General features: G+C 31.8%; 1 protein-coding gene across 1 annotated transcript; it reads right to left on the bottom strand.

Annotated features, from left to right (window-relative positions):
• Nucleotides 1-52,253: 52,253 nt before the first annotated feature.
• LOC139857422 (hydroxymethylglutaryl-CoA synthase-like) lies at nt 52,254-56,146 on the bottom strand. The gene is made up of 11 exons (XM_071846173.1): nt 55,920-56,146; nt 55,109-55,215; nt 54,754-55,030; nt 54,521-54,679; nt 54,020-54,093; nt 53,866-53,941; nt 53,717-53,772; nt 53,539-53,626; nt 53,312-53,452; nt 53,076-53,225; nt 52,254-52,616 (listed from the first exon to the last, which is right to left on the bottom strand). The coding sequence occupies exons 1-11, from the start codon at nt 55,983-55,985 to the stop codon at nt 52,434-52,436; spliced, it is 1,377 nt and encodes a 458-aa protein (XP_071702274.1). The 5' UTR covers nt 55,986-56,146; the 3' UTR covers nt 52,254-52,433.
• Between the last annotated feature and the right edge of the window lie 15,943 nt (nt 56,147-72,089).

Here is a 72,089-nt window from a genome sequence, read left to right as displayed (position 1 = left end):
TTTCATTATCGTTATTTACTTTACGCTTTAATTTAAGTCTTGTATTTATTTTATATTTTACATTAGGTTTTAACTGCGACTAAAGTTTTAAAATCGACAAACCGGTCATTAAACGGTAAAAACCCCCCTTTATAATAATAATATTACTTATATATATATTTGTATTTTTATAAAAGTAAACTAATACAGCGTTGAGCTTTGTTTAAAGATTTCTCTGTGGAACGAACCGGACTTACTAAAAACTACACTACTGTACGATTAGGTACACTGCCTATAAGTGTTGTAGCAAGGTTTAAGTATATCCATTCTATAAATAAATAAATATCTTGTGTAAAATTGTATCGTATTTAATAGTATTTCCTGCTAAAATTTAATAGTATTTTATACCCCTCTGCTTTAACATCAAGTATTTTTGGCGCCGCTGCCGGGGAAATATCTTAAAAACCTGAAGCGCAACGCTAATATAAAAAAAAAAAAATTTTTAGTTACTTTTATTAAAAATTCGCTTTTGTAAAAATACGTTTTAAAAATTCGAAAAATATAAAAAGAAAAACAAAAATATAAGTATTTTTAGGATTTTGTTAAATATTTAAATTTTATAAGTTTCTTTAATTTTATTTTAGTTTATAAAAATATAAGTTTTAATTTTAATATCTTTTATTTAATTAAAAAACAGAAAACAAAAAAAAAAAGAAAAACGCGTAAAAAGTAAGTCCTGTCAACTGAATTCCTGAACCCCGCGACTCGCGGGGATTTCTTCTTTATTTGCCGCGACTCGCGGAGACCCTCTGACACACGGACAAAAACCCTAATCACGGGTTATTTTTAATTATTATTATTATTAAAACCTAAATATTATTATTATTATTAATTTTAGTTTTATTTTTACTTTTTACTTTATATTTATGTATTTAGTATTAATTAAGTTTTTATTAAATTGTAAAATTAGTAATTTTATAAAATAAATAATATAAAAATAATATTTTTTATAAAAATTGTACTTTTTACAACTTTTTGTATATTTTTATATTTTGTACCTTTTTAATCATTGTAGCGTAATATTTGTATTTTTTAGCTCATAATTAATTTTAAACTTAGTTTTTGCTATAGTTATTTTTACTCCTAGATTTTTAGGGTTTGCCGTAGAATTCCTTAAGTGCTTTTTCTTTAGACTAAGATTTAGGTGCTTTAGAATTTTGCGACGCCTTTTTAAGTCTTAGTTTCTTTTTAAGTTATTTCCATTTGGGACTTAGTTTTTCCTGTAAGCTTTAATATTTTTAGACCTTTTACTATGTATCAATTATCATTCCAATTAGTAATATCAATTTGCGATTATAATTTTAAGTTAGTTGTAGTAATAAGGTTAAATTAGTTAAGTATTTTTAAGTTTTGATAAGTTCCTTTTATTTTTCCGTCACCTTTTATTTTTCAACCATTTTTTTTCTTTTTCGACATTTTGCGACGAACTCTTTGTCTTTCTTATTTCTCGCCATTCTAGTTTTTAGGACTTAGAATTTTTTTTCTACTTCTTATCTAAATTTCTTAAAATTACGAAAATTTATTTTGAGTGGTTAAATTGATAGACATCAAAATTTTCTGGTTCGTAGTAATAGTTGGATTTGTACGTGGACCGGGTTATTGGAGCCAAACAGTCCTCAATTATATTGAGACCAAACGAATCCTGCCCCTCTGCTGCATCTTTTGGCTATTCGAAACGTGGGCAAAATCAGAAAAGTCTATTGATTGGATAACTTATTATAATTTTTCTTTCCTTTTAAAAACTAATAGGATATTCAGTGAATGCACCGAGCAAGACGTTCACCACCTTTTGTACGTTCACCACCTGTAACTCGATCAAGACATCGTTTAACAAATATAACCGCCGTTGATTTTTCTTTAGAATCGTCATCCAGTCGACCAAGTACTTCAGTTCAAATTTCCGATAATCCATTTTTTGAAACAAACCTCACAATTGAGAATCCAGAAAATATTCAGGAACGGTTCATAGATCCTGAACCACTAAACTTTCCTCCGGAACCACCAATCATCCAAACAGAGATTGTTGAGGAACGAACTATTAAATCAGAATCATCTATTGATACCAATTCAACAAATTCAATTATGGAGAATCTGGAACCTTTAAGTATGGAAGACCGAATGAGAGCTAAACGCACTGGCCAAGGTCACGCAATTACTCATCCAGACATTAATGCGCCAGATTATGAAATCAAAGGACAAATTCTACACATGGTGACTAATCAATGCCAATTTAGTGGTGCGCCGAAGGAAGATCCAAATGAACATCTACGTACCTTTAATAGAATCTGCACACTATTTAAAATACGAGAAGTGGAGGATGAACAGATATATCTCATGTTATTTCCCTGGACTTTAAAGGGAGAAGCCAAAGATTGGTTGGAATCGTTACCCGAAGGGGCGATTGATACATGGGATGTTTTAATTGACAAATTTCTTAAACAATTTTTTCCTGCATCTAAAGCCGTAAGACTTCAAGCAGAAATTGTTACGTTCACACAGAAACCAAATGAAACTCTATATGAGGCGTGGACAAGATATGGAAAGTTGTTAAGAGGATGTCCGCAACATGGTTTAGACACCTGTCAAATAGTACAAATATTCTACCGAGGATGCGACATCACTACAAGAAAAGACATAGATATAGCAGCTGGTGGTTCTATTATGAAGAAAACCGAAACTGATGCTTACAAAATTATTGATAACACTGCTTCCCACTCACATGAGTGGCACCAAGAAAAAGACATCATTAGATCATCTAAAGCAGCTAGAGCCGATTCTAGCCATGACTTAGATTCCATTTCAGCAAAGATAGATGCTTTCGAGAGACGAATGGAAAAGATGACTAAGGATATTCACTCTATACGAATTAGTTGTGAGCAGTGTGGAGGACCACATTTGACAAAAGATTGTCTCAGTATTGAATTAACAATGGAACAAAGAGAGAATATTTCATACATAAACCAAAGGCCTGGAAATAATTATCAGAATAATTATCAACCGCCAAGACCGATTTACAATCAAAACCAGAATTATAACCGAAATATTCCATACAACAATCAACAAGGTCCTAGCAATCAACAAGTATCCAATAATACTTATAATCAGCAAAGACCTAATTTTCAAAACAAACCACCACAACAAACCGATGATAAAAAGCCGAATTTAGAAGATATGATGACGAAGCTAGTTGAAACTCAAACGCAGTTTTTCACATCTCAAAAACAAACCAATGAACAAAATGCTCAAGCATTTAGAAATCAACAAGCTTCTATTCAAAATCTGGAACAAGAAGTAAGTAACCTAGCAAGGTTAATAGGTGAAAGAAAACCGGGAAGTTTACCGAGCAATACAAATGCTAACCCCCGGAATGAAACAGCTAAAGCTATTACCACAAGAAGTGGTACAACACTTAAAACACCTGAAATACCTGTAACTTCTGATGAAACTATTCCTACTCCACAAGAACCACAACCTGATCAAGATAAGGAAAAAGAACCGGTAGTTGAAAAAGTTAATGAAGATAACACAGTTAAGGCTAAACCTTATGTTAAACCATATCAACCACCACTTCCTTATCCGAGTAAAATGAAGAAAGAAAAACTTGAAGCCGAGCAATCCAAATTCTTGGATATGTTTAAACAGATAAATGTAAATCTTCCTTTCATTGATGTGATTTCAGGAATGCCAAGGTATGCTAAATTCTTGAAAGATCTAATCACGAATAGAAGGAAAATGGAAGAACTCTCGGCTGTTACTATGAATGCTAATTGTTCAGCAGTGCTGTTGAATAAGATACCAGAAAAACTATCTGATCCAGGAAGTTTCACAATTCCATGTTTTCTGGGTAGTCTTAGTTCAATAGAAGCATTGGCAGACTTAGGTGCTAGTATAAATCTAATGCCGTATTCACTATACGCTAAACTAGACCTTGGAGAATTGAAACCAACCAGAATAAGCATACAACTAGCCGATAGATCAATAAAATATCCTAGAGGGATAATGGAGAACATGCTAGTTAAAGTTGGTACTTTAGTATTTCCAGTAGATTTTGTTGTTTTGGACATGGAAGAAGATTCTCAAGTTCCTCTCATATTAGGAAGACCATTCTTAAACACGGCTAAAGCAATGATAGACGTGTTCGGTAAGAAACTGACCCTAAGTATAGAGGATGAGAGTGTTACCTTTTCAGTTGATAGAGCAATGCAACAACCACAATCTGCAGATGATACATGTTATTATATTCAAACTATAGATGCACATGCAGAATTATTAGAAGAATTTCCAGAATTACAAGGAACAGGAGAATGTTCTTTAGGAGAAGGTAATGAACCAATTGATGAAGCTGAAATGTTAGCTACACTTATAGCTAATGGATATGAACCAACAACAGAAGAAATTCAAATGCTAAAAGAAGAAGACAGATATCGATATAAATCATCGATAGAAGAACCTCCGAAATTAGAGTTAAAGCCACTTCCAAACCATTTGGAATACGCTTATTTACATGGTGAATCTGAATTACCTGTAATAATATCGTCTTCTCTAACTGAAAATGAGAAATCACAACTCATTTCTGTGTTGAAAGCTCATAAACCAGCCATTGCATGGAAAATTCATGATATTAAAGGAATAAGTCCTTCGTATTGCACACATAAAATCCTTATGGAAGAAGGTCATAAAACGTATGTGCAACGCCAACGAAGACTAAATCCTAATATGCAAGATGTAGTTAAGAAAGAGATTATTAAGCTGCTAGATGCAGGTTTGATATATCCAATTTCTGATAGTCCATGGGTAAGCCCAGTTCAATGCGTACCTAAGAAGGGTGGCATGACTGTCATTACAAATGAGAAAAATGAGCTTATTCCTACTAGGACTGTAACAGGATGGCGTGTATGTATTGATTATAGAAAATTAAATGACGCCACCAGAAAAGATCACTTTCCCTTACCTTTCATAGATCAAATGTTGGAAAGATTAGCCGGAAATAGTTACTATTGTTTTCTAGATGGATTTTCCGGATATTTTCAAATTCCAATAGCACCCGAAGATCAAGAGAAAACCACATTCACGTGCCCTTATGGTACTTTTGCTTACAAACGCATGCCATTCGGACTTTGTAACGCCCCTGCAACCTTTCAAAGGTGTATGATGGCAATTTTTCACGACATGATAGAAGAATGCATGGAAGTATTCATGGATGACTTTTCAGTCTTCGGTGATACATTTAAATCATGTCTAGTTAATCTGGAACGAATGCTAATTAGATGCGAAAAATCAAATCTAGTACTTAATTGGGAGAAATGCCATTTCATGGTTAAGGAAGGCATCGTTCTTGGACATAAAATTTCAAAAGAAGGAATTGAAGTGGATAGAGCTAAAGTAGATGTAATTGCTAAACTTCCACATCCCACCAATGTTAGAGGAGTTAGGAGTTTTCTAGGGCATGCCGGTTTTTACCGACGTTTCATAAAAGATTTTTCTAAAATTGCCACTCCTATGAATAAACTCCTAGAAAAGGATGCGCCATTCATCTTTTCAGATGAGTGTATCAAATCTTTTAATATTCTAAAAGAAAAACTCACTAATGCACCGATCATGATAACACCAAATTGGAATCTACCATTTGAACTAATGTGCGATGCAAGTGATTTTGCAATGGGAGCCGTTTTAGGACAAAGGATTGAAAAACGATTTCAACCTATATATTATGCTAGTAAGACATTACAAGGAGCACAAACGAACTATACAACTACTGAAAAAGAACTCCTTGCTATTGTCTTTGCTTTTGACAAATTTCGATCATATCTCGTTCTAGCAAAAACGGTGGTCTATACCGACCATTCTGCTCTTAGATACCTATTTTCAAAACAAGATGCTAAACCAAGATTAATCCGTTGGATCTTACTCTTACAAGAGTTTGATATTGAAATCCGAGATAAAAAAGGAGCAGAAAATCTCGCTGCTGATCATCTTTCTCGTCTTGAAAATCCCGAATTAGAAGTTCTGAATGAATCGGCCATACAAGACAACTTTCCTGATGAATATCTATTGAAGATAGATTATAAAGAAATCCCATGGTTTGCGGACTATGCAAACTACTTAGTTTGTGGATTCCTTGAAAAAGGATTATCGTACCAAAGACGAAAGAAATTCTTCAGTGATATAAAACACTATTTCTGGGAAGATCCACATCTGTTTAAAAGTTGTCCCGATGGAATAATACGCCGATGTGTATTTGGAGATGAAGCTAGTAAAATTTTAAACCATTGTCACACAGGACCAACAGGAGGGCATTATGGGCCTCAACTAACAGCAAGAAAAGTTTATGAAGCTGGATTCTATTGGCCTACAATTTACAAAGACGCACACCTTCTTTGCAAATCCTGTGATGCATGTCAAAGGGCCGGAAAAATAAGTCAACGTGATGAAATGCCACAAAATGTCATCCAAGTATGTGAAGTATTTGACATTTGGGGTATTGACTTTATGGGTCCATTTCCAAAATCTCATAATAATCTATATATACTCGTAGCCATTGATTATGTATCTAAATGGGCGGAAGCACAAGCTCTCCCAACTAACGATGCACGAGTTGTAGTCAACTTTTTAAAACGTCTTTTTGCAAGGTTTGGAACACCGAAAGCTTTAATAAGTGATCGGGGTACTCATTTCTGTAATAATCAACTTGAGAAAGTTCTTAAAAGATATGGAGTAACTCATAAAATCTCCACCGCATATCATCCACAAACAAGTGGACAAGTTGAAAATACCAACCGAGCTTTAAAACGTATTCTAGAGAAAACCGTAGGATCAAATCCGAAGGAATGGTCCATTAAATTGGAGGATGCACTCTGGGCTTTTAGAACAGCCTACAAAACTCCAATTGGAACCACACCTTTTAGACTTGTTTATGGAAAAGCATGTCATCTTCCAGTAGAAATTGAACACAAAGCATTTTGGGCTTTGAAGACATGTAATCTTGATTTACATGAAGCCGGACGTCTACGATTAAGTCAACTAAACGAATTAGAAGAATTAAGACATGAAGCATACGATAATTCGTTAATCTATAAAGAAAGAACGAAGAAATGGCATGATAAAAGAATCAGAAGTTCAAAAGAATTCAAAGAAGGAGACAGAGTTCTTCTTTTCAATTCACGATTCAAGCTATTTCCTGGAAAATTGAAATCAAGATGGTCTGGACCATTCATAGTCAAAAGAGTTTTCCCATACGGAACGATAGAATTGATAAATTCAAATGGGATTGAATTTAAAGTTAATGGTCACAGAGTTAAACATTACATTCATGGTCCGATGGAAGTCGACAACGAAGTTAATCACAATTTCGACACCACAGCTAACTAAGTGTGGGGAGAATCAAGTCTTTAAAGGATAATATGTATTTCTGTTAGAGTTAGATTGTCTGTTTTCGTGTAGTTCTCGAAAATGGAACACGTATGGTCTTTCCCTAGCAGACCCTAAAGAACTAGTCTTCTCCCCCCATTCTGAATTTTTATTTTTTTTAGGTTTTTACGAAATGAAGACTGCCTGTGAACTAAACCATGGTCTAATGCTACACGCTTTGATCACTAAACGTAATAATGACATACTACCGAGTGAAATAGTATCAGTAATCAGAGAAAGAATGGACGGAGTTAGAAAAGGATCCAGATGCGAAGATAATAAGTTACAATTTGGTAAAGGAAAATCAAAATCCGCAGCAAAAAGAAGAGCACGACACCTAGAAAAATGTCACAAATGCGGAAAATGGTCACATGGAGGTAAATGTTCAAATAATCAAACCTATTCAAATACCGAATTTGTTACTTTATGCAGAGACGGACCGTTCATATGTTTAGAAGAAAAGACAATGAATGCTCGAGGTTACGCCTATGCAGCCATGGAAGACCAATTAAACCGACTATCTTATGAATATAATAGATCATATAACTAAGAAATCTATTTCACAGGTATGTCTGTACAGTTTTTATTTTTATTTTTAACCTTTTGATAATAAACGCTAATTTGTTCGCTAAAAAGTATTAAATTGGTATTAAATAAAATTAGGTTTGGCGACCGAAATTATTGATATCGTTCAAAAATTTATTACATCACTGCGAAATTTAACGTTTATTCTTAAGGTATAAATATCTTTAATCAATCAACCCAAAATATTTCAAAAATTCGTCATGAGTTAAATTAGGTCTTGGAACCGAAATTACTTTACCGAAAAGAGGGGCGCATATTTTTGATAATATTTGACTGATTAAAGTGGGATAAAAAGACAAAAAGATTTTTTTTTTTTACCATATTTTTAATCTTAATATTTAAATCTTAAATTAATATTGTAAACTTTGTAAAAACAATATTTTTAAAATTGTAAATATTTGAAAAATTAATATAAGTTTGGTATGAATTTATGAATTTTTAAATTAAGTTTGGTGTGAATTTTTAATTTTTAAAATATGAAATTTTAATTTTATGCATTTTAAATTTTGAGTTTGGTGTGAATTTTTAATTTTAATTTTGAATTTTATATTTAAGTTGTGTGAATTTAAAAACAAAAATTTACTTTATCTTATTAAGTTAAAAATATGATTTTTAAAATTCGTCGTAAGTTGAAGACTAGGTCTTTGAACCGAAATTGCTTTACCCGAGGGAGGGACGAGAACTTTTATTATCATTATTTTTAATCTTATTGATTTAAAGTATGCCAAAAACATTAAAAAAAAAAAAACCCCAAAAATCTTAGCTTTTAAAACAATCGCTACAAAAAGACAAATTTTAAAATTTTGTCGAGGGACGGACTAGGACATCGATCCGAAACGACCTCGTCCTAAATAACAAGGGAAACAAAATTTTAAAATTAATTTCTTAATTGTTTTATAAGTTAAAGATTATTAAAAAAAAAAAAAAAAAAAAAAAAAAAAGGGCCGCGACTCGCGGCAATTAATGAGGATATCACCACGACTCGCGGTGGTATGAAAATACAGAAAAAAAAAATAAAAGGAACGAGCTGGAACAGAATAACACACACACACATACTGCACTTCGAAAAAACCCGAGAAAACCCACGAAAATCATCCCAAAAACTCGATTTTTCACCGTTAATCTTCAAATTTTTCACTACAATCATGTTGAGGAGGATCTTATCTAAGAATTACTCAAGAAAACAGGTACAATTACACCCCAAATCACCTTTAAATCCGAATTTTAGTGTGTTCTTGAGCATATTTTCATAATTTGAATTTTGTTAATTTTTAGTGTAATTAGTGTTAAATTGTTAGTATATTATGCATGTATAACCTAGATTGATGCTTGTTAACATGATTTGAAGCCAAAAACTTCAAAATCTTTAGAATCTAGGGTTTGTGTTCTTGAGCAATTTGGGGCTTTTTGATATAAACATGTTATGGCCGATTTTTGTCATGAATTATTGCTAAATTGAGTAGTGTAACATGTCTAGGTAGTTAAAAGATCCAAACTTTGAGCCTAAACATGATTTTGAGAATTAAAGTGGACTTTTTCAAGTCCAAAATTCATGAACTTGATTTTTGAAAGATAATGCCATTTGAGACTTGTTTATTTGCTAGTAATGATTATTTTGACATGTTATTTGAGTTGAATGCTTATGAACTTGGCGAAAATTTTCGTATATGCTTATTTGAAAAAGTGTAGATTTGATAAAAATGTGAAAATAAGCTTAAGTTTGATGTAAATTGATAATGTCATTGTAATTATTTTGATTGATGATTTTGCTGACACTAATGCATATTTGGATGCACAAAATTTGTGTTTGATGTGTTTTGCAGAATGAAAGGGGTGAATCTTCATCCCAAGCCCGTCATGCTCCTGCTGAGAACTTGGAACAACAGGAGGTAGATAACTACTACAAGCAGGATGTACCTCATCCAGTCATGACCTTTTCAGATATGCACTTGGAACAGTTGCACCCGAACCTGAGATTTGACAGACTTTGGATAGATTATCCAAAATATCAACGGGGTTTGCATACTCTTCATTCCAAGGTTGTTGAGGTACCAAGGGTCATAGAATGGGGACCCTTGGAAGCTGTAGAATTGGCCGGGCCAATTAGGGAATTACTGGTACAGAGGTATGGTAATTCTTCTTTTAATGACTGGATATGTTTATTCACCATACGCAGACCTGTATATAAAGTATGGTGTGAAGAGTTGTTATGTAGTATAGAGTTGAATGATCGGGTAGCTAGTTTAACCGATCGTTCTTTTATTAGATTTTTGTTAGGCGGTTCGATGCGCCACATGTCTTTACTGGACATGGCTCAGGCTTTACGTATATACACGCCTGAGGAATTAGCGTCTGCCGATTGTAGAGGATTGATACTAAACGGTAGGAAAATAGATGAAAATTTTGATACACACGGTGTGTGGAGTCAAATGACAAGCCATCACCGTTTTAAAGGGGGAAACTACTCTTATTTGGATATAGATAGAGCCGAATTAAGAGTAATACATAGGTTTTTAGCTAATTCGATTACACAAAGGGGTAAAAACAAAGAAAAGGTAAATGAACAAGATTTGTTTTACCATATGTGTATTCGAGACCCACACAGCGCTGTAAGTATACCATATTGTGTGGGTTATTATTTATCAGCTATGGTTCGAGGGATGCGTCCACATAGCATAATAGGAGGTGGTATTTTTATTACTTTGATTGGTGAATATCTCGGTGTGGATATAAGTCGGGGGGGATTATTAGTAGAAGAGCCGGAACCCCGCGACACTATAGGTTTAAATGTATACCATGGTGCGAAAGTGTTGAAGCGGCGAAATAACGCCGCAGTACGATACAATGGTAGACATCCACAGGTAGAGAGAAACCAGGAACAAGGTAATGTAGGAGGGGGGAATGAGATGCAAGAAATGCATAGGTTTATAGCTTCTCAGGAATACGAAAATGCTAGACAGAGAGCATTTGAAGATTGGCAAGTTCATCAGAACCAGATCATAGCGCATTGCCAACATATAGGTAGAAACTATATTCCTACACCGAAACCCGTCTTCCCTCCTTGGTCGATAGAGATGCAGCCACCATATCCTACGTATGATCCTGCCGAAGCATTCTATAGCACGTATGGGTATGCCTGGAACCCCTATTGGTACCAATATCATCCTTAGTTTACTTATTTTTTTTTATTTTATAATTTGTAATTATTGATACATTTAATATTTTTGTTAATATTGTAATCATTTTTATAATTATCTAACTTTTATTCTTAGATTTTAATAATTTTTGAATGTGGGGTAATAAACCAAACTTCAAAAATATGTATATATGTTTGCAGTTTATCTTATGTACACAACAGGGTAAAACAACGCATTTTCAAAGACTGGCATTAAGTTCAGCAAAAGCAAGTAATTTTGACGACAAGATGCAAAATACATGTGAAATAACAACAAGACGGAATGAACAAATGATGTGCACCATTTATCATTCAGCAAACAAACGCCAATATATTTGGAAACTTTGGTAAAAATTTAATCATTTTCACACAAATCACCCTCAATAATTTAAATTGTTACTGATTTCTTGCAAATGAGGGCATTGCAAGATCTTAAGTGTGGGAAGGGGTTAAATTCTTTCGGATTTTAAAAATTTTTATTAAACACTTGGTTACCATTAAAATACTAGTAAAGCAGTAGTTGTATTAGAATCTAGTGCTCTCTGATAAAAAAGAACAGCACTAGTCTTATATACTGACTACCCAATTCTAGTAAAATTTTTCAATTAAATGAATTCAAATCATGTTTATACATATTTATGAACGATAAAACTAGGTTTTAACACCGAAATTATTGTTACCTCGGAAAGGACATAAATTGAGAAACAAACTAAAATGTTAAAATTCATTTAAAATGGAATAGAGGACGATAAAAAGAAAAATAAAAAGCCAAGTGTGGGAAAATTTACCAAGTTATTTTAAACATATGTCACATATATTTGTAACAAATAACTGAAAATACTTTTGCTTTGAACTAAACTAAACTGTTTTACCCGATGAAAGAAAAGAAGAGATGGATCTACACGATGAATCAATTCCATCATTAAAAGGAAGTAAAGTCTTCCGAAAAAGACACGCGCTTCTTGATTTAGGTCATGAAGTTGTCGTTCAGACCAGCTGTAGGTTGACGAAAAATCTAGAAAAGTCATCACTAAAATCAGCTGGAAATTCACGGACCTCAGCATTAAACAGGGTCGCCAAGTGGTCAGATTTATCCTAACCATGAGAAGGATTTATCTCGTACAATGGGGAGGCACCGTGCAAATTAGCTGGATAAGACTAATGAATCAGATCCCCAGAAAGGATAATCTCCTTAAAGATTAAAAATCAGCTTTTAAGACTGATATTACTCAATCCTAGAGATTGACCTTAAAGATTGAGAATTACAAACTCATGGAATTCAAGGATATCTAAACTCGAGCTTGAACGAGAAAATATTTTGATCAAAATTATAAACCGATTTGTTTTCTGAAAACCCTATTTTCAATGCGTTCATTACCATTGAACGTAAAATCCTAGGAATTCACCTGGAATTCATTAGGTCACCTGAACTAAATCGGGTGTCAACCGTAAGAACGGTGGTTGCATAACATGGTCAAAGACAGGACCTTGTGCCATACCGAAAAATTATAAGGGTGAGCTTTACTATTGCTCCTACCAAGGATAGTAATTGCGTCCGACACGTTATAGACCATAATCAAAAGCATGTCACGGGACATTGCCTTAACAGTTGCTTGTTCAACGCTTTCCTTTACAACCGGACGGTAGTTTGCCGAAAGGTAATATACGGAACAAGTAAACTGGACGTGTTGCTTTCCAAATACAAGGTTAGCAAGTGGGTGACACAAAACCGCAAGTTTTGAGCTAAAATTTTCAAAATCTGAAACCCACCAAACCCACAAAAATATTTTGCAAACACCGGTAAAGGGTTATTCCGGAAAACTTATCTAGGGTAAAAACTAGATTTAATTTTCAAAAGATCAAATGTTTTCATAAAGATCCAATTTCCTTAATGGATCTAAATTTTTATAGTCATGTGGGACTGTAAACCATATCGTTACTACCATTGTTTATACCGCCATATAGAAATCACTGATGTACAAAGTGTGAAGAATAAAGAAGTGATTCTAGTATTTCAAGACGATATTGCTTGAGGACAAGCAACGCTCAAGTGTGGGAATATTTGATAATGCTAAAAACGAACATATATTTCATAGCATTATTCCTCAAGAAAGACAAGCTTTTAGTTGCAATTGTTCTATTTACAAGTGATATTCGTTTAAATAATAAAAGGTGAAGACAAAAGACAGATTCGACTATTTGAAGACGCAAACGACCAAAAAGCTCAAAAGAACAAAAGACAATAAAAAAAGTTCCAATTATTGATAAGAAACGTCTCGAAATCACAAGAGTACAAGATTCAAAACACAAAGTACAAGATATTAAATTGTACGCAAGGACGTTCGAAAATCCGGAACCGGGACCAGAGTCAATTCTTAACGCTCAACGCAACGGACTAAAAATTACAAGTTAACTATATATATAAATATAATATAATATATAATTAATTATATTAATTATATATATATTATATATATATATATTTAAAACCGTCGGCAGCAGGAAACTCCAAGGGTGTAAAATGTAAATACCTCTCCGCGACTCGCGGAGTTTTAAGGGTATTTGGCCGCGAGTCGCGGAGCCCCAAAAATCAAGTCTGGCTATAAATCAACCCGAATTCTGATCAAAATCATCATCATTTTTTCTTCTCATTCATACGAAGTAATATATATTTATATTTATAATTTATATTTTAATTTTAATTATAATTCTAATAATAAGGGTATGTTAGCGAATGTTGTAAGGGTGTAAGTCGAAATTCTGTCCGTGTAACGCTACGCTATTTTTAATCATTGTAAGTTATGTTCAACCTTTTTATATTAATGTCTCGTAGCTAAGTTATTATTATGCTTATTTAAAACGAAGTAATCATGATGTTGGGCTAATTACTAAAATTGGGTAATTGGGCTTTGTACCATAATTGGGGTTTGGATAAAAGAACGACACTTGTGGAAACTAGACTATGGGCTATTAATGGGCTTTATATTTGTTTAACTAAATGAAAGTTTGTTAATGTTAATATAAAGATTTACAATTGGGCGTCCCTATAAATTACCATATAAACTCGATCGGACACGATGGGCGGGGTATTTATATGTACGAATAATCGTTCATTTAACCGGACACGGGAATGGATTAATAGCCACTAGAATAATTAAAACAGGGGTGAAATTACATTCAAGGGTAATTGGTGTAATTGTTAACAAAGTAGTAAAACCTTGGTTTACACGCAGTCGATAACCTGGTGTATTCATTAAACAAAGTACTAAAACCTTGTTACAATTCGAATCCCCAATTAGTTGGAATATTTATCTTCGGGTATAATAATAATTTGACAAGGACACTTGCAATTTATATTTATGACTGATGGACTGTTATGGACAAAAACCAGACGGACATATTGAATAATCCAGGACAAAGGACAATTAACCCATGGGCATAAAACTAAAATCAACACGTCAAACATCATGATTACGGAAGTTTAAATAAGCATAATTCTTTTATTTCATATTTAAATTCCTTTATTTTATATTTAATTGCACTTCTAATTATCGCACTTTTATTTATTGTTATTTTATTTAATCGCACTTTTAATTATCGTACCTTTTAATTATCGCAATTTTATTTTATCGCATTTTTATTCGCAATTTCATTATCGTTATTTACTTTACGCTTTAATTTAAGTCTTGTATTTATTTTATATTTTACATTAGGTTTTAACTGCGACTAAAGTTTTAAAATCGACAAACCGGTCATTAAACGGTAAAAACCCCCCTTTATAATAATAATATTACTTATATATATATTTGTATTTTTATAAAAGTAAACTAATACAGCGTTGAGCTTTGTTTAAAGATTTCCCTGTGGAACGAACCGGACTTACTAAAAACTACACTACTGTACGATTAGGTACACTGCCTATAAGTGTTGTAGCAAGGTTTAAGTATATCCATTCTATAAATAAATAAATATCTTGTGTAAAATTGTATCGTATTTAATAGTATTTCCTGCTAAAATTTAATAGTATTTTATACCCCTCTGCTTTAACATCAAAGGTTATTTATTAAATTCATATAGAGTTATGATCAAGCTGTGGGACCAAGATAATGATGGTCGTCAAGTGTACTTTGACGGGTCGTTAAACACGGCGCCCTCCCCATTTTACGAGACAGATCCTCTCATGGTTAGGATAAGTCTGACCACTTGGCGACCCTGTTTGATGCTGAGGTCCGTGGATTTCCAGCTGATTTTCGAGAAAACTTTTCAAGGTTTTTCGTAGACTCTACAACTGGTCTGAACGACAACTTCCTGACCTAAATCAAGAAGCGTGTGTCTTTTTCGGAAGACTTTACTTCCTTTTAATGATGGAATTGATTCATCGTGTAGATCCATCTTTTCTTTCAAATATATTATAAGAAATTGGGTAAAACTGATAAAATTGTCCAAAACAAAAGTATCTTCAGTTATTTGTACAAAAATATGTGATATATGTTTTAAATAACTTGGTAAATTTTCCCACACTTGGCTTTTATTTTCCTTTCTTTGCCTTTTTATTGTCCTCTATTCCATTTTAAATGAATTCTAACATTTTGAGTTATTTCTCAATTTATGTCCTTTCCGAGGTAACAATAATTTCGGTGTTAACACCTAGTTTTATTGTTCATAAATATGTATAAACATGATTTTGAATTCATTTATTTGAAAATTTTGAAAATTTTTACTAGAATTGGGTAGTCAGTATATAAGACTAGGGCTGTTCTTTATTATCAGAGAGCACTATATTCTAATTCAACTACTGCGTTACTAGTATTTTTAATGGTAACCAAGTGTATAAGTTAAAATTTTTAAAAATCCGAAAGAATTTAACCCCTTCCCACACTTAAGATCTTGCAATGCCCTCATTTGCAAGAAATCAATAACAATTTAAATTATTGAGGGTGATTAGCGTAGAAAAATGATTAAATTTTACCAAAGTTTCCAAACATATTGGCGTTTGTTTGCTGAATGATAAATGGTGCACATCATTTGTTCATTCCGTCTTGTTATTACATCACATTTGTTTTTCGTTTTGTCGTCAAAATTAGTAGCTTTTTCTGAACTTAATACCAGTCTTTGAAAATGCGATGTTTTATCATGTTGTGTACAATTGACAATATACATACATACAAATAATAACATGCATGGTAATTTGAAATGGGACTTAAAATCCCACTTTCAAATCAAATATGAAATATTAGTACAACATATTAAAAATATTAAACATTACAATAAAAGTATCATAATATTATATGTTTAAAAATAAAAATAATAAAAAAAATAAAAATCACAGAAATCACCAACGGGAGCTATATCAATCTGGATAGGGGTTCCAGTTCATGTCTTCGGTCGGGTTCCATGGTTGGTGATAGGTGTACTGATAGGCCTGGTTAGGGTCGTAGAGAGTAAATGGTGGTCGCATATTGGGCTGGTGTGGAGGATAGTAAGCAGGTCGGGTCGGTACGTAGTGATCCTGAGGTGATAGCTGGCTCATGATCTGATGCTGATGATAGTGCCATCTATCATGCTGTCGTTGCCTGTAATGCTCGTACTCATTCCGGGCTTGCCACTGCTCGTATCGATTATGTCTATCCTGGTTTGTCATTTCTACCTCATCTATACGCTGGTAGACGTCAGTCATAGCCTCCCTAATGACATCCCTAACGTCATCTGTTTCCTCCATTTCCTCATCTGAACCTCTCTCTACCTGTGGATGACGACCAACATATGGTACTGCCTGATTGCATCTGCTCTTCAATACCTTAGCACCCTGATAGACCTTCAATCCTAAAGTATCATCCTGTTCCTTACATACCATAAGAGGACCCCCATTGATCCCTATCTACACCCAAATACTATCCAATGAGAGTAACAAAAATACCTCCTCCTATTATTCCCCCTTCCTGTATTCCTTCCACTATCTTAGACAAATAAAAACCAACACAGTAGGAGATATTAACAAAGCCTCTTGGGTCTCGAATACACTTAAGGTAAAATAAATCATGTAAGGTCATTTTCTCCTTGTTGTGACCTCTCTGTGTAACCGAGTTAGCCAGAAATCTATGAATTATACGAAGCTCGGCTCTGTTAATATGTAAGTAGGAGTGTGTTCCTGCCCGCCCAAAAACATTATAATCTGACATACGCCTCCAGACGGCGTTAGCATCAAAATTCCTATCTACCCTTTCACCATGATAAATCAAATTTGTACAATCGGGTAATAGTAATTCATCGGGCGTATATATCTGTAAAGCCCTGGCCATGTCCAGCATGGACATCCTGTACATCCTATGGCCAAGTATAAATCTAAGAAAACTTCTATCATCTAACCTAACTACATCCGCATTAAGTGAAATAGTACTCATAATCTCAACGCACCATTCCTTATATACAGGCCTACGAATGGTGAATAAACGTTCCCAATCGGGAAAAGAAGAGCTGCCATACCTTTGGATCAGATGCAGTCTAACTGAGTTAGCTAGTTGAACCCTTTCCAAAGGCTCCCAATCGATTACCCTCGGCACTTCTACATTTTTCGTTACCAGTTTGAATTTGCTACTTTGATATGTCGGGTAATCTCTCCAACTTCGATCAAATCTCAGATTGGGATGCAAATGTGCTTCATGAATTGTTGGGTGTTCTACTATCGGATGAATCAGAAAAATTACGTAGGCATCAACATATTCTTGTTGCGGATCATAATAAGGTACGTGTTGATCAGGCTGTTGTTGTTATTCTTGTTGTTGCTCCGGTTCATATTGCATTTCTGATTCAGGTTCTGGAGCAGGTTGCCTAGATGATGATGATGCACCATCAGTATCGGTAAATCTCTGCAAAATACATTAAACACAAAATTTGTGCATCCAAATATGCATTAGTGTTAGCAAAATAACAACTTGAAACAATTACAATAACATGTTAAATCAAAATTAAACTTATACGCATTTTCACAATTTTAACAATTCTACACTTTTTCAAATAAGCATATATGAAAATGTTTACAAAGTTCATAAGCATTCAACTCAAATAACATGTTAAAACAACCATTACTAGCAATTAAACAAGTTTTAAATGGCATTTACATCAATTTAATCAAGTTCATGAATTTTAGACCTAAAAAGTCCACTTTAATTCTCAAAAATCATGTTTAGGATCAAAGTTTGGATCATTTAGCTACCTAAACATGTTACACTACTTAATTTAGCAATAATTCATGACAAAAATTGGCCATAACCTGTTTATATCAAAAAGTCCCAAATTGCTCAAGAACACAAACCCTAGATTCCTAAAATTTTTGAAGTTTTTGGCTTCAAATCATGTTAAATAGCATCAATCTAGGTTATACATGCATAATATACTAACAATTTAACTCTAATTACACTAGAAATTAACAAAATCAAATTAGGTAAATTATAGCTCAAGAACATTAAAAATCAAATTTAAAGAGGTTTAGGGGTGTAATTGTTACCCTTCTTGATAAACTTCTTATCAAATTCATGATTAGAGTGGATTATAGTAAGAAATTTGGTTGATTTTGGTGAAAAATTGATGAAATTAGGGGTGTTTTTGGAGTGTGTTCGTATGTGTGTGTTTTTGTGAAGCAGCAGAATAGCGAGCTGCTCTTTTCAATCTGACCAGTTTTTCTCCTCCATGCGATCGCATGGAAATGAAGGCAAAACCCCATGCAATCGCATGGGGTCCGGTATTTTTTTATTAAATTACTAATAAAACATATAATTAATTAAAAATTAAAATTTTGTTTCTTTTTAGGATGAGGGCGTTTCGGATCGTTGTCCTAGTCCGTCCCTCGACAAAATTTTAAAATTTTGTCACGTTTTAAGCGCGGTTTTAAAAGCAAAGATTTTTGGGTTTTTTAATGTTTTTGGCATACTTTAATTCAATAAGATTAAAAATAATGATAATAAAAGTTCTCGTCCCGCCCTCGGGTAAAGCAATTTCGGTTCAATGACCTAGTTTTCAACTCACGACGAATTTTTAGAAATCACATTTTTAACTTAGTGAAATAAAGTAAATTTTTGTTTTTAAATTCACACCAAACTTAAATTTAAAATGCATAAAATTAAAAATTCATATTAATATTATTAAAAATTCACACCAAATTCATATTATATTTTTGTTTTTATACATACAAACTTATATTAAAAATATTAATTTTTTAAATATTTATCCCAATTTAATCAATCAAATATTATCAAAAATATAAGCCCCTCTTTTCGGTAAAGTAATTTCGGCTATATTACCTAGTTTTACTCTTGACGAATTTCTGAAATATTTTGGGTTGATTGATTAAAGATATTTATACCTTAAGAATAAACTGTAAATTTCGCAGTGATGTAATAAATTTTTGTATGATATCAATAATTTCGGTTACGCATACCTAATTTTATTGAATAACAATTTAATACTTTATAGCGAACGATTCAGCGTTTATTATCAAAAGGTTAAAAACAATAAAAATAAAAATAAAAACTGTACATACTTACCTGTGAGATAGAATTCTCAAAGACCTGCTTTAGCCGACTCATATGAGAGTCGTGTGATTTGGTTTTTCATAGCTACGTAAGCGTAACCTCGATTCTTCAATATCTTTACTTCTAAACATATAAACGGTCCTTCTCTGCATAGAGTAACAAATTCGGTATTTGAATATGTTTGATTATTTGAACATTTATCTTCGTGTGACCATTTTCCGCATTTATAACATCTTTCAAGGTGTCGTGCTCTTCTTTTTGTTACGGATTTTGATTTTCCTTTACCAAAATGTATCTTATGATGATCTTTTCTGAGTTCTTTTCTTACTCCGTCCATTTTGCCTCTTATGAATGATACCAATTCACTCGAAAGTGTGTCATTATTACGTTTAGTAATCATAGCGTGTAGCATTAGACCATGGTCCAGATCAAAGAAATTCTTCATCTCGTAAAACCTAAAAAAATAAAAATTCAGAATGGGGGGAGAATACTAGTTCTTTAGGGTCTGCTAGGGAAAGACCATTCGGATTCCATTTTCGGAAACTACACGAAAACAGAATATCTAACTCTAACAGAAATATATATTACCCTAAAAAGATTCGAAACTTCCCACACTTAGTTAGCTGTGGTATCGAAATTGTGATTAACTTCATCCTCAACTTCCATTGGATTATCTATGTAATGTTTAACTCTGTGACCATTAACCTTAAATTCAATCTCATTTGAATTTATTAATTCTACTGTTCCATATGGGAAAACTCTCTTAACTATGAATGGTCCAGACCATCTTGATTTCAATTTTTCAGGAAATAGCTTGAATCGTGAATTGAAAAGAAGAACTCTGTCTCCTTCTTTAAATTCTTTTGAACTTCTGATTCTTTTATCATGCCATTTCTTCATTCTTTCTTTATAGATTAACAAATTTTCATATGCTTCATGTCTTAATTCTTCTAATTCGTTTAGTTGACTTAACCGTAGACGTCCAGCTTCATGTAAATCAAGATTACATGTCTTCAAAGCCCAAAATGCTTTATGCTCAATTTCTACTGGAAGGTGACATGCTTTTTCCGTAAACGAGTCTGAAAGGTGTGGTTTCAATTGGAGTTTTTTAGGATGTTCTAAAAGCCCAGAGTGCATCCTCCAATTTCATGGACCATTCCTCTGGATTTGATCCTACGGTTTTCTCTAGAATACGTTTTAATGCTCGGTTGGTATTTTCAACTTGTCCACTTGTTTGTGGATGATAAGCGGTTGAGATTTTATGAGTTACTCCATATCTTTTGAGAACTTTCTCAAGTTGATTGTTACAAAAATGAGTACCCCGATCACTTATTAAAGCTTTCGGTGTTTCGAACCTTGCAAAAAGACATTTTAAGAAGTTGACTACAACTCGTGCATCGTTAGTTGGGAGAGCTTGTGCTTCCGCGCATTTAGATACATAATCAATGGCAACGAGAATGTAGAGATTATTATGAGATTTTGGAAATGGACCCATAAAGTCAATTCCCCAAATGTCAAATACTTCACATACTTGAATGACATTTTGTGGCATTTCATCACGTTGACTTATTTTTCCGGCCCTTTGACAAGCATCACAGGATTTGCAAAGAAGGTGTGCATCTTTGAAAATTGTAAGCCAATAGAATCCAGCATCGTAAACTTTTCTTGCTGTAAGTTGAGGCCCATAATGCCCTCCTATTGGTCCTGTGTGACAATGGTTTAAGATTTGATTGGCTTCATCCCCGAATACACATCGGCGTATTATTCCATCGGGACAATTTTTAAACAAATGTGAATCTTCCCAGAAATAGTGTTTTATATCACTAAAGAATTTCTTTCGTTTTTGGTACGACAATCCTTTTTCAAGGAATCCACATACTAAATAGTTTGCATAGTCTGCAAACCATGGAATTTCATTATAATCTATCTTCAATAAATATTCATCAGGAAAGTTATCTTGTATGGCCGATTCATTTAGAACTTCTAATTCAGGATTTTCAAGACGAGAAAGATGATCAGCGGCGAGATTTTCTGCTCCCTTTTTATCTCGGATTTCAATATCGAACTCTTGTAAGAGTAAGATCCAACGGATTAATCGTGGTTTGGCATCTTGTTTCGAAAATAGGTATCTAAGAGCAGAATGGTCGGTATAGACCACCGTTTTAGCTAGAACGAGATATGAACGGAATTTGTCAAAAGCAAAGACAATAGCAAGGAGTTCTTTTTCAGTAGTTGTGTAATTCGTTTGTGCTCCTTGTAACGTCTTATTAGCATAATAAATAGGTTGAAATCGTTTTTCAATCCTTTGTCCTAAAACGGCTCCCATTGCAAAATCACTTGCATCGCACATTAGTTTAAACGGTAGATTCCAATTTGGAGTTATCATCATCGGCGCATTTGTGAGTTTTTCTTTAAGAATATTAAAAGATTTGATGCATTCATCTGAAAAGAAGAATGGAGCATCTTTTTCTAGGAGTTTATTCATAGGAGTGGCAATTTTAGAAAAATCTTTTATGAAATGTCGGTAAAAACCGGCATGTCCTAGAAAACTCCTAACTCCTCTAACATTGGTGGGATGTGGAAGTTTAGCAATTACATCTACTTTAGCTCTATCCACTTCAATTCCTTCCTTTGAAATTTTATGACCAAGAACGATGCCTTCTTTAACCATGAAATGGCATTTCTCCCAATTAAGAACTAGATTTGATTGTTCGCATCTAATAAGCATTCGTTCAAGATTAACTAGACATGATTCAAAAGTATCACCGAAAACTGAAAAGTCATCCATGAAAACTTCCATGCATTCTTCTATCATGTCGTGAAAAATTGCCATCATGCACATTTGAAAGGTTGCAGGGGCGTTGCAAAGTCCAAATGGCATGCGTTTGTAAGCAAAAGTACCATAAGGGCACGTGAGTGTGTTTTCTCTTGGTCCTCGGGTGCTATTGGAATTTGAAAGTATCTGGAGAAACCGTCAAGAAAATAATAGTAACTATTTCCGGCTAATCTTTTCAACATTTGATCAATGAAAGGTAAGGGAAAGTGATCTTTTCTGGTGGCGTCATTTAATTTTCTATAATCAATACAAACACGCCATCCTGTTACAGTCCTAGTAGGAATAAGCTCATTTTTTTCATTTGTGATGACACTCATGCCACCCTTCTTAGGTACGCATTGAACTGGGCTTACCCATGGACTATCAGAAATTGGATAAATTAAACCTGCATCTAGCAGTTTAATAATTTCTTTCTTAACAACATCTTGCATATTAGGATTTAGTCTTCGTTGGCGTTGCACATACGTTTTATGACCTTCTTCCATAAGGTTTTTATGTGTGCAATACGAAGGACTTATGCCTTTAATGTCATGAATTTTCCTTGCAATAGCTAGTTTATGAGCTTTTAGCACAGAAATGAGTTGAGATTTTTCATTTTCCGTAAGAGAAGACGATATTATTACAGGTAATTCAGATTCACCATGTAAATAAGCATATTCCAAATGGTTTGGAAGTGACTTTAACTCTAATGTCGGTGGTTCTTCTATCGATGATTTGTATCGATATCTGTCTTCCTCTTTTAACATTTGAATTTCTTCTGTTGTTGGTTCATATCCATTAACCATGAGTGTAGCTAACATTTCAGCTTCATCAATCGGTTCTGTTCCTTCTCCTAAAGAACATTCTCCTGTTCCTTGTAATTCTGGAAATTCTTCTAACAATTCTGCATGTGAATCTATAGTTTGAATATAATAACATGTATCATCTGCAGATTGCGGTTGTTGCATGGCTCTATCAACAGAAAAGGTAACACTCTCGTCCTCTATACTTAGGGTCAGTTTCTTACCGAACACGTCTATTATTGCTTTAGCCGTGTTTAAGAATGGTCTTCCTAATATGAGAGGAACTCGAGAATCTTCTTCCACGTCCAGAATAACAAAATCTACTGGAAATACTAAAGTACCAACTTTAACTAGCATGTTCTCCATTATCCCTCTAGGATATTTTACTGATCGATCGGCTAGTTGTATGCTTATTCGTGTTGGTTTCAATTCTCCGAGGTCTAGTTTAGTGTATAGTGAATACGGCATTAAATTTATACTAGCACATAAGTCTGCCAATGCTTCTATTGAACTAAGACTACCCAGAAAACATGGAATTGTAAAACTTCCTGGATCTGATAATTTTTCTGGTATCTTATTCAACAGTACTACAGAGCAATTAGCATTCATAGTAACAGCCGAGAATTCTTCCATTTTCTTTCTATTTGTGATTAGATCTTTCAGAAATTTAGCATATCTAGGCATTCCTGAAATCACATCAATAGGAAGATTGACATTTATTTGTTTAAACATATCCAAGAATTTGGATTGCTCGGCTTCAAGTCTCTCTTTTCTCATTTTACTCGGATAAGGAAGTGGTGGTTGGTATGGTTTAACATAAGGTTTAGCCTTAACTATGTTATCTTCATTAACCTTTTCAACTACCGGTTCTGTTTCCTTATCTTGATTAGATTGTGGTTCTTGTGGAGTAGGAATAGAGTCATCAGAAATTACAGGTATTTCAGGTGGTTTAAGTGTAATACCACTTCTTGTGGTAATGGCTTTAGCTGTTTCATTCCGGGGGTTAGCATTTGTATCGCTAGATAGACTTCCCAGTTTTCTTTCACCTATCAACCTTGCTAGGTTACTTACTTCTTGTTCCAAATTTTGAATAGAAGCTTGTTAATTTATAAATGCTTGAGCATTTTGTTCATTGGTTTGTTTCTGAGATATGAAAAATTGCGTTTGAGATTCAACTAGCTTCAACATCATGTCTTCTAAATTTGTCTTTTTATCATCGGTTTGTGGTGGTTTGTTTTGAAAAATAGGTCTTTGCTGATTGTAAGGATTGTTGGATACTTGTTGATTGCTAGGACCTTGTTGGTTGTTGTATGGAACATTTTGGTTATAATTTTGATTTTGATTGTAGATTGGTCTTGGCGGTTGATAATTATTCTGATAATTATTTCCAGGCCTTTGGTTCATGTATGAAACATTCTCTCTTTATTCCATTGTTTGTTCAATACCGAGACAATCTTTTGTCAAATGTGGTCCTCCACACTGCTCACAACTAATTCGTATTGAGTGAATATCTTTAGTCATCTTTTCCATTCGTCTCTCGACAGCATCTATCTTTGCGGAAATGGAATCAAAGTCATGGCTAGAATAGGCTCTAGCTACTTTAGATGATCTAACGATATCTTTTTGGTGCCACTCATGTGAGTGGGAAGCAGTGTTATCAATAATTTTGTAAGCGTCAGTTGCGGTTTTCTTCATAATGGAACCATCAGCTGCTATATCGATGTCTTTTCTTGTAGTGATGTCGCATTCTTGGTAGAATATTTGTACTATTTGATAAGTGTCTAAACCATGTTGCGGACATCCTCTCAACAACTTTCCAAATCTTATCCACGCCTCATATAGAGTTTCATTTGGCTTTTGCGTGAACGTAACAATTTCTCCTTGAAGTCTTACGGCTTTAGATGCCGGAAAAAATTGTTTAAGAAAATTTTCAACTAAAACATCCCATGTATCAATCGCCCCTTCAGGTAACGATTCTAACCAATCTTTGGCTTCTCCCTTTAAAGTTCAGGGAAATAACATGAGATATATTTGTTCATCCTCCACTTCTCTGATTTTGAATAGAGTACAGATCCAATTAAAGGTACGAAGATGTTCATTTGGATCTTCCTTCGGCGCACCACTAAATTGGCATTGATTAGTTACCATGTGTAGGATTTGTCCTTTGATTTTATAATCTGGCGCATTAATGTCTGGTTGAGTAATTGCGTGACCTTAGCCAGTACGTTTAGCTCGCATTCGGTCTTCCATACTTAGAGGTTCCAGATTTTTCATGATTGAATTTGTTGAATCTGAATCACTAGAGGATTCTGATTTAATGGTTTGTTCCTCGACAATCTCTGTTTGAATGATTGGTGGTTCCGGAGGAAAGATTAATGGTTCAGGATCTCTGAATTGTCCCTGAATATCCTCCGGATTCTCAATTGTGAGGTCGGGTTCAAAAAAAGGATTATCGGAAATTTGAATTGGAGTACTTGGTCAACTGGATGAGGATTCTAAAGAAAAATCAACGGCGAAAATATTAGCTACATGTCTTGATCGAGTTACAGGTGGTGAATGTATAAAAGGTGGTGAACGTTTTGCTCGGTGCATTCACTGAATATCCTATTAGTTAAAAAAATAAAAATTATATAAGTTATCAAATTAATAGACTTTTCTGATTTTGCCCACGTTTCGAATAGCCAATAGATGCAGCAGGTAGCCAGGACCCTTTAAATCGGAAGCCCACAACTCGCCACTAACAAATCCAACTATTACTACGAACCAGAAAATTTTGGATGTTTATCAATTTAACTACTTAAAATAATTTTTTGTCGAAGTTTAAAGAAATTTTAGAGAAGAAATACAAAATCCTATGTCCTAAAAACTAGAGCGTCGAAAAATAAGAAAGAAAAAGAGTGCGTCGGAAAACGTCAAAAAATAAAAGGTCGAAAAATAATAAAAAGAACGTAGCGCGTCGAGACTTAAAAGTCTAAAAACTAAAAATTAAAAGTTACGTCTAAAGGTATTAAAGCTTAAAAGGAATACTATATCCAAAACGGCAATAACTTAAAAAGTACTAAAATCTTAAAACGGCGTCGCAAAATTCTAAAGCACTTAAATCTTAATCTAAAGAAAAAGCACTTAAGGGATTTTATGGCAAATCCTAAAAATCTAGAAATAAAAATAACTATTGCAAATACTAAGTTTTAAAACTAAATACGAAGGAAAAATACAAATATTACGCTAAAACAAATAAAAAGATACAAAATATAAAAATAAACTTAAAGTTGTAAAAAGTACAATTTTTATAAAAATATTATTTTTATATTATTTATTTATAAAAGTATTAATTTTATAATTTATTAAAACTAAAAATACAAATTAAATAAATAAAACTAAATATTATAAAACTTAACCCTAATTAGAACTAATTAATAATAATAATTATTATTAATCAAAACCCTAATCGTACGTCTGAGGTACCTGGGCTGTCAAATCACTCCATGCGATCGCATGGAGTTTACCTGTTAATACCATGCGGTGGCATGGCTTCGGGTTTCAGACCAAATATTGGGCTGCTACTGTAATCGGGCCGAATACAAATTTTTTTTATTTTTTTATTCTGTTTTATATTTATATAAAATATTTATAAAACTTATAGTTTTACAAACTAAAAATAGAAATAGAAATATTTTATAATTTTATATATTTTAAACAAACTCTTAAAAAATATATATATTTTGTTTTTCTTTTTATATTTTTGTATTTTTAATATTTAAAACGTAGTTTTACAAAAGTAAATTAAGACTTAATAATTTTTTTTTTATATAGCGTTTCGCTTTCGGCAATGTTAATCCCCGGCAGCGGCGCCAAAGATACTTGATGTTAAAGCGAAGGGGTACAAAATAGTAGTATTATTGCTACAAAATACTATTAAATACGATACAATTTTACACAAGTTATTTATTTATTTATAGAGTGGATATACCTAAACCTTGCTACAACACTTATAGGCAGTGTACCTAATCGTACAGTAGTATAGTTTTTAGTAAGTCCGGTTCGTTCCACAGGGAGCTAGCCAAGTTTAACGCTATATTTTTAAAAACTATATTTGTATAAAAATATATATATATATATATATATATATATATATATATATATATATATATATATATATATATATATAGGAGTAGTATTATTATTATAAAAGGGGATTTTTACTGTTTAATGACCGGTTTGTCGATTTTAAAACTTTAGTCGCAGTTAAAACCTAATGTAAAATATTAAAAATAAATATAACTTAATTTAAAGCGTAAAGTAAATAACGATAATGAAATTGCGATAAATAAAAATGCGATAAAATAAAATTGCGATAATTAAAAAGTACGATAATTAAAAGTGCAATTAAATATGAAATAAAGGAATTATGCTTATTTAAACTTCCGTAATCATGATGTTTGACTTGTTGATTTTAGTTTTATGACCATGGGTTAATTGTACTTTGTCCTGGATTATTTAATATGTCCGTCTGGTTTTTGTCCATAACAGTCCATCAGTTATAAATATAAAGTGCGAGTATCCTCGTCAAATTATCCTTATATCCGAAGTCAAATATTCCAACTAATTGGGGACTTAAACTATAATTACACCAATTTTCCTTGTATATAATTCACCCCTGTTTTAATAAGTCCATTGACTATTAATCCATTCCTGTGTCCGGTTAAATGAACGATTATTAGTACTTATAAATATCCCGCCCATCGTGTCCGATCGAGTGTATGTGGTTATTTATAGGTACGTCCAATTGTAAATCTTTATATTAAATTAACAAACTATCATTTAATTAAACAAATATAAATCCCATTAATAGCCCATAGTCTAATTTGCACAAGTGTCGTTCTTTTGTCCAAACCCCAATTATGGTACAAAGTCCAATTACCCCGTCTTAATATTTTAGCCCAACATCATGATTGCTTCGGCTTAAATAAGCATAATAATAACTTAGCTACGAGACATTAATTTAAAAAGGTTGAACATAACTTACAATGATTAATAATAGCGTAGCGTTACCCGGACAGAATTTTGACTTACACCCTTACAACATTCGCTAACATACCCTTATTATTAAAATTAAAATTAAAATTATAATATATATATATATATATATATATATATATATATATATATATATATATATATATATATATATATATATATATATATATATATAATACGTTGAGAGAAGAGAAAAAGATGTGTTAAGTTCCACCAAAAACTGCGAAATTTATAGATGTGGCCGCATATTGGGGTCATGCGATCGCATGAAGTTTCTTCTTCCTGGCCATGCGATCGCATGGCCAGCTGGGACAGTTCACATGTTGTTGTTTGCTTCTTGCCGACAGTTTTAAATAAATATATATAATATATAAATAATTTTAAGAATTATTTATATATTATATTATATTTATGTACATAGTTGACTTGTAATTTTTGCTTCGTTGCGTCGCGCGTTGAAAGTTGACTCTGGTCCCGGTTCCGGATTTTCGAACGTCCTTGCGTACAATTTAATATCTTGTATTTTGCGTTTTGCCGCTCGTACTCTAGTAATTTTTAGACGTTTCTCATCAATAATTTGAACCACTTTGATTGTACTTTGTACTTTTTAGCTTTTTGGTCGTTTGCGTCTTCAAATCGTCGAATCTGTCTTTTGTCTTCACCTTTTATTATTTAAACGAATATCACTTGTAAATAGAACAATTGCAACTAAAAGCTTGTCTTTCTTGAGGGATAATGCTATGAAATATATGTTTGTTTTTAGCATTATCATTCATCAATATTATTATTAAGTCAATTATAGTTGAATATATTACGAAATGGTAGGTATGCCGTCAACTTTCGATGTAATGAAAGTTTGTCTTTTAAAAACGAATGCAATGTTTGTAAAATGTATCATATAGGGGTCAAGTACCTCGCGATGTAACCAAATGTAATGTATTCATCCAGATGGATTAGAACGGGTTGTTTCAGTTGGTATCAGAGTGGTGGTCTTAGTGAACCAGGTCTTGCATTAATGTGTCTAACTGATAGTTGTTAGGATGCATTAGTGAGTCTGGACTTCGACCTTAGCTGCATGTCAAAAGTTTTGCTTATCACTTCTTGTTGGAAACTATGCTTATCATCTTAAGTCTAAACGCATCTTACTGCAATCATTGCATAGATAGTGTATAGACAATTTCATATCTTTGCATATCTATTACAGTAAATTCTGTCAGACATCTTTCGAAAATTTCTCCGTAACTTATGGATCTTGGTATTATATATACATATGTGAAATATGTATTGAAGAATACCAAACTAGGTCCTATAATCTAATTCATTTCAAAATTCAGTTCCCTAAATCGTACGAGATGAACCCCTCAACTAGTTCGAGTTCATCAGATTCCGAAAGCTATTCCGATATGGAAATCCTTCTGAGCTCCGAAAGCAGTGTAACCGGAATGGATCAATCTATTAGCCATCATCTATTCTGGAAGGATTGGGGATGGGTTCGTAGCAGACTCAGTCAATGGAGGCAAGAAGAAGGCGATCCCTTCCACCCACCAAATTTGCCTCTCGGCGAAGAACCTGAAGCACTTACCGACGAACCTGTCTGAAACACCATCTTCTCTCTCATTTCCAGAGTATCTCGCCACGACTATATTATAACTCAGATTCTAAACCTTATTCATCTGCTCGTTCCTATCGACAATCATCCCAGAGTAATAAGTTAACGAGCTTCGCGCCCGAGTTATAGCCTTGGAAAATATGGTGCAAAACGTACCAGCTTCAGCAACATCACCAGCACCAACAGTACCACCAATAACCCAAGTTTCAACATCACACGACTCAACATCTCATTATGTACCTCGAGCATAATCATCATTCTACGAATCGTTCTACATCATTTATCTTTGTTCTACATGGCGATTATGTAATCTCTAAAGTTTTAGAGATTATTCATTTTAATTCCAACCGAAAACCAAATGAGATTAATATCATATTAATTGATTATATCTATGATTACATCTGAAGAAAATATATATGTATATATGTTTTCATAAAGATTGTAATTAAAAATTCTTTTGTACAAACTATTAATGGTGAAAATATTTTAACGGGTAGGTAATACCCGAGGAATATTAGATTTCACATTAATAAGTTACACTATACATTCTTCGAATCTGATTCAACAGTCATTTACGATCCTACTTATATCCATCGATATACGTATCCGTTCACCGCAGAATAACCATTTTCATTCAATTTCATATTTGAATTTTGAATTATCATAATCCAACAAGTGGCATAATGAAGAAAACATTGGACAAAATAAAATTTGTTAGAAACAAACAAATTAACTATGGGAAATTTTGTTAAGAATCCACGCTAACAAAATCCTAGCTAAGTGTTCCTAGCTAACTGTTAATTCTTTTATTACAATTTATTTATCGCAATTTAATTATCGCAATTTATTTATCGCAATTTTAATTCTCGCAATTTTATTTATCGTCATTTAATTTCTGTTATTTATTTTACGCACTTTAAATATCGGGACACGTATACAAGGTTTTGACATATCATATCGACGCATCTATATATATTATTTGGAATAACCATAGACACTCTATATGCTGTAATGCTCGAGTTCACTATACAGGGTTGAGGTTGATTCTCAAATAATATATATACTTTGAGTTGTGATCGAGTCTGAGACATGTATATAATGGGTCACGACACGTATTAATTAATTCGAATATTATATATTAAACTATATATGAATTGTTGAACTCCTAATTATGGACTGCTAACTGTGGACTAATAACATTGGACAACTAAAATGAATTAAAATATTGATTATAACATACGAAACTAAACATTTCTTCAAGTTGCCACTTGATTTCATCTTAAACCTCATTTGTATCTTGACGATTACAATATGTGTTCAAACCTTTCATGATTCTTGAAAACATCTCAATTGAGAGGATGAACCAACCTCACTTCATCTACGGAAGAAAAGATTGATGCATATAGTTATGCACCTGAAAACTCTCGGAACCTGAGTAAACGTTTAACACGTAGCTGTGCTAATTCCTTTAGCGTTATTATTACCAAAAATAACTTTGCAACTCCTGTTCAAGATAACCAGTTTTGTCACAGCTCCAGCAAAATCAATTTTCAACTTTCATTCGGATTTGCCTTATTATAACTGTGATATATAAGTTACCTTTCGTCATCGTTAACGGGGAACCGTTTATATTCCACCACATTAGCAGTAAACTTACAAGCAACTTCATTACTCATTGGCTTAAGTCTCTCCGAAGAATCATTATATTTGTTCGTTAAAACCTATTCCTATGCTCATCCACATCTTATAACGAGAATTACCACATCAATTACCGGGAATTAGCAATCAGTATTTTGAATCTTGTAGCATGTCTACATCAACAGTTATATATATACATATAACCTTTATCTCCTAGAGTTATGAATTTCCATTCTGAAATTCTGAAAAGCACCCAGTCTGTGAATCAATACTCTGAATTTTGAAAAGTTGAATGAAGCAACAAAAACCGTAAACGACCTTAACCGTCAGAAATTTAATGATAAAGAATGGAGTGTTAGAAATACTCAATGGGAAAATTGTACTGGAAAAATGGATTGAGCAAACCATGAAGGAGACTCTGAACAAATCACAAGGACTAAACTTGTACATAAAGAATCCTGATGTTTCTGTTTCTGATGAAATCTTTAGCGAATACCTTACTCCTTAATTGCTCTAAATCATTGTGAATGAATTTCTTCATCCTCCATCGATATTAGAAATCCTAAGATATCATCGTATCTTTCATTATAAATATTCACGATATTTCTGAAGATATTTTCATAACTATTCTTATCTGAAATCATTTACCTCTTCGCAATATCAGTGTTACATCATAAAGGAAACTGTTTTAGTTTCTAAATTCTGAAAGATTCGAATTTAAAATATGAATGTTATTGCAGTAGTGTTGGGAACTGAAGCATAAGTTAGGATGCGTTTGATAAAACTGAATGATTTAGTGCTGAATGGTTCAGAATCTGAATGGTTCAGAGCCTCTGAACAAAGTTTTCTCTGAATAAAAATAAGATGATTGATAATCGTTTTAAATGAACGATATGAATTGAGTAAAATTACCTTATTAACGTATTACATGAATAAAAAATACAATATACTTGTTAGTTACACGTTCTGGATGTGATTTGAAAAGAATATTATAGAAAAATTAGGCTCTTAATGGTTAAGAGAGTGTTTCAACTCTGAATGGTTCAGCACTAAATTCTAAACCATTCAGCACCATATGTCATTCAGAGGTCAAAAACAAACACGCTGAATGGTGAATAGTTCAGCATTCAGCACTGAATCATTCCATTAAGAGGCAAACAAACACACCATTAGTATAATATAATGATACTTGATCAACGTGATTATATTACAGTAAGTCATGCTTAGTTTCTAATGGAACGTGATGATTCACAGACCATAACGTCATCATGTGCCATATTTCACGACTCTTACATTCTATCTAATCTATAAACACATCAAGAATATATTTTCTTGATAGTCCCATCTTTTCCCTTGAATTCCGGAATTCAACCAAGACAACGTCAAAAGTTAAGACGAAACTTTATTTCTTCAATTTACTCTTTTGTGATAACTTCACTCATACGCTTCGAATAATCGAATTGTTTTATCTGTATTACTCAATAATGATAAAACTCAATTTATCAACTCATATGCGTCATGAAAACATACTTATTGTCAACCATGACCATCCCAATCAAATTTCGGGACAAAATTACTTTAACGGGTAGGTACTGTGACAACCCGGAAATTTTCGACCAAATTTAAACTTAATCTTCATATGAATTCGACACGATAAGCAAAGTCTATAATATTGAGTCTCAAAATTTTGAACTATTTTCATGAATTCATTTGACCTTCGACTAGTCCCGACGATTCACGAACAATTAATTGTAAATAGATATGTGTGTATATATATATAAATAATAATTGAAAATATAATTTGAAATATTATATGTTGTTGTTATTAGAATTAATTATGTAAAATAAAATAAAAATATGATATTATGATTTAAAACACATCTATATAAATAAAGTATATTAAATATATATTTTGTGATTTCGAATTTATTTAGTAAAGGACAATGACAGCCGTTCATCATTCGATGGTTATTTAAGCAAGTTAAATTCAAACTTATATGATTTTAAAATAAACGGTGATCCGAAAATGAGTTCTATAAATTTTAGGCTTACTAAACATATATCTAGGATTTAGTTATTAAATTTTAACACTTTTTATATTTTACCCAGAATTGAGATGGACAGTTGATGTAATTTTTATCTAATAAATTAATGATCGAATTTTATACTATAATGACTGAAATAAATAAAGATAATTATTATAAAAATATGAAATTTTTCTGAAGACTTTTTATTCGCCACTGAGTGAACAACGGGGTACGATATAATAGTCCGTTAAAACTGTCGATAGAAGATACAAATTCACATATTCGCATGTTTTGATTTTTATTATTATATCAATTATAAGATCACTTTAACGTACCATTTGATTCCTTTCCAAACAAAGACAACCCTCATTCCACTGTACCTAAATGATACTTTAAAATTTCTATTTTCATGAGAATTAATATCTCTGATTATTACTATTAACAAGTTGGATTATTGTTTTCTTTTTCAAAACTATCTCCTATATATAAACGTACATAGACATCTATATATTAGGAACCTTGATCACCATGGACACCACCTTCTTCACCACCTTCCACCGGCCACCATAGTCGAACGCCATCAACCACCGAACACCACCTTGCTACTACCTAGCTGTATATTTCTTTCTTTCTTTTCTCGCATTATGATATGATTCATCTCATAAACAAATACATAAAACTAACCCAAATACAGTTTATTTTTTTGTTTTTTGTTTTGATTCCTGCTCGACGAACAACAGGAACTTGAAGTTATTAAGAACACATTCATTAAACGAAACCCACAAACCCACCATCGATCACTAAACACCATCACTTCCGTTTACTATTTTCTACTATTATTCGTACTGTTATTGTTCGATCATCCAAGACCACCTCTTGTAGCTACTATTTTATAGCCGAGAACTACCATCAATGAACCACTATCGATCACCCCATCACTAGTCGAATACTATCACCATCAACCATTATTTATTTTTGTGTTTCTATCCGAGACCCATATCACCACCCACAATCCACCTACGACCACCATCATCAAACAAAATCGAACACCATGAAACTTGCAACCTACTACTCGTTCCTTGTATGTGCTTCTGTTTGAACAAAGAACATCACTCATTTAAACTTATTAACCATCCACCACCAGGACCCATCTCTCCCTTCTTTGCTTCTAGTTTCTATAAATGATCAACATGACAAAACAACCATCATCATCGAACTAAACACCTATCTATAAACACAAGTATCTGCTACTATTATTCTGCCTGCTATTTCGATTATAAACCGAGCCAAACAAATGATGATTTATTGATAATCTAAAAATGAATATGATACGTGATATTATCTCATGTGGATCAAGAAAGAATGATGATGTTATGATAATGAAAGAAACCATGGTAATGATTAAGAGTGCTGCAAGTTGATTACTTACGGTTGTGTTAATAATAAAGTAAATACTCTTTTTGGAATTATGATAATGGGTCAATTAAATTGATGATAATGGATGATGAGGTAAGGATGATGAGATCATGGGGTGTGCAGTGTATTATATTTTGTCTACCATTCGAAATTCTGTTTGAACTAGCCAAAAACAAACATCAAAGACTACCATTACACGTTGCTATGTTGCTGTTTTCTAATTAACCGATCCAAACACCCCTATCCATAAATCGGTAGTTTTCTATTTCAGTCCGATAGAACCTCACAACCATCACCCAAACACCTCCTGTATTTTATTTCTTCTCTTTGTTCCAGTTGTTGCTGCAGTTCCTATTTTGTGTTTCAAATTGTAACTCACTTAAGAACACAACAATGACGATGAAGGATGAGTAGATGATGATCGTGATGATTGAAACGTTACCGAATGATGATGATTTAACTGAATATACGGCTGTTTTGTGTTCCTGTTTTCTATTAAAATCACGAACCAAAATTTCCCCATATAATTCCTAGATCACTAGCTGTATTATCAATGAAGTTGGGCTAGGTTAAATAGACTTATTGGGCTTATAAATTTGCTATTGGGCCGTGATCTACTTATCCGTTTTTCTATTGGGCTGACACAAGAACAAATGGGATAATAAAACAGATATACGGGTTATAGATATATTATGTGGTAATTAAGACAGAAATGTATATACAGACGAATGGTTAGGGTGCGGTGTTGTTGAACGAGAGGTCTTGGGTTCGAGTCCAGGCAATGGCATTTTATTTTTAAAGCTTGTTTCTTCAAAGGTTATACTCTTTTATTATTATTATTATTATTATTATTATTATTATTATTATTATTATTATTATTATTATTATTATTATTATTATTATTATTTTTATTAATATTATTAATATTATTATTATTATTATTATTATTATTATTATTATTATCATGAATATTAAAATTATCATTTTTAAAACTATCATTAGTATTATTATTAGAATTATCATTATTTTTTTCATTATTATTTTATTTATTTTTATGAATATTATTATTATTATTATTATTATTAATTTTATGAATATATAATTAGTATTATCATTACTATTATTTTTACTATTACTAGTATTATTATTATTATTATTATTATTATTATTATTAATATTAATATAAGAATTAACATATAACATTTTATTCATTAGTATTATCATTACTATTAGTATTATAAGTATTTTTATTTTTATTTAACAATATTATTATTTTTAACATTATTATTATTATTATTATCGTAAAATAAAACAACCTTTTTATTTATTATTATTATCAATATGAAATAACTACTAGATATATAAAACCATAGTTACTACATATAACATAACTATATTAATACTTTCATAATAAATATTAATGAATATAACTAATTAGGTTATTAATGAAACACCTAATTAAAATAACAATTAAATCACTAATAATATATAAATTTATTCGATTACCATTATATGTGTTAATATATATATAAATGATATAGGTTCGTGAATTCGAGGCCAACCTGCATTGTTCAGTATCGTCGTATGCATATTTTTACTACAAAATATCGTATTGTGAGTTTCATTTGCTCCCTTTTTAAATGCTTTTGCATTATATTTTTGGGACTGAGAATACATGTGCTGCTTTTATAAATGTTTTACGAAATAGACACAAGTAATCGAAACTACATTCTATGGTTGGATTATCGAACCGAATATGCCCATTGTTGAACTTGGTGGCCTAAGAATTGGTGTTTATTATAATTACCACCAATTGACGCGAATCCTAAAGATAGATCTATGGGCACTAACAAGCCCCAGTCAGAGAATTTGAACTGATTTAGTACTTCGATTTATCATGTCCGATGTGAGTCCCGGAATGATGGGGATATTCTATATGCATCCTGTTAAGGTCGGTTACCAGGTGTTCAATCCATATGAATGAATTTTAATTCGTGAGTTACGCGTGTCAAAATACGAAATCTTGTGGTCTATTAAAATGATGGAAATGAATGATTATGATAAACTAATGAATTCACCAACCTTTTGGTTGACACTTTAAAGCATGTTTATTCTCAGGTATGAAAGAAATATTCCGCTGTGCATTTGCTCATATTAGAGATATTACTTGGAGTCATTAATGACATACTTCTAAAGACGTTGCATTCGAGTCGTCGAGTTCATCAATATTATTATTAAGTCAATTATAGTTGAATATATTACGAAATGGTAGGCATGCTGTCAACTTTCGATGTAATGAAAGTTTGTCTTTTAAAAACGAATGCAATGTTTGTAAAATGTATCATATAGGGGTCAAGTACCTCGCGATGTAATCAAATGTAATGTATTCGTCCAGATGAATTAGGACGGGTTGTTTCAGTTAATAATGGTTTACGAGGTGATGGGACAATAAGGTGTCGAGATTGAAGTTGAAAGAAGTGCCGGGTTCGAGACCTTCTTCGCTTAAAGATTTTGATCAAGACTTAGCATGTGGAGAAGTGATTCAAAAGATTTTTATGGACGGAAATGAAGCTAGCTCTTCGGTCGTTGTTTCTACGGGTTTTAGTGCAAGTAGTGAAGATCACGAGGGTGATCCTGAAGTTCATAAGGAGGTGGGTTTTTTTGAGGAGCTTGAGTTGGAAGGGTCACTTCCTCCTTCCGTGCCGGGTATTAGGATTGGATGTGGTGCTGCAAAGGTATCTTCTTATGAAATTAAGAACCGGAAAGGTAAGATTTTTTAATCGGTTGAAGGTTGATGGCGTAGTGGTGAAACCGATTATTAAAACTCAGAAAGGTAATGTGGCGAGACGGTAATGTGTGTTCGTTTATTGGTTCATTTGAGTTGTTTGTCTTTATTTAGTTATACTTGATTCGCGTATTGATTTGCAAAGGTTTTGTTGCTAAAGACTCGAGTTTAGATATTTTCATAGGGTTGCTTAATGTTTTTGAGTCTTGTAGCGTTTGTATGAAATTTTGTATCTTTGTACGTCTTTTTCATCTATTGATGAAAAGATGAAGTTTTAATGTTATCGTTATTTTTGCCAAAAAGAAAAAAGTAAAATAAAAAAAAAACTCGATCCATTTATTTTTATTATTTATTCATTAAATCATATAATAAAGTAAAGTTATACGGAGTAGTTGAAAAGTTATACCCTTCTTTAGAAAATTATACCCTTCTTTAGAAAATGAATGACAAAGAACAGCACATGGCAAATCCAAATATAAATTAGTATGGTAATAGTATACCATACCTAGATCCAATGTTGGAACCGATACGTGTCTTCTAACTTATTTCAAAAAGTTGTACCTTTGGGCTTTAGTAAGTATTATAAGAGCTCTCCCAACGGTTACTCCCTCCGTCGCGTCCATCCCGCCGCCCTGCTGGCGAAGAACCTGAAGCACTTACCGGCGAACCTGTTCGAGACACCATTTTCTCTCTCATTTATAGAGTATCTCGTCACGATAATATACTATCTCAAATTCTGAATCTTATTCATCCGCTCGTCCGAACCAACAATCATTCCGGTCTAATAGAAGAAGTCAACGAGCTTCGCGCTCGGGTAGTGGCTTTGGAGAATATGGTGCAAAGGTTACAAGCACCAGCAGCATCACCGGCATCAACAGTACCACCGACAACAACACCAACAGTACCATTACCACCACCAACAACAACCGCACCGCAAACCTCAACTTCACAATCTGTCCCACGAGCATCAACGTCATACGCCCTATAGATACCAAGGAATATCAACAACAACAAACGATGAAGTATTGATTCATAACTTCATCGAAGAAATATTCTTCAGAGAATATGTAGTTTCTAAAAGTTTTAGAGATTATATATTTTAAATTAGTAGTGGGCGGATAGAAATAATAAAGTGAAACCCTGACAGGAATAGTGCGCGATTTACAAGCTAGACTTGTTATACAAGCAGCATCACCAGCACGTCAGTACTATCAGCATCGTCAGCACTAGCAGCACCTATAACATCACGATTTCCACCAGTTCCATAATCACCAACATCATCACAAATCAACAATGCATATATTGTATCAACGAGTTATGAAGTATTAACTCATTTTCCCTGAAGAAATTATATGTATATTATATATATATATATATATATATATATATGTGTGTGTGTGTGTGTGTGTGTGTGTGTGTGAAATTTGAAATCAAAATAAATCTTTTCGTACTAAGCTATTACATGTGAATCATAACTGGTAGGTACTACTCGATTAGTTCATGTTACTAATATGCTATACATCATTCGTTAATGACTTAACAATCGTTAACTATAATCTCTGCTTCTACTTAATAGATTCCATTTCATAATAAATCAAGTGTATTATTCAAATACATGATTGATTTTACACTTTCATTTTCAATGTACTTGAAACTTTCCAGAAAACATCATCTGTGCCTTGTAAGGTTCAAAAGCAAAAAAAAAAATTCCACGAGCAACAACATCCTTCACCAAGGAATATCAATAAGAATAAATAATGAAGTATTGATTTCATTAGTGAAATATTCCGCGAAGATTATACGATCTCTAATGTTTTAGAGATTATTCATTTCTAATTCCAGCCAAAAATCAAATAAGCTTAATATGATATTAACTCATTAAATCTGTATTACATCTGAAGAAAATATACATACATATATTTTCATAAAGACTGTAATGAAAATTCTTTTATTCAAAATGTTACTTGTGAAACTTTTAACGGGTAGGTAATACCCGGGAGATATATAAAGTCACAATTAATATGTTCGATTTTGATTCAGAAAATTATCAACTATACTCACTACTTTCACAACGATATACATTCTTTCATAGAAATCAAAACAACCATTTTAACCCAAATTTGATTACATATTCAGATTTTGACAAATCAGAATCCAAGTTAAGATTTAACAGAAGATATCACTCTTAGATTCTTACATCTTTCAAATGCCATACTTTAAATTCAAAACTGTACTAGAACATCATATGTATACATATAACATTCATCTCTTAGAATTATGAGCTTTCATTCTAAAATTCTGAAAAGCAACCAGTCTATGAATCAATACTCTGAATGTTGAAAAAGCTGATGAAGCAGCAAAAACTGTAAACGACTTCAACAGTCAAAAGTTTGATGATAAAGAATAGTGTGTTGGCAAAGCTCAGAAAAGTTGGAACTGAAAAACGGATTGAGCAAACCAAGAAGGAGGCTGTGGACAAATCACAAAGACTAAACATGCCTTCAAAGAATCCAAATGATTCAGTGTCTGCTGAAATCGTTAGCGAACACCTTACCTTATTCTAAACCTTCACAGAAAAATTTTCTGCATCATCCTTTGATTTCAGATATTTTAAAAATTCTAAAACATCATCGAATCTTTCATTATAAATATCCTCGATATTTCTGAAGATATTTTCGTAACTATTATTATCCGAAATTATTTATCTGTTCACGCTATCTGTGTTACATCATAAAAGAAGCTATTTTAGTTTCTAAATTCTGAAAATTTCGAAAAAAATGGATGTTTTTAAAGTAGTGTTGGGAATTGAAGCATGAGTTAGTATAATATAATGACACTTGATCAACGTGATTATATTACAGTAAGTCATGCTGAGTTTCTAATGGAACGTGATAAAGGTTCACAAATCACACCCTCATCATAAACCATGTTACATAACTCTTTCATTCTATCTAATCTCTAAACATATCAATAAAATATTTTTCTTGATGATTCGATCTTTTCCAGATATTCTGGTAATTTGACAAATCAAGATCGTGCCATTACAATTTCTTTCTTAGAACATTAGCTATGTTCATTTCGAAATGTATAGCTACGAATTCTGAACCATTATTCGCTTGACTTAAAGTTGGGAAGAGAAAATGAAAGCATGAATCTCCGAAATATAATGGAAAATATAAAGCCCGATAACAACCCCAAAATTACAAACCGTGTATATCAATGCGTATAGCAATATAAAGATATGGGAGAATGAAAAACACTATAACCCCAAGGTAATAGTAGAAGAAAATAACTTCCTCTTGTGGCAGATGAAAAAGAAGAATGAAGGATACGATAGCCAGGAAAATATCAAGAATCAGAACTGGATTAAGCATTTTTACAATCTATTAGGAAGTATAAAATAAGGAAGAAGATTATAGGAGTGGTGAAAATAAATGAAACGGAAAAGGTCAATTTATAGCAAAATATCAGACATAGCAATCAAGGCAGATTACGCATTTAATCAAAGAAAATCCTAATTTTTGCAATTACCGAAGAATCAAATCTTATTCAGATTATGAAAATTTTCTATTCCTTAAATTCTGAAAATCAATCGTGACTACGTCAAAAGATATGACGAATCTACATTTATTCATTTCACTCTTTTGGTGATAACTTCACTCGTACTCTTCACAAAATTGAATTGTTTTATCTACATTGCTAAATGATGATAAAACTCTAATTTTCAGCTCGTATGCGTCATGAAAACATACTTATTGTCATCCATGACCACCCCAACCAAATTTCGGGACGAAATTTCTTTAACGGGTAGGTACTGTGACAACCCGGAAATTTCTGACCAAATTTAAACTTTATCTTTAAATGATTTAATGTTTTCGACACAATAAGCAAAGTCTGTAATGTTGAGTCACGAAAGTTTTGAAACTATTTTCATGTAATCAATTATTCTTTGACTGTTCTCGAAGATTCATGAACAATATATATATATAACTTAATGTACATATATATATATATATATATATATATATATATATATATATATATATATATATGATTTCAAGTTATTTAGTAAATGATAGTAACATTCGATTATTGATTCGATTGATATTTAGATAACTTAACTAAAACGTTTAAGATGAACAAGTAAAACACTAATTTGCTACAGTATTTTCGAATTGCTACAGTACCCAAAATGCTACAGTGTTTTCGAAAATCACTATTTACTACAGTAAAAAAAACTTGATTGCAGTAACTTTGCTACAGTAAAACACTATTTCAAAATAAAAATGTATATATGTATATGTATATACTACGAGACGATGATTTATAGAAGCAAATAACCAAAACACTTAATTGATTAAAGCTACACTTCGAGTGACATAGTTTATCAATGATTAAGTTTAATTTTTGATAAAGGTACACGTCGCGTAACGAAAAGTGCTAGTTTTCTAAGCGTAAGAAAATGCATTCGAGAAACCGGAATCGGGACATAAGTCGAGTGACAACGTACGAGTCATCGAAATGAAAATTACAAGTCAACTATGCACGTGAATTTAATATAATATATAATTAATTATATAAATTAAATATATTATATATATTATAATAATATGTCGACAAGCAAAACAACAAACGAATGTGAGCTGGAATAAGGGGCCATGCGATCGCATGGCCAGTGGCCTTCGAAAACATGCGATCGCATGGATGTCGGGTCCAGCTAAGGTGTATAAATTGAACTCGTTTTCTGTTTTTGATCCATTTTATTCATCCATCTATCCCGATTTCTCTCTATATATATTTATTATTTATTTTATTATTATTATTATTATATTATTATTATTATTAAGATTAATATTATTATTAATCTTATTATTAATAGTATTAGTATTATTATTTTTACGATACAAAAATAATAATATACATAAAATATTACGACGGAGTGATGTCCAAATGATTTCAAAATGGGTTTTCAAGCGGGATAGAGCTAAGGAAACCATGGGTTATAGCTATGGAGGTTATGGGTAATATTCATGGGTACTGTTTAAAAGGCAAACCTAGTGTTTATCATCTCTGTTGCGTCTACGTACTTTCCTGCAATATTAAATCACAATATTGATACGTGAGCATTCATATCTTATCTTTTATATATTATTTGTGTATCCATGTCTAGTGCTCGAGTATATATATTTATGCATGCTTGTATGCTAAATTTCGTCGTTAAACATTTTATGATGAATCATGAATTAAATACATATATTACTGATAAAAGGTATATGATATGTATGTTTTTGGAAAGCTGGCGAAAAATCAATAACTTTTCATTTAGAAATCGCGTAATTTCGATGAACGAATCAAAAGATATGGTCAACTGAATTATGATTGACGTTAATTGAAATTGCTTTTGAATCTGCAATTAATATTTAAACAACTTGTTTGTAAGATTGATAAATTGGATTTTTGAATATTACCAACCGAGTAAATGAATCCTTATATAAGGTACGTCTCGTTTTGTTGAACTATTGTCAAAATTGACCCTTTTGAAACGACTTTGGATAACTTTTGTATGTCGATCTCGAGCATTAGGATTGTGATACACTATGACCAGACCTAGCTTGTTAAACATTTATTGACCAACATATGTTCTCTAGGTTGAGATCTACTGTTATTTGGGTATTCCAAGTTTCGGTCACATTTCGGTGAACAACTTTATGTGCTGCTCAGTTTATGATGAATCACGAATTAAATACATATATTACTGATAAAAGGTATATGATATGCATGTTTTTGGAAAGCTGGCGAAAAATCAATAACTTTTCATTTAGAAATCGCGTAATTTCGATGAACGAATCAAAATATATCGTCAACTGAATTATGATTGACGTTAATTGAAATTGCTTTTGAATCTGCAATTAATATTTAAACAACTTGTTTGTAAGATTGATAAATTGGATTTTTGAATATTACCAACCGAGTAAATGAATCCTTATATAAGGTACGTCTCGTTTTGTTGAACTATTGTCAAAATTGACCCTTTTGAAACGACTTTGGATAACTTTTGTATGTCGATCTCGAGCATTAGGATTGTGATACACTATGATCAGACCTAGCTTGTTAAACATTTATTGACCAACATATTTTCTCTAGGTTGAGATCTACTGTTATTTGGGTATTCCAAGTTTCGGTCACATTTCGGTGAACAACTTTATGTGCTGCTAAGGTGAGTTTCATTTGCTCCCTTTTTAATTGCTTTTGCAATCTATATTTTTGGGCTGAGAATACATGCACTTTATTTTAAACGCAATGGATACAATTACATACTAAATTCTACACTGAGTTTGAACCGAAAATCCCTTAGCTTTGGTAACTAGTAACTGCCGGTTATAAGAACTGGTGGGCGCGAGTAGTTGTATATGGATCCATAGGGCTTGACATCCCCGTCTGTTCCAGGTATAGAAACCCTAGTCTGAACTATAAAATAGACGTATGCTATTTGAGTTTAGTACACGTTGGATTGCGTGTATTGTACATGTTGGTTGCATGTATGTTAAAACATGGGTACTTATTATAACGTTAAAGTTTAGTTACCAGGGTGCTCAATCTTGTAGAATATTTTGATAAACGTTTCTGGATGAAACAACTGAAATCTTGTGATCCACCTTTATGTACAGATTATGCAAAACATTAAAACTATGAACTCACCAACCTTTGTGTTGACACTTGTTAGCATGTTTATTCTCAGGTTCCCTAGAAGTCTTCTGCTGTTTGCTTATATGTTAGATAAGCTATGTGCATGGAGTCTTACATGGCATATTTTTCAAGGAAACGTTGCATTCACCAAATCATCACCATGTATCTTATTTTGACTGCATTGTCAACAGAAGTACTATTGTAAACTATTATATTACGGTGATTGTCTATATGTAGAAATCATCAGATGTCGAAAACCTTTGATTTAAATATTCATTTATGGTGTGCCTTTTCAAAAGAATGCAATATTTACAAAACGTATCATATAGAGGTCAAATACCTCGCAATGAAATCGATTAATGACGTGTTCGTCCATATAGATTTGGAGCGATCGTCACATATATCGGGTACCAACAAAAGAAAACAAGCCGATGAATTACCAATTCCAACTGAGGCTAGTTTGAACCCGAAAATTAGCACGAACCCCGACCCATCCCAATTTGAAAATTTATTTAAAGATCATGACCCGATCCGACATCCTCCAAGTCGAGCTAAAAGTCAAAGGGATTCGTACTCATCCGATGCCGCGAGTCGTATGTCATCCGACGAAGTTCGGATAAAGATAGCTCAATCCACCGAAGCTTCTCAACTAGCGGCGACTAAAACCATGGAAAAGCTTTGTGAAGAAAGCGAGACGAGAACAATGTTGAAAAGTTTGAAGCTTCTTTCCAAACCGGTATCACGAGACTTGCCTCCCGGCGAATATGAAATGATGATGAATTATCGAGCGAGACTTAAGAAAAAATATGCTAAGGAATTGGTACGTCCGGACGACGACGACGAGTAGTTTATTTGTAGTATTTTATTTTTATGTATGTCACATTTTATTTAAATTATTGTAACGTTTTTTTTTTTTTTTTTTTTTAATGAAATTTTAGTGTTATATTAATGCCTTTTATGTTTAATTTAAATTATTTAATTGTTTAGAAAAAAAAAGTAATTAAAGAGTATGGAAGAAATGTGTAACTGTTGGGAGTGTTTAGTCATTGGTTTAGTCCTGAGTAAGAAATGTTGATGTGGCGCTGATGTGGCGTCTAGTCCTGGAGGACTAAGACGAAACCATTGGTACCTCTCTAATTATTACGGAGTATTCTATTACTTTGTTCATAAAAATTATATACTCTTGGAGAGCTCCCAATGGTTTCGTCTTAGTCCTCCAGGACTAGACGCCACATCAGCGCCACATCAGCACTTCCTTTTCAGGACTAAATACTCCCAACAGTTACACATTTTTTTCATATTTTTAATTACTTTTTATTTGTTCTAAACAATTAAATAATTAAAATTAAACATATATAATTTATTATTATTAATTATTGTAACTAAATTGAAAATACTTTTATTATTATTTATTACTGATATTATAAATATAGTTTTAATTATTAAGTAATTATTAATTATTAAATTACATCAAATTTAAAGCTTAATAATTAATTTGATTAAATATTTATTTAAAAGATAAAATAAAATATTAAAAAAATATACTTAAATCAATGTAACCCACAAACTTTTTGGACTCACCATTAAAAAAAATATGGAGTAAAAAAATATCCCCATCTTCAACTTCAACCTCCATTTACATCTAGAAATAGCAGTGAGTCAATATTTTAATTTTTTTTTATTAAATGGCCAAAATACACCAATTTCCGTCCACAAATATGCTCAGAATGAACGAAGAGAGAGGCGGAAGGCTGGGCGAGGGGCTGGGCGGGATGGTGCCATCGGCTTCTTGCTGGGCGGCGGGGTGGGCGGAGGTGTAGGAGTCACCGTTGGGACCGCTCTTAGTATTTTCTTTTAATTTAAAATCTAACCAATAAGTTTTAATCATTAAAAAAAACTTAAAAGGTCGTTCGAGTGGATTTCTACAAGATCCGGTGACTTTCAATGAAATACAAATAAGGTCGTTCGAGTGGATTTCTACAAGATCGAAGGGCAAGAAACTTGATTGGCTCACATGGTTATCTTGTCCCTCCTCTTATCTTTCGAGCTGATGAGTCTGTTCCTTTCGGGTCCTAGATAATAGGCGGTTTTCGAGTCTATATGTAATTATTTGATGTTTTCATGTCCTAGTTTGTAACTATCTCCAATACTCTATCGGAGATCTATACTCTTTGTTTTCGTTGTTTTTAATATAATTGCTTGCTTTTCTAAAAAAAAAAAAAAAAAAAACTTATTTAATATTAAAATAAAACGAGTTAAATTGTCACATAAACTACTTATCTTTTAAAGTAGTTAATTTACCTTTTAAAGTTGTATCTCTTCATCATCTTAACACTCCCTATGGGTTCCTTATAGCTTCTTTGTTATTTCAAGACCGTATAACTACCTAATCGTATTAGTCAAATCTTCTTTTACAAGAAGGTGATGATTATAACAATTTGTGTACAATATTCGTAGTCTTCTTGTTATAATAGACGATGTTGCAGTTTTAGTAGTTTTAATTAAGGGACAACATTGCTGAAATGGTCCCTGTGGTTTGTACCAAAATGCTGATTTAGTCCCTATAATTTTTTTTTGATGTATTTCGTCCTCGTGGTATGTCAATGTTGCTGATTTAGTCCCTATTTCTGACGGACGCTAAAAAATTCTGTTAACTCCAATCACATGCCACGCACATGAGGGTAAAAATGTCCTTATGTCTTTTTCTTTAGACAAAATTGCTGATATGATCCCTATGATTTGTCTTTTTTATTAAGAAAATTATCATCTATCTTCATCTTCCCCAAATCATCACCATTTACTCTAAAAACTAAAAACAAATTAAAATTACTACGTACTAGTCTATCACTTCAATCAAAATACCTCATATGCCCAATCTCAAAATCAAACCATTTACTTACAAAATCAAAACATTTTCCTTTGTTAAAGTTTACTACTAACAAAGTTTCTACAAATTTTTACACACACTAATATATATATGTTTATGAATTACAAAAAAAAGTAAAAAAAAAAAAAAAACACATTACATTTTCACTAATTGTAAGTGTATTTCCATATCTCTAATCTTTGCTGTACATAAATCCTTAGTTTTGTGGACCTTACTTTGCAACTCACGAGCTGAAAATCGTTCAGATTTACAGGTTTTTGATTTCGATTATACTCACAAAATCGTTCAAATAATCAGATCTACTGTTGTTCAATTGGGTGGCGACGACGGTGGCTGAGACCCATGGCAAACCACCGCCCATTCCAACGAGGCTTCATCTTCTGATTTTGAAGGTGTAAAGAAGCCATGAAGCTACCATTGTTTAGTGTTTGAACAATCGTCGATCGAGAACAAGTGGTTAATTACTCTTAATTTTTGAGCGAATGATAAAGAAGGTTAATTGATTGTTGCTGCTGACATATAAACAAACACACCCTTCATATCCGATTGATGGTGCTCCTGAGATATAAATGAACGCACAAGCCTTGTCAATTTTGATTTATTGTCAAAATTTATAATTTTAGATCTATATTTAGGTGAGATGATTAGAAATAGGGTTTATATTTTTGAGATGATGATGAAGATGATGATGAAGATGAAGATGAAGATGAAGGTGAAGGTGAAATGATATGGATAACAGATAACAGATATGAAATAGAGAAAAATATAAAAAAAAAAAATTAGGGTTTGTTCTTCCTTTTTTAGGGATAAATATGAAGATGATATGATATCTATCTATATCTATATCTATATCTATATTCTATATAATAATAAAGTCAAATTTAGCTAATCAACATTCAAAAAGTTGAAATGGGAATAAATGGACCATTGGATTAACTCTCATCTTGCAATAACAACCATTGATTCACTTGATCACTCAACATTTGTCTCTCTAATCCATTTCAATTGTTTATTGTCAAAACTACCCTTAACATGCTCCTAGAAGAAAATACTGGGTAACTGATGCTCCCAAAAATTATTACGAAACAAAGCATTCAAGCAAATAGGGTTCTCAAAAATTATTATGGATCGAAACAATTCATGCGGATGCAATTAGGGTTCAAATAATCCTTTGTTTTCTGAACCTTTTTTGTCAAATATCAAAGTCGATAGAATTTTTAACGCTGCATAAATCAAATTCGGCTCTAAACATGCATCAGATGAAATCAAAATCGTTCGGTCTTCATCAGATCATTCAAAATTGTTAGGTTTTCATTGCAGGTGTGTAATCAAACTCAATCAATTATAATTGTTACCTATCCATACATATGTTTATTGTCCGAAATTCTATTGCAGGTGTACTTTCAAGAAAGTAGGGTTCTTGAGTATTATTTGGATTTTGTTGACATTCTCACAGTCCATTGGTTAAGCATTAGGATTTTTTGTTTTCGGTGATATAGGGTTTGATATTGTGATTTTGTTCTTGAAATGGGCAAAAGACTTGTATGAAATTAGGATTAAAAGCAGATCCATTTCATAAACAAAGACAAATCAATTGAAGATGTTGCCATGGCGATTGCTGATTTTGTTGTGTCTGTCAGGTATTCTTTATGTGAATACCGTTGTAGTTAGCGATTGATTCAAACCAACGTAGTTATTGATAGATTTATTATGTTTGGTATAATGATTTAATGTTTTAAACAGAACAATACATTTGATTGATGTTTGTTATATTCAGTATGATGATTTAAACAGGACAATACATTTTGATTTACACGAAACAATACTTTGGATGTATTCTTGATTCAAAAAATGATTAGTAAAGATAATGAAGAAGAGATTAAGGTTTGAAAACCTTAAGGTTATAAAATACATTATCTTTGATACAGTAACTTTTAGATATAATTAGGCTTAAAGGTTTAGCTCCACATGATGTTAGTTCTGTGTACAAATGTTTAGCCTGAAAAACATAAATTTAGATTTAGTTGCAGTTTGAAGTCATTATTTTTATGCATTTATTAGTCATTATACATTGATATGAATAGTCTCCATGTTTATAGTCCAACTAAAACTGATCTTTTGTTGTCTAATCATGCACAAGAGTCCGAAATCTATTACGTACTAATTTTAAATAACTTATTGGTACTGTTTTTGTTGGAGCCAGCTATGAGTTTACTATAGCTATGAGTTTACTATACTGGTATTGTCAAAATTGTGACATGATAGTGATATTTTATATTTGTTTGGTGTGCAGATTGTTTTACAATATTCAGAGATAGAAAGGCTCCTTTAGAAGCAACATTTTTTTACTTAAAAAAATAGCCAAACAGAAATAACATGTTGAGCTTTAGATTTATTGTGATGTATAGTGTTTGTATTCAATCTTTCATGTTATCTTCAATTTATAATATGCTGAAACAAAAAGTTTGGATTAACCTAACTTTGTTGTTGAGGTAGATACAACTTCGAAACTTCAATCTTATATTGTAAAAGTGTAGAACAAAGTAAGTGCGTTAAAAATCGTAGCTCATTTTGGGAAAGTGAAGAACTATTCTGATATGCTTGCCTCGATTGGTATCTCTTTTTGTTTGTAATTTCATGTAGTCAGAATAACCATTCTGATGTTCGTTAATTCGAACTAAATAACGGGTTCTGATTTTCGACTTTCCAAATTATTACAGGGCGAGAAATCTCATAACACAACCATTGTTGCTTGGACGTTTGGATATCCGGTTCCAGGTACGATCATAAACTTTATTTTTTTTTCTTGTATGGTACATGTTTTTGTTGTCAAGTGACTTGGGTGATAGATGAATGTTGCCATGTTGACCCATTTACTTATCAGTAGATCAAGTATGTGTCAAGTGTTACGACCACATGTAACGTTCAAACACTCAAATGGCTAAACTTGATACATGAATCACTTAAAAAGAAAGAGGTCAATTTGGTCATAATTTGTGTAAACTGTCTTTTTATGTATAATACATCCTAAATCATTTTTAGTGGGGAATATATAATATTGTAGTAGTATAATTGTTGTGCAGTGTTTGACATTTGATTTATGAAACAATGATTGAAGCATTTGGACAAAAGATATTGGACTTTCGTATGTATTTGTGTACGTAATTTTGGAGTACTTGCACTTGAAGTTATAATTTGGAAGAGGCTGATGAATCCTTCATCGAGAAGGGCCTTGTTATTGATGACTAGGTATGGCTTTATTTCTTCAAATCAAAATTTTCCAATTTATGTTGTTGAACTATTGCAATTATGTATTTGGGCTCAATTGAATAACTTAATTATGGAATATATATAAACAACATAAGATCATTGATAGATCTTGTGAATTACTTACATCCATCTTATGCTCCCACAAATGAAAATTGTCAATCTGCATAGTCAAAGTCAAAGCCCTGTGCAATTTTATATGTTGCATATTGGGTGGGTAAAACAATTATGTAAACAAGCAACTTATAGGATGTGTGAAATTATTTTGGGTTATGAATCTATAGTATGGTAAATCATCATGTGTATTTTTTTTTTCTTGCAGAGGTGACTCTATTACTGGGTAAGATACGTATTGGGGTAGTGGCCCATGGAAATATGTATGGTAAGCAAACTATAAAAATGTTCAAGTACAAAAATAGGAGTTGGTTGTTATGACAACTGACAAGGGTTGGTCTATATTGTTCTTTGATCACGACCTCATAAAATGGTAACAACAAGACAAATACTCAGGTTAGCTTATTTGTAAATTTTTGCACCCTTATTCAGAATCTATTGTTACAGACTTCATATAGTATTTTTTAAGATTGCTGCAATTGAATGGTTTTATATTATTTCAAAATTTACAACAAATATGTTGTCTGAAGCTGACTCTGATAAGAGATATTGTTCATAATTAACATCGTAATATATATATATATATATATATACACACACACACACGTTAGTAGCTATCCATGATAAGCTCTAAGTTTCTCAAAATGTTTGCAGGTCAACATCAGACGTTCAATAGACACGGGAAATTGCGTTCACAAACATAAAATGTCAGTTTTTGTTTATTTACTATTCATTTTTTCCATACTTGCTACGAATTCATTAAACCATTGTGTTGTACGACGTGTTACTTAATTGTTAAATTTCCTGTACAAGTGCTTTAATAACATTGTGAATTATATTCCATCATATTAAACTTTTTTCAAGTATGCCAATAATTTTTCATTCCAATATATTCTGATATCTCTCAAAATAGGTTTCATAAGTTTTTATTTCAAAAACCCGCGAAATCGCGGGTTATAAACTAGTAAAAGATAATAAAGAAGAGAAAAAAAGGGAGAAAATTTAAAAGACGAATTTACCCTCATGTGCGTAGCATGTGACATGAGTTAACGGAGTATTTTCACGGCCGTTAGCTGGAGGGACGAAATTAGCAACATTTGCAAACCACGAGGATGAACTCAGTCAAAAAAAAGCATGGGGACTAAATCAGCATTTTAGTACAAACCACAGGGACCATTTCAGCGATTTTGTCTAATTAATGTGATGTTAATGTAAAATTTCAGAAATTCAATTATGGGTGTCGTGACTCGTGAGTGGTCACTAACAAATTTTATATCAAACATATTCAGATGATGTATTGGTTTAAGTTGGCTTATTTACAACCTTACCCAACCAAAAGTATATTCGAAGTTCATACATTGTGATAAGGGAAATTCATACGTTAAAATTTAGATAAACATTTTAAAATATCAATCAAAATAAGAGTATTTCTAATCATAATAAAATTTTATTAATAAAATAAGTTAAAAAATCCATTTCTTCAATTGACAGCTTACAAATAATAATAAACTCAAATGGAAGCAAATTATGATGTGTTCATACAACAATCACTCCTAACCAAATACTTGTAGAGCTTAACTTGATGACTCTAAGTCGACTAATTGGTTTCGATCATCAATGGCCGTTGGCCACCTCAGTCGTCTTCTTTGCATAAAATCTTCTGTACTTCGAGTCAACTTCAGTGAGATAATAAGTACCTTGAGCTAAATGAGTTGTATCCTTGCTTGTCACATAGTCCTTGCCACCGTATCTATGCTCCATCACGTGCATCAGTTCTACAAACTTTTCCGGGGCAAGCTGCACACACAAAAGTAGAAGGGGTGATTTCGACCCATTTAGTTGAATTGGAGTTATATGTGCTGTAATTTTATCTCCAAAAAGGTCAAACGAAACAAATAAGTCAAAAACTTTTCCGGGGCAAGCTGGACATATACAGTTATTTACTTTTGGGCTAACAAACCATCGATAATCACACACAAAAGTAGAAGTGTCAATTTCGACCCATTTACTTGTGATTTGTAGTAATTTATTTGTGATTTTAAATCAAAAAGATCAAACCAAACATAAAAAGATCAAATTTCAGAATAAAAAATTTAGTGTTGAATGAATGAAAAAATCTTTTTGTAATCATGAAGGCTTAAATCATTAGTATAATTCAAAGAAACTTTTTCACCGGTCAACCCAACCAATTTTGACATGTACTAGTCAACAATGTAAGTATACTTTTGGTTGTTACTAAGGATTAAAATATCATACCTCTGTCCTTGTCTTCAACTTGTGTTCAATATTCATGACCTTTGCAATGTTTGAAAGACTAAAAGGCCCTTTTCCCTCAGTAAGATGTAGTGAAAACATGGTGGCGGATAATCCACTCCCGTATGAAAACATCATTACACGGTTTCCATCCTAACAATAGAAAAAAAAATAATAATAAATACAACGTAAGAATCTATACATCTAAATTCTTAAAATAAACAGGGTGTTACACGTACCAGAGAGCTATTTTTGTTATGAATAAGTGAAGCAAATGCAGCATATATAGATGCAGTGTACATGTTTCCCAGTTGCTTAGGGATCAAAGTTCCTGGTTGAACCTTCTTATCATAATCTGGTTTTGCAACTTGCTGAGATGCCTGCAAGCATAAAATCGTTTTGATTATTAGTTCGTAAAAGGTATAAATCAAGTTTAAATCGAAACGGTTATAATAGATAAAAGCACCTTTTCAAGATCACGGCTTTGGTAACTTTCGTCACCTTCTAGAGACGTAAACTGAACTAGCTTCTCTTTGGCAGATTCATCAAGAGAGCTAAAATAAGAAAGATTTTGTTTGTTTATTAGTTTAACAAATGAGTGAGAATGTAAATAGTGTTGAAAATATTAATATTCCGATAATCACCTGGCATTTCTAGCAACATCGGCGAACACCAATCGAGCAAAGCTCTTCTGTACAAGCTGCATAAATTTAAACAAAAGTTGAAGCTCGAAAAAAATTTGCATAAATTTAAACAAAAGACTTGAAATGTCAGTTGATTGATTTTAGTTTACCTTGTTATAAGGACTGTGAAATACAAAAAAGTCAACATCTGCCATTGAAAATTGCTTGCCTTGTAATTTCTCATACCTTCAATTAACAAAAATTATGGTAAGAAAACTAGTAAATATATAAATAGAGTAGGTGGTATGTCGAAAACAGACTTACTTTTGACAGTATCCCTTGTAGCAAGAGTCGAGCGCCATAAGATAACAAGTTTGAGACAACTTTCCATCGACAACCTACAACAAACAATGTTCAGTGGTAATCTTTTAGCAGGTCAAACGGGTCAAAAGTAACCCAAAACGTATTTTTCAATGCTAAACTTAAAGAATCATAATTATTATTATATATAGTTATAATATTAACATCGACAGACTAATCATTTATACACAAGAGTATTTTGGACAAAAAAAAGTGTATTTGGTCAATCCGCCCATTTTGCCACCTTTCGTTAGACCCAACCATTTAAAACTAGAGCCTGAACCTAAATATATGAAACTTCAGAAGAGGGATTGAGTTACACTAATCATTTAAACAAAAGAGCATTTTGGGCAAAAAGTGTATTGGGTCAACCCGCCCATTTTGCCACATTTATTAGACCTAAACATTTAAAACTAGAGCCTGCACCAAAATATATGAAACTTAAGAAGAGGAATTGAGTAATACCGGATATTCACTTGCAAGGTCAGGCTTGTAGAAGTCATAAACATGAGACATATGACTTGCTCTTAACTTGCCTTCAAATGCAATTGGAGCATCAGGGCCTATCAGCATAGCAACCGCACCTGCTCCTCCCGTTGGGCGAGCGGGTCCCTCAGCATAAACCTGGTCAACACAATTTCTAGTCAACAGTTGACCATATTTTAACTGTCTTTAGAATATATATGAAACAAGCATACCGCACTGTCAGTGGAGACAACCAACCCATATCGCCCATCCCATGAACTACTTTCTACCCAATTTACACAATTGAATAAAGCTGCAGTTCCACCATAGCAAGCGTTTGTTGAATCGACGCCTTCAATGTCTGTATTTCCACATTCTTCAAAGATTTTCATGAGAAAAGTCTTGATGGATTTGCTCTTGTCTATCACTGTTTCACTACCAACTTCTAACCGACCAATTTGTTTTGGATCAATCTCATACTTCTCAAGTAGTGATGTGACAGCTGTCAATCTAAATTTAAATAAGTTAAAACTATGATGACATCACAAAAACATACAGATCTTGAATAAAAGTGAAAGCAGTACGAACCCCATAGAGATGACATCTTCAACCTCTGAACAAAATGCCATGCAATCCTGTCCTAGACCAATTGTATATTTTCCTTTACTTACTCCATCAAAATCCTCTAATGTATCCTGCAAATCAAATAATCAACAGTCAACAGCTAAGATTAATTCAATATTTAATCATCATGAATCTACTAACAACTAATCTAAACTTATTACCAATACTTTAAGAGTGTGTGGCTACATCTTATTTATACTTGATCATCAGTTTTAGCCACTAACCTGCTTAAACCCTAGGCTCATTAACCTCGTAAGCCGTTTAAACTAGGGTTATGATAACGGCGTAAATACACGTACGCCAATTATTCATCTACAACAATGTCTACACGATTAACAACAGCTATAACATTTACACGCAGTGGCGGATCCAGGAAAATTTTTCACCTGGGCGAATTTTTTTTTTAAACTTAGGGAATTTTTTTTGCAAAATATTAGAGGTTTTGTGGCAAAATATAGAGTTTTTTTTAGCAAAATTGAAAAGTCTTTGGGCAAAATACGAAGATTTTGAGGCAAAATAGGGAGGTTTTGGGGTAAAATATGAAGGATTTGGGGCCAAAATTTTTTTCCACCGGGAGCAAAATCGAAAAATCGAAAAAATTTGCACTAAAATTTCGAAAGCGGCTCCCCCCTCTTAATGCATTGGATCCGCCTATGTTTACACGTGTGCCGTACAAGTGTACTGAAGCATAAATCATTTTCAAGTAATAAATAAACTGAAATCAAATTGAAATACTAGTAATAAATAATAAGAACAGGTATGAATACGTATGTACCTGTTGGATACAAGTAGGAGGGAAGTAGATTTCCAAGGCAAGAATTCCAACGTTTTGAGGCGCCATCTCTGTTTTTCAATCGAGTTTTAATCTCAGTGAATTGAAAGTAATTAACTGTGATTAATTAGCAGATCGAATGAATGAGGAATCAATTAACGATCGCAATTAATTTATGATTTATGATGATTATTATTATTAACTGAAAATGGAAATATAGAGAGAAAGGGTTGGTGTTGAGGAGGCGGCTATATATGCTGGTAAGCAAGTGGTAATAACATATTTATAGCACCAAACTAACTAGAACTTTTGGTTATTTAAATACCCTCCATTTTTGTTAATTACAGTATTTGCCATTTCTTACGTATCACTTTTTAATTTATTTACATCTAATTATCTATTATATCCTTAATTATATTTATAATAATAATATAAGTTCAACTCATTTGATTAATCTAGATGTATAATTATAAGTTTATGAAACAAAAGTGTAGATGAATTAAAAAATAGTGTGTGAGGATCACCTCCCTTCTCTAATACGGTTGATTAATTTTACTATTATTATTGTACAACTAACAAATAATTAAAGTTTATTAAAGTTTTCGCTGTATGCCTAGATGATATATGATACAAGTGTTGGGTGTTATATGCTTTTATATATACTTTTTTAACGGCGGTTAGAGTTACTGATGAGGGTCCAAACGTGATGTGATGTGAAAACTAGCTCACTTGATTATTTCCTAAGACGAACTGAACTCGAGTGGTGTTCTTCAATGAACAACTCAGTGACCACTCAGGCAAGCCTGCATGGTTAATCTAGTGAATAGTACACTATCAAAAGATTTTGCACAATATTAATTGTGATTAGTTATGTTCAATATAAAGCAGAATTAAGGATGAATGGATAAAGCTAGTTAGCTAGGTGTTGTATGAATGCATGTGTTTTGTTTTTTTTTTTTTTTTTTTCTTATACTAAATCTAATTCAAATTTAGGTAATTATTTTGAAATTAACGAGCATAATTACATAATAGCATTTGTTTGCGAAAACAAATAAATTTGATGTACTACAGATTCTTCAATGTTTCACCATATGTGTGTGCCACGACCTTTGCTTTTTTCCAAATACATGGACACTTTAAAAAGAATAAAAATCAGGAACACTATATACGTAAATTAAAATATAGTCAAAGTTTGTGTGTTATTATTATTTAGTCGACATTCTACGGCACTCTTTTTATGACTTATATCATACTTTATTTCTTATCATAGTTTTATGTACCTTTTGGGATTCATATAATAGCTACAAATACACTTTCAGTAAAATAGTCAAAGTTGAGTATTTAAGTCAACTACATCATACTTTTAATTTTAATTATAATATATTAAATTCATGATTAATGATTTTATTAGATCATTTTTAACGGTCCGTAACCATCCATTCGTCAATCTACATGGCAAAACTAACGAATTTTTACGGGGCGTCATTTAAACAGTGCTTCATCCGCCAGTCATGTACGTGATGAATTTTTTCTGTCCGTGAGTTTATGCACCAACAAACCACGAATTTTTCAGATTTAATTAATATATATTTTTTATTATTAATTTATTTTTTCCACTCAATTTTCAATCAGATTTTATCACATCATTTACCAAATATTTGACACGATAGTTAACAAATGTGAGAAACTGACATCGTCTTTGTCACAGACAGATTGCACTTTATGGTAAAAAAAATGCATAAACTGTCCATGATTGACAATTCACGGTTAAGAAAGTGCATAAAATGTCCATGATTGACAATTCACAGTTAAGAAACTTGCTACAGTCATCGATGAAAAATTGTTGCAACTCGCAGGTGCCGTTTCCATTGAAACCTTAAGATATAATGTGGTTCCTAAAAAGATCGAGGTATTTGTGTGGAGATAATTAAAAAAAAAAAAGAATTCCCGTTCGAGTTGAGCTTGACAAACGTGGTATTGATTTGCATAGCGTAAGGTGCCCCATTTGTGATGATAATATTGAAACAGTGGAGCATTCTTTTATGCTATGTAAACACGCCGCGGATGTTTGGTTTCGGATTTACAAATGGTGGAAGTTAGATAATGTGGCGAATCCTCGTTTCAATGAGTTATGTCGAGGTAAAACAAATCAAGTATCTTCATCATCGATTGGTTTAAAAGTGTGGCAAGCCGTTCAATGGGTGTGCGCATATATGCTATGGAAGAATCGTAACATGAAGGTTTTTCAAAATAAATGTTGGAGTGTTTCGGTTACCTTCCACGAAATCCAAGTTAAATCGTTGGAATGGATATCGCATTGAATCAAAGGAAAGAAGGTAGATTGGCTTGTATGGATCTAGTCCATTTGTATATCTAGATCTAGTTTAGTTCTCGGGTTGCGTTCTTTGCATCTCCCTCGGGTTCTCTATATTTTTATTCGTGTATGGGGTTATCTCATGTTTCTTCTGAGAGGACCCAGTTGTAACATACTATGTATTATTCGTGGTTGTTTAATAAAACTTGCTTTTCAAAAAAGAAATGGTCCTAACGTCACCCCACCTCATAAAATTATAAATTTGTAAAAGATTAAAGCTATGTTAATTATTCTTTTGCTAATTACATCAATTATTATGTATTATTGGAGATCACTCATGATTGATTTGGTACTGCACAACGTTGGTCCGTATAATTAATTAAAGGTGGAAATTAAACATCTTTCATTAAAGAGCTTTAAAATTTCAAATTAAATCAAGAAGACAGGTGTAAATTTTTAATAAACAAAAGAATATTGACATGATTTTTTTAAAAACAAGAACAGTCGGATATAATCTTAAAAAAAAAAAAAAAAAAAAAATGTAAATGATCTGTGTTATAATTCAGTAGGCTTATAATTACCTTTAATGGTTATAAGAACAAAGAGAGAAAAAGAGAGAAGAAGGAGAGAAGAAGGAGAGAAGAAATATTGATATTGATATTTCAAGAGAAATGGTGCACCTTAAATGGTTACCATACATGTCTATTTATAGTATAAAATATTACTATGCAAGAAATATAATAATAATAAAATTAACATCCAATCTAGATATTTTATAACACAATCTAGATATTTTATAACATTCCCCCTTGGATGACAATTTTATTAGAGAATAACTAGTACTGCCTCGTTAAAAACCTTGCTAAAGAAAACCCAGTGGGATAAAAATTTAGCTAAGGGAAAAAGAGTGCAGCATAGAGTTGACTCCCCCTCAAGTAGACAACGCTGAGTCGACACATCTTTTGAACTTGCCTCATGCCAATATTGTGAACGTATGTTTTGAAAACAGCAATTGACAGTGCTTTGGTATAAAGATCAGCAGAGTTGTTGATTGAACGTATCTCATTTTAATCTGGTTGTCTTTTACGAGATCTTGAGTATATGAGAAGAATCTGAGGTTTTCATCTGAAACTGTATCATCTAAATCTTTTATGTACAAGTTTAGCTCCTGTGATTTGTCTACAGTCTCCTTCATGGTTTGCTCAAACCCTTGTTTCAATTCCTATTCCCTTGTAGTCTTTTCTGAGCCTTACCAACATACCATTCTTTTCCATCAAACTTATGACCGTTAAGACCGTCTATGGCTTTGGCGCCTCGTCAGTATTTATATTTTGTTCAGTCACTTTTGATACTCTTCTTTCATTTGTATTATGCAAGCTGCATTTTCTTCATATATAGTTGTTGGTGAAGATAATTGTTAGTCTTTTATAGCGTTCTAGTCCACAATAATCAATAATGATTTGTGTCATTGATCTCAACCAAACACATTTTCGAGTAGTTTCATATAATGCAATCACTTCGTCATGATTTGATGATGTTGCAACAAGTGTTTGTTTTAAGAACGCCATGATTTTGTGGTACCTCCATTTAGGAATACATACTGAGTTTGAGATTTATCTTTATGAGGATTTAATGAATGACCTGCATATACATAATCAACCAAATCTTGTTTTGAAACGTTAGAATAAAATAATTTTAAATCAGCAGTTTCTCAAGGGTATCAAAATATGTGTTTGTCCCATTCCAATGTCTTTTTGTAAGGGCTGAGTTGAACCTTGTCAACAAATTAACTGCAAAAGAAATGTCAGGTCTTGTACAATTTGTAAGATACATAACAGTCCCAATTGCACTAATATATGGAACTTCTGATCCGTTAATATCTTCATGATCTTCTTGGGGATGAAATGGATCAGTGTCAATATTGAGTGATCTAACAACCAATTGGTTTTATCTTTAAAAAATGTTTTAAAATCTTTTCAGTATAAGTTGTTTGATGTACAAGTAGACCATTAGGCATATGCTCAATTTGCAATCCAAGGTAATACTTGGTTTTTTCAAGATCTTTCATTTCAAAATAATTCTTTAGAAGTTGAATGATTTCATAGATCTCTTTATTTGTTCATATGATGTTAAGAACATTGACATAAACAACTACGATCTCATATCCGAACATTGTTTTTATAAAACATACGTGCAAAATAAGTTTATATTTATACCCTTTTTTTTTTATCAAGTAGTCATTTAATCGGTTATACCACATACGTCCCGTTTGTATAAACCCACTTAGAAATCTTTGTGATTTAATGGAATATATTCCCTTGGGTTTTACATTAGATGCTTATGATACCTTAACCCTTTAGGTATATTCATATATATCACTATTAAGTGATCCATACAGATAAGTAGTAACAACATTCATGAGATGCATTTAAATAACTACCAGGTTGATTAAGTATCTAATAAGTAATTGTATCCATTACAGGAGGATAATTTTTCCTCCTAATTCATTTCTGGTCTTTGTGGGAAATATTGAGTTACAAGTCTAGTTTTGCCTTGTAACTTCATTTGCACATTTCTTTTCGGATAAAAATTCATTTGTATCCCATACGTTTCACATCTTTAAAAGTGATAACGATTGATCCGAAAACTTTTCTATTATCGAGCGATTCTAATTCAGCTCTTATTGCTCCTTTCCATTGAGCTCAATCATGTCCATTTTGTATATTCAATGACAGATTTTAGTTCCAGATCATCATCTTTATTCATGATGTCATTGTAACATTATATGAAAATATCTCATAGAGATTTTAGTTTCATTTCGGTTCCATAATATTGCATAATTTATCACAATTTTAGTATTTACATTTATCAATATCCTCTGCAGAAGGAATATTGATTTGTGGTTCTTCTTGAACACTTTCTCTTACCTCATTATCAGCTGATTTTCTTTTTCGAGGATTTTTATCTTCGGAACCAATTGATCTTCCACGTTTGATGCGTGGCAAAGACTCAACAGTGACATTATTGCCAGCTTTTGGAATTTCAGTTCGAGCTGGAGCATTTATCGCTGGTATATATGATTTAGTCACTTTTTTATATCTGTAAATGCATAAAGTAATTAATTTGCAAGTTCTTGCATATGCATTATTTTTGAACTTTCGTTTCACATTCTTTTGTGCGAGTTCAATATACCTTAATTGATGTTCACATCATGAAGCATCATTTTATTTTTTATTTTTATTTCTCCCCCTAATCTAGGGAACAATGTTTTATTAAAATGACAATCTGCAAAACGTGCTGTAAAAACATCACCCATCATGGGTTCAATATATCTTATGATTGAAGATGTTTTATATCCAAAATATATTATTATCTTTCTTTGAAGAACCATTTTATTGTGTTGTGGTGATACAATTGGAACATACACTGCACAACCAATGTTTTAAGGTAGAAAATATTTGGCTCTTGGCCAAAATCAAGTATTAAGTGAAAATATTTACGACTTCCACATGGTATAATGCGAATTAATGTCGCAGCATGTAAATTTACATGTCCACATATAAATATTGAGAGATTTGTACTCATTATCAATTGTCTAGTTATTAGCTGTAAGCGTTTATCTATTGATTCAGCTAAACCAATTTTGTGTATGCACATGAGCAACTGGATGTTCAACAACAATCCCTGTAGATATATAATGATCATTAAATGCTTGAGATGTTAACTCACCAGCATTATCAAGTCTCATCCTTTTAATGGTGTAATCAGAATAATGTGTTCTCAATTTAATAATTTGTGCAAGAAACTTTGCAAATGCCATATTACGGCTTGATAACATACAAATATGAGACCATCCGCTAGATGCGTCTATTAGAACCATGAAATATCAAAATGGTTCACATGATGGATGAATTGGTTCATATATCTTACCTTGAATTCTTTCAAGAAACATTTGTGATTCTTTTTCACAATATACTTTTCATTAATCACCATATGTGCTTTCCATTAATCACCATATGTGTTTTTTTTTTTTTTTATAAATCACCATATGTGTTTTTTTTTTTATCATATATCCTTTTCACCATATACGCTTTTAATCATATGCGCTGTGTTTTTCACCATATGCGCTTTTAATCATATGCGATTTTCATCATATGCGTTGTGCTTTTCATCATATGCGCTTATCATATGCGATGCGCTTTTTATCATATGCGCTTTTTTATGTGAATAGTAAATTAATTAATTTCGTTTTACTATTCATATGAATTAATTTAGATTTACTATTTTGTTAATTGAGTAATATATATATACATCATATACTTGTGACTCCGAAGGCTCAAATGAATTTGACCATATAGTTATACGTTGTACCTTGCACATTAATTTTCAGTAGAAGCTTTAGATGCATATTATTTTCAGTAGAAGCTTTAGATGCACTTTTTTTAATCACCAAATACCACAAACACTTTGTTTGCGTTTGTTCATAGTCATCAATGAAAACCATTTTCTTTAATTTTATTTTATACAATAAAATTAACGCATCATTATTCTTTTCAAAAACAATAATCTATTGTTATTGTTCACTTGTGCCATGTTTAACAACAAAAGTCAACAACCTCTGTCTTGTTTGTTGTGGCAACCAAAAACAACCTTTGCTTTTGTTACCGAGAATCCAAGACCAAAAAACAATTAATTTTTAATTAATCTTTTATCAAAACCATAAATGATTTTATTGATCTACGTTGATATGGCCATAAAGAATTGACGGCTGACCTACTTTTGTAAGTGTATTTCGGCTATCATCCCGAAAACGCACAACGACCTTTTTATTTATTTATGAACTATTTGTTTCATATCTAGCTTAGGCAATTATTGTGAACATTTGGTCCCTATAAGAGCATTTATTTTTTAGACTTTTAGTTGATTTGTACTTGTCACAATTAGGGATAGCACCCGCGGGTCGTGGATGCGGATCCATTGGATCCATCACCCGTACCCGCGGATTTTTTTTTAAGAGACATCCAATTGAACTCTTGTTCGTTGAAACAATTTGACTATATTTTTACTCCCCATTATTAAACGGGCCATTTTGATGCACACTCTTAAAAAAATAATATGTTTTTTAAGTTTTATTATTCAACCTCCTTTTTTCAACGGTCACGTTTTTAACAAAACATTTGACAAGTTTGGAAAAAAGTTTTTTATTGATTATCATCAAAAGTTTTCTATTGTCACTCTACTGGATGGAATTATGGCATACAACCAAAATTGCAACCCAACACTACATAAGAACAAAAAATGTTGTTTTTAATTAACATATGTATATGTGTTAAACTCGGAATAATAATAACTTATTTTAGAAAATTAACATAAGACATGTTGAAACATTTTTGTCACATTTAGCTCATCAAGTCTAATACTTATCATTGATAGATTTTATCACGTCTAGGAGATGTTTACTTTTTTCTTGTATTAAGTCCTACTTTCATTTACCTTTGTTTAGAAAAAAGTTTTTTTTTTTACTTTGCTTTCCCCCTTTCTGTAAAACTCATTTAAACACTTTCTTTGTTTTTTTTTTTTTAAAAAAAAAACTTCCTTTTTTTTACGTTACCCGTAAATTATAAATATATAAAAAAAACTTTTTGTTTAAATTTTTTTTTCTAGTTTTTAAAAGGCCACTTGACCAATTTTTTAATTCTTTCACAACACCTGATATCGTGATCGTGACCTTTCACCAAAACAAGAGATATTCTTGATAAACTAAACACGGACTCGTGTTTGAAATTGTCGGCCACAAAAAAATTCATTTGATAAAAGTATATATTTTTTTTAGTTATAGAAGGAGACCACTTCATTTTCAATACTTCATTTTTGACAAAAAACTATTTCATTTTACCATCCCCTTTTTTTCTTACTTTAACTTTTAAGATATACTTTTAATAAAAATACAAACTACTTTTTCTTATTTTAACTTTTAAGATTTACTTTTAATAAAAATACAAACTACTTTTTGTATTTTAACTTTTAAGATTTACTTTTAATAAAAGTACAAACTACTTTTTCTTATTTTAACTTTTAAGATTTACTTTTAATAAAAATATAAACTATTTTTTTATTTTAACTTTTAAAATTATAAATTTAAGAATAAACATTAGTATGCATGAAATAAATAATGATTAATTGCATAAGTAATCATAAATGTTAGATAACATATAAAGACCCCGTCGTATTCGTATTGATCGGAATTAATCTCGACCCATGGTACCGTGTTGTCAAATGACGTGTTGCGTACATAAAGTACCGTGTTGTCAAATGACGTGTTGCGTACAATCATGAAGTCTTATTAACATAAATATAAATGTTAGTGAAGTTAATAAGAGTTAGATTACAGAAAATATAATTCAGGTGGTATAACCGACCATATATAACTTAAATAACATAAATATAAATGTTAGTGAAGTTAGTAAAAGTTAGATTACAGAAATATAATTCAGGAGGTATAACCGACCATATATAACTTAAATAACATAAATATAAATGTTAGTGAAGTTAGTAAAAGTTAGATTACAGAAATATAATTCAGGTGGTATAACCGACCATATATAACTTAAATAACATAAATATAAATGTTAGTAGTCCAAAATTTGATATATTCGAGTCTGAAAATTATTAATAATTTCATACCTTGATTAGTGATTCGTGATCGTTTGAGATATCTTTTAATTACACTAAGCTTTTCGTGCTGATAACGTGTTATAATTCAGTAGGCTTATAATTACCTTTAATGGTTATAAGAACAAAGAGAGAAAAAGAGAGAAGAAGGAGAGAAGAAATATTGATATTGATATTTCAAGAGAAATGGTGCACCTTAAATGGTTACCATACATGTCTATTTATAGTATAAAATATTACTATGCAAGAAATATAATAATAATAAAATTAACATCCAATCTAGATATTTTATAACACAATCTAGATATTTTATAACAATCTGTATAATTTTGTCCCAGCTTAACTTTTTTTTTTTTTTTTTTTTTTTGAAAAGCCAACTTTTATTAAAACAACTATACAAAATTTACAAGGATTGTATCACAAGTGAGCCATGGCAGGCTATACACGAAGCTAAACAATAACAAGGAAGGATATTTACAAACTAAATAAATATACACGAACTATATCGAAGTCTAGGCTCAACCTGGATCGCGGTTATTGTTGTAAGGAAAACTCAACGTGTTCGGACCTGTAAGCCACTGTACCCAATCCATTGCTTTTATGTCTTGAGCGATTTTTCATCCATTCGAAGGTTTTAACTTGGATATCGCTTACAACTTTCGAACATGCCCAATGCTTAACTTGTCTTTCTATCCATGAGAAAACCTTATTACTATAATTTTTAATTGAATATTGAATATACTTTGAAAATGATAAACTCTCAATCACAAACACATAGTCAAAATAGTCTTAATTCTTCGATAAACATAGAGGATATTAAACTGAGTGTTCATGTTACACGAAGTTATACCGATTATCTCTAACAATATAAGATATGCACAACAATGATCTTTTCGATAAATTTTTATTAGTGAGGTGTCTAGATGTACTTTGTCGCTGAGCTGTCATCACTGTATACCATGCAATCTCCGCTTGGGTTTTCGAAATCACGTCTCCTTTAAGTAATTGGTAAAGTGGCATGGGTGTTTTCCTGTTAAGTACTCTCTATCTAATGTAATATTAAAAGTTCTTCTTGCAAATTTGTTATATAGTTTATCGAGTCGTAAAACAGGCCAAAGCCTACTTTGATGTACTTATCCTCTTTATATAATAAATTTGATCTTTCAAAAAAAAAAATATTAAAATTTCTTGTTTAAATTAAATCTATGTGAAATACTACAAGTTTTGGGGTCAGCCGCGCGCTGCAGCGACGGACCCCTTATTATGTATGACATAATTAGTCAGCTATGTTTTAAATTAAGACTTTATTACGCCGGTCGTCCCTAAAGTTTAACATAAATTTCATGTTGGGCCCTAAAGTTTTTCTTTTCCATGCTAACCCTCAATGTTTTAATTTGGTTTCAAATTCGTCCCTAGGACTAACATCCCTTAAGTCATTATCGTTAGTCTGAATTACAGGAGGGTAGTTTGGTCATTCTAGTTAAATAATAAAAAACCCTATTGCAGCCTAATGTATACATAAACCCACGTTTGTTAGTTATCGACTTTCACATACATATTCACGTATAACATTCAATAAACAAACCCTAAAATTTTCAATCCAATATGGATCAACCCATGGATGTTCCAACGTATACTATACGAACTCAGTATGCAAGCTAGCTTGGATACACCTACTTTGAATCAACTATATTTTAAGGTTTCATCAGTTTTTTTTTACCTCATTTGTATCATCGAATAAATTACAGTACATAATACGTTTAATCAGTATTATGTTAAGGATAACATATGCAATTTATATTATGAATCACTCGTGGACTGATTTTTCTTGCAAATCCTTAATGGTCAGTGTTTTAGATTTGTGCCAACTGATATGATATAAATATGGGCACCTACGTTAGTTGACATATAGGATGAACTACTCATGTGGTTACCTGTGCTAATTAAGTGAACATTTGTAATATGTTACCTCATTCAGTTACATGTGCTATTGTGCTAATTATGTTAGTTGAAATATGTGCCTTAATGGTCATTTGTTCCTTATTTTCAAATTTGATTTTATAGGTCAGTATATATCAGTTAGTAAACCCTAGGTATATGTGTATTGTAATTGGTATTTGTCATGACCCGGAAAATTTCGACTAATTTTGAACCAAACTCACGATACGATTTCAAAATTCTGACATGATAAGCAAAGTCCGTTATGTTGCGTCTCAAAATTTTTGAACCATTTTCATATATTCAATTGACCTTCGACTGTTCTCGACGATTCACGAACAATTTGTTTGTAAATAAAAATATATATATAATAATTTGAAATAATAAAATACAAAATTAATCATTAGAATTAAATATGTAAAATAATATACATGGTAATAAAGTAATTATTAAAATAAAACTATATATAAGTGTATATGATTTGTATAAATAATTATTATGGTATGTATAAGGGAATAGATATAAAAAGTTTAACTATATGTAATATATATATATATATATAGAATTTACATAATTAATAATATGTAATAGTAATATATTAAATGCAAGTTGAAAATATAGTTGTTATACTAATATTACCTCGGTATAATTAGTATTAATCTTAATATCAGTATTATTAGTATTACTATATATAATGTATATAGATATGAAAGTTTATACATTTAAATTGTTAAAATATTATTGTTACTAAAAATTATTGTTATCATCATTAACATCATTATTATTATACTTAGTAATAAAATTATGATTTAGTCATTATCATAATTATTATTATTATTATTTTCAAAATTATTATTACCAATATTATTAAAAATCATTATAGTTATCATTATAGAATAAAATATTTTTATTATCATAAATAATATTATTATTATCATAACTATTATTATCTGTATTATTATTTATTATTATTATTAATATTAATAGTATTATTAATATTATAGTAATATTTATAATATTTATTAATTAATAAGATTAATTATATACACAAATAATATACATACAGATATATGATTACAAATACATATACATATATAATATATATATATATATATATATATATATATATATATATATATATATATATATATATATATATATATATATATATTTATATAAATACGCTTAATACATTTATAAATATAGAAAATACGTATTCTATTTCCTATCTTAATCAACTGTTTTACAAATTGTTTTATAACTACAAACCAGTACGAATCTGTATCAATTAGTCATACTATCAAACAAATTCAGTTTTAATCGATTGTTTTTATCTAAAAATTTCTTCTGACATAAATAAAGTTGTCGAGCAAATCAAACTATCAAACAAACGTTAATTGAGCCACATTAGCTGTAATTATATCTGTTAACACCTATATAACACTCTGCATATGCAATACGAGATAAAACAATAAAAATCAGAATTTAATCTGAAGAACACAGCTCGTGTACTCAGTTCTTGGTCGTTTTCTAAAATACTTCGAATTCGAATGCCATTTTAAAATCCTTAAATGTAGATATGTTAGAAATCTAATACTTAAACTATCTGTAATATCTCAAGGTTCAATTTTTCTTATCGAGTTGAAATTTACGAGTCAAAGTTAAATTTTAAAAAGTCAACCGTTTTGTTCATCACAAAATTCGAATTCGTTTTTATGATTTCAGTTAAATTGAAGGTTCAGAGAGTTTCTAATAATGATTTAGAACCTTTTTTTGGAAATCGTGGTCCAAAACACTCTTAAAAATCAAGTTTGATGTTTGAGTTGTTATTTAACACAGCGAACTGATTTTTCAGTTTTTTTTTTAATTTTTTTTTCATTGATTAATTCAAACAATCAATGTCAGTTGTTTCTGTTTCAATAAGAATTCTAAAACCAAAAATTAAATGGTTGTGTGAGTAGATTAATCTCTCTGGTCGACTATATGATGAAGAAGATGGTGAACAACAGAAACGGTATATTTATATTAGGATAGTATTAAATCAAAAAAGCAGGACTAGAGGAATGGTTAAGGGTGTTAGCGGGTTAGCGTAAGGTCACCGGTTAGAGTTCCGGCTCTGGCAGTTTATTCTTTTTAAGCCTTTAAAGGTAGTTTTCATAATTATTATTATTATTATTATTTCATTATTAAGATTATTATTATTATTATTAATTATTGTTAGGTTAATTATTAATATTAATACCATGAATATTATTATTATTATTATTATTATTATTATTATTATTATTATTATTATTATTATTATTATTATTATTATTATTATTATTATTATTATTATTATTATTATTATTATTATTATTATTATTATTGTTATTGTTATTATTATGATTATTATTATTATTAGTATTATAATCATATTTATAAGTATTAAAATCCTTATTACCATTATTATTATTAATATTAGTATTAGTATTATTAATTTTATCATTTTAATATTATTATCATTTTTACGATTATAAATATTATTATTATAATTATTAACAAAATAATACAACTATTATTAATATTATTACGTATATAAAAATATACTTATAAGTAATATTACATAAAAGTAAGAAATTAATTATATTAACAATCTTTATATAAATATTCACATATAACAAATTAAATATATAATATATAAGGTTATAAAATATGAAGTTGTTCAATTACGAATATGTGTGTTAATATATATATGAATGATATAGGATCGTGAATCCGAGGCCAACCCTACATTGTTCAGTATCGTCGTATGAATATTTTTACTACAAAATATTGTATTGTGAGTTCATTTGCTCCCTTTTACTCTTTACATTTTTGGGACTGAGAATACATGCGCTGTTTTTATAACTGTTTTATTAAATGCTTTTGAGATATATTTTTGAACTGAGAATACTTGAACTGCTTTTATAAATATTTGACGAGATAGACACAAGCAAAACATTCCTCGAATGAATTATTATACAGACAGAGGTTCTGTGGATTATTATTGAATTAGTTGGACGTTATAATTGCCACTAATTGATGTGAATATTTCCCCTTGATTATTATTGCTTGATAACCTAAGAATTAGAAAATGGGTATGGCCCTAATTCACGCGAATCCTAAAGGTAGCTACCGGGTTTAACACCCCCACCCAGAATGTTTACTAGACGGAAGAGCTAGTGGGCGTGGTGTTTAGTACTTCGAAGTTTATATATTATACAGACGAGATGTTCTGTTTTGGGGATATTATTGATGCGCATTATATGTTAAGGTCGGTTACCAAGCCAAGCGATGAAAGCAAAGTGAATGTTATGTATCGAGAGAATGAGTTTTATACACAGGTTATGTGTATTATTTTTGTGCACGAGATATATGTACGGTTATTAAAAATCGTGAGGCAACCTACGGGGGAGAAAAGGATACGAACCTACTCTGCCAAGCATTATGAAAAATGATTTAGTACACGAGATAGGTGTACTGTATTTAAATCGTGTGGTCTATCAAAATGATGAATTTTATTGCTTATGATAAACCTATGAACTCACCAACCTTTTGGTTGACACTTTAAAGCATGTTTATTCTCAGGTATGAAAGAAACCTTCCGCTGTGCATTTGCTCATTTTAGAGATATTACTTGGAGTCGTTCATGGCATATTTTAAAAGACATTGCATTCGAGTCGTTGAGTTCATAAAAATTATTATTAAGTCAATTATAGTTGGATGTATTATGAAATGGTATGCATGCCGTCAACTTTCGATGTAAAGAAAGTTTGTCTTTTAAAAACAAATGCAATATTTGTAAAATGTATCATATAGAGGTCAAGTACCTCGCGATGTAACCAAATGTAATGTATTCACCCAGATGGATTAGGACGGGTCATTTATGTTGGTATCAGAGCGGTGGTCTTAGCGAACCAGGTCTTGCATTAGTGTGTCTAACAGAAAGTCGTTATGATACATTAGTGAGTCTGGACTTCGATCGTGTCTGCATGTCAAAAGTTTTGCTTATCATTTCTTGTCAGAAATTACCTACTTATCATTCTTAGTCTAGACACGTTTTACTGCATTGACTGCATGAATAGTGTATAGACAAAATTCATATCTTAACGTATATGTTACTATAGACTTGCCTGACATATGCCGTACATTCCTCCGTAGTCTACGAAATCTTTAGTACTATATATATAGATATTCTATGTAGTTAGAATATCATCTGATATCCGAAAATCATTTCATATCAAAAATCCTCTATCTAACCGTATAAGATGAATTCTGCAACCAGTTCAAGTTTCTCGGATTCCGATATGGATTCCCACCTGAGCTCCGAAAGCAGTGTGACCGAAATGGATCAACCAATTAGCCATCATCTATTCTGGATGAATTGGGGATGGGTTCGTAGCCTACTTAATCATTGGAGACAAGAAGAAGGCGATCCATTCCATCCACCACGTTGCCCTCTTGGCGATGAACCCGAAGCACTTATCGACGAACCTGTTCGTAAAACCATTTTCTCTCTTATTTCTAGAGCATCCCATCATGATTATATACTATATCAAATTCTGGATCTTATTCATCCGCTCGTCCGAACCAAAAATCATTCCGGTATAATAGAAGAAGTCAACGAGCTTCACCCACGAATAGTGACTCTGGAGAATATGGTGTAATATCTACGAGCATCAGCAGCACCAGCAGTACCACCAACAACACAAGCCTCAACACCGCAAACCTCAACTTCACAATCTGTCCTACGAGCATCAACGTCGTATGCACCATAGATACCAAAGAGTACTAATAAAAATCAACGATGAAGTATTGATTCATAACTTCATTGGAGAACTATTAGGTGGCGATTATGAAATATCTAAAGTCTTAGAGATTATTTATTCTAGCTCAAACCGAAAAGTAAATGAAATTAATATCATATTAACTCATTAAATCCATGATTACATCTGACGAAAATATATATGTATATATATTTTCATAAAGATTGTAATTAAAAATTCTTTTGTACAAATTGTTAATGGTGAAAATATTTTAACGGGTAGGTAATACCCGAGGAATATTTAAATTTCACATTAATAAGTACACTATACATTCTTCGAATCTGATTCAACAGTCATTTACTATCCTACTTACATCCACAGATATACGAATCCGTTCACCGCAGAATAACCATTTTCATTCAATTTCATATTTGGATTTTGACCTATCAGAATCCAACAAGT

This window comes from Rutidosis leptorrhynchoides, chromosome 7, assembly GCF_046630445.1.
Source record: "Rutidosis leptorrhynchoides isolate AG116_Rl617_1_P2 chromosome 7, CSIRO_AGI_Rlap_v1, whole genome shotgun sequence".
Classification (NCBI taxonomy): domain Eukaryota; kingdom Viridiplantae; phylum Streptophyta; class Magnoliopsida; order Asterales; family Asteraceae; genus Rutidosis; species Rutidosis leptorrhynchoides.
The sequence above is the reverse complement of the archived record's forward strand: the minus strand, read 5'-3'. Positions and strand labels throughout refer to the sequence as shown.

Coding starts and splice junctions, on each gene's coding strand:
- LOC139857422 (XM_071846173.1), bottom strand. CDS start 55,985: ATGGCGCCTCAAAACGTTGGAATTCTTGCCTTGGAAATCTACTTCCCT. Junction 54,094..54,520: donor ACCTTGCAAGTGAATATCCG/GTATTACTCAAT, acceptor TGTTTGTTGTAG/GTTGTCGATGGAAAGTTGTC. Junction 53,773..53,865: donor TTCACAGTCCTTATAACAAG/GTAAACTAAAAT, acceptor AAATTTATGCAG/CTTGTACAGAAGAGCTTTGC.